We start from the raw sequence: 60948 nt of genomic DNA, 5'->3' as shown, positions 1-60948 counted from the left end.
TGTTTCAGTGAGTGGTTGAACCCAAAGCAAACAGTGGAAAATGTAAAAATCCGGGCTAGCATCTCTTAACTGATGCCTCTTTCTTTTCTGTTTGTGTGTGTGAGTAAAGAGGCCAAGGGGAAAGATGTATAAGAAAGTGCATTTACTGTGAGACAAGCAATACATTCTCTTGAATGGTACAGGAGGTTTGGGCCTCTGCAAATAAACTGTCATTTTTTACAGGCTAATGCACATCCTCGCAAGTACTTAAACGCACACACATGCAGCGCGCGCACACACACACACACACACACACACACACACACACACACACACACACACACACACACACACACACACACACACACACACACACTTACATCTCAGGGCAATGTGTGGTCTGTATGTATGAGACACCTCATATTTCTCTTCCAGCCCTTGCATGCTAATAAACAGAAGTCATGGTGGGTGGTGGAGCTGCTCTATTACTGTGAAACCACAGACACCAACTGTCTTACAAATGATGGCAGAGAGAAATAGGCTCTATTAAAGGCGGCAATCAAAGCTGCATGACCACTAGCAAGCATGTCACGTAGCTAATTCAATCTCACAACCCATGAAGCAATTAATTCATGTCAATACAAATAGTCTTCTTTTTTTTTGCCCACCAGGAAAGCGTAGGTCTTACAGCTGGTGCTCGTGTTTATTGTGCCTCTGTGTGAACACGCTCAGTGAAGTGAACCTGGAAGAGCAGGTGTAATTGGGTGTGGAAAAAAAGGGAACTTTGTGGTCTCCTTGGCTAAATTAGATCAGACAATCTTCTCCTCTCCATTTCCTCCCCAGACAACAGGCACATTGTCCCCCATCAGGTTTGTTATTATTTCTATGATCATGCCAGACTCCACGTCTGAGGTGACGCAGATGACGGCGTAATGATTATTCTCCGAAACCAGCCTCTCTTTGATATGGGGGGGCTTTTTCTCCTCCTTAAATCAATTTAGCCGCAGAAACACTAAAACACACACAAGAAAAATCTCTAAAAGGGTTTGAGTGCTCTGGTGCTTGGTCAGTCAGCAGTAGCTTAGTGAATGCTGAGGATCAATGCCTCATGCGGTAAATCATTAAGCCCCATTATTTCTGTAAAGGGAAACTCACCAGAGAACGCAAACCCAGATGTGTTACCACCCAGATAGCAATGACCACCGGCTAAATGAGTTTCTCAGAGTCAATATCTCAATGTAGAGAGATCAGACATGCTGAAAAAAAGCATCCTTGGCTTGATGAAGCGGCTCTGGTAGACAGCAGGAGTGAAGCAAAGCGTGAGCCACATAGTGCTGTTCTGAGGAGGCAAGAGAAGTAAAGTGAGAAAGAAAAGCGTAGAGACAAAGGCTTTCTGATTGAGGCTGCGAGTTGATGGAAGTGGGTTCTGGCTTCGTAGGAATAAAACCAGTCTGCATTTAAATGCCTCTGTGGAGAAGCAGAGACCCCAAAGAGCTCTCCCGCTCCATCAACCCCCCTTTGTTTCCACACCTACTATTCCCAGTCCTATCTGGATGAGCTCCTGCTTTGCATTTTGATGAAGGAGAAGTAGAAGTGCTCCCCTTCCCGAATCCCGTCTTTACAGCACTTCATCTCTCCTCCCGTCTCCATCCATCGTCGCATGCCTGCGAGGTTTTTTGATATTAGTGTCTTGGATGACTGATGGTATTCAGGTGCCTGTAGTGTTTTGCAAGAGAAAAATAATGCAGGAATTGTTCCTAAAGTGAAAATATGAATGTCCTCTTCAACATCCAATATAAGAAACTGGCTGTTTATTTATAGATTCAAGACAAAAAAACAGGAAATATCAGACAGTTAGACTTATGCCTATTGTTACACTAGAATAAAGACTGAGCCCTTTGGAGTCATTTCAATAGGTTGTTGACACACAGACATTTCCCCTGGGTGGGTATACAACTCTCAGTGCTTCTTAGTGCAACGCTACAGCACAGTGAAGTCATGTTGTTGTCAAACATGTCCCACATATGATGGGTGACACCACTTTCAATTTTGAATTAAAGGCAACAGAATCAATCACGTTAAAAACAAACTGCTGACACGGACAGACTTGCGGCGGTACATCATGAATGAAAGCCACGGCTGAGTGGGTCAAGGTAGAAAGTGCGTACACTCGTCTGGATTGCAATCTGTCATACCCTGCAGATTGGCCAGGAGTAATGAGCCTTTACATTACAGTGCATAGAGAGCTGATACTGCTGGAGTGCTATTTTGCACAGTCAAATTACAGTTCGATTTTCACCTAACAAAGACTCAGCAACATTCACCAATCGATAGGCGTCGAAATGTCCCCCGCTTCTGATAAGAGATCTGACAAGCACACAAGGAAGTGTGCTCAAATCAACAAGCATAAAGAATCAGCGGGTAGGGCAGAAGGTGAAGGCAACAGGATGATGGAAAGTACAACATTATAAAACAAAAGCTAGGGACACTTTTTTTTTGGGGCTTTTTTTGTCAACATTAAAAACATAACACCTAAAACACCTTTGTAATATTCTCTCGATGACGTAAGGCATTGTGGCATCTGACAAGAGTTCCCTTTTTATACCCAAGGATTGTTCGAATGTTTGTCAAAACGACAGAAACAAAATGATATAGTGCATAAATGAAGTGTGAAGAGAACCGCGCTGCAGAATTTCCAATTTCTGACATCTGTCGGGCTTAACAGATGCTCGGCTGCCTACCCAGGCTCCTCTCTGAGTCAGCCGGACTCACCAGTAAGCCAAGGATCCGACTGGCTGTGGAAATTGAGCCTGATGGTAATTGATTGCACGTTACTTGTGTGCTTCAATCAAAGAAAGTTAGTAGCTAGTGAGGAATTTAAAAAAAAGTTTAGACACAAAAAAGACGTGGCCATCCATATTTGTCACATCAACCCTCTTCAAGGTCAACTCACTGCCAGCAGGCAGCGCGAGGGGAGGGGAAAGGGGTAAAAAAGGAGACGGCTGACAGAGAAAGAGAGGGCCAGCCTGACAGCTCAACCGGGCTGACGGCTGGCTGAAGTAGACATTGAAGGACGGGTGAATGTAGTAGGAGTCTGGTCTGCTGGTATCAGGGGGCGTGGCCCATGGATGGTCCAGAATCATTGTCGTCAAAGTCCCGTGGGTCCATGGGGTCTGCCCTCGGCTCTGGTAGCCTGGAAAGAAAAAAGGACAAAGACAAATGATACCCTTTTCCCACCAAAGTAAGTGTGTATATGTGGTTTTGTTAAAAAACCCACTAAGACTTCAGACTCGCCTTCAAACTCAAATCAGAGCTGGTGATTGTTGTGGAAAGACTACCAAAGAAGGTTTTGATGAGTTTCACTTTGTTTCTGTAAGTGTGTTTTACAAAGACCAGAGAGGTCAATGATCACTGTTGCTTGACTGGAGTCTGATGGCTTTGAGGAGAGTATATTAACTGCATGTTTAGTATGTTAATAAATTATAATATTTGTAATGCGTGTCAGGGGAGAAGATTAGCATGTCCACCTGGGTGTCACGTTTCCATCACTGCCACTCAGAGCTGCAGAAGATAAAAACCTGCTCATACAGACTACTGTCGAGTCATTTGTCCAGATGTTAGTGGGGTTTTTTTGTCCAGTGGGAAAGTCTGAAAGTCCTCCAACTCTTCTCTCTTTCACATACACACACCCTCTCACCATACACACATATTATGGAAATATAATAAACCTTTGTGAAATGTAATCAGCTTCAATCAAGCTACGCCTTAAGTAGAAATCATCCATTATGTCGGTTTTATATTAGCAGCTCTGCGGTGACAGAGACAAAGTGATAGCTAAATTGCAGGGACCTGTAGCGATCCGAGTCTGGCTGATAGATTCAATTTCACTGGAGACAGTCTACACTAATCATATGCTCTAATTGGACAATGTCGTAAGGGTGATGGAGCTCTGCTCCTCCCCGAGATGTAACTTCTCTCATTCCACCCTCCCTCCATCCATCTTATTATGATTTTTTTCCCCATGCATCCATGGTACATCCATTTTCAAAACACTGTGTCAGCATGTTTTTTTCTAAACACACACTTACCGTATGGGGATGCTGTTTAAGTCAATGAAATTCAATTCCCTTTAGAGCGATGTCATCTAATTTCACCACTCAAATGTTTCTTTTAAAACAATCACTTCCCATGACCTTGGACAGCTTGTTTGCATTTATATATTTGAGAATTTATTGTCATCTATCGCAGCAAGAATCAACAAATAGTATTCCGCTCAAATCTGTGATGTCATACGGATGAACAGTTTAAAAAGGGGCACAAACTGGAGTAGAAGTTAAAGTGAACTGCTACGGCAGCTTGGTTTAGAATCGCTACAACTTCAAGTTCAGTGTCAGAACTGACAGCATTGTTACAAAATTAAACTGCATTTGGATGTAAAAAAAAAAAAAAAAGGACAAAAAAGCGCACCGTTATCCGTTTGTTCACTGTCAGTTAAGCAGCTACTCAGCATGTAACCGCAGTGCAGCTGCTTTGCACTTCATGACCAGTAAAGCAACAGGTTATTTACATAGAAAGCAATATTAACGCCTAGACATACTGTAGCAGTAGCAAGACGAGACAGCAAGTCGTGATGCAAAACCGTTAGCTGTACAGTACATGTTGAGTGTGAAATGTTTATCAGTTTTAGTTTAATGTGCAGTGGCCAGAGCTAGGGATGGAAAAGACTTTCAAACCTTATAATAAACAAATGGCATTAAATGAGATAAATGACTGTCTGTCAACTTACTATCTATAATGCAATATGTGAATGAACCAGTCGATGTGTTGTTCAGGATATAAAACATTTCTGTTCAGAATCCTTTACATAAGGAAGTGGTTCATTGACACACTCTATAGAAACTCGATTGCCTGTAATATTCTGCCGTCTGTATCTCCTGTCACTCCCTCAACAACACATATCCGTCCATCTCTGCCTCTCCGACTCACTTGCTTCTTCACTGTTCCGTTTCTCCCCCGTTTTTCTCCCATGCTGTGTGCAGCACAATATTTGAGGAAAAAAAAAATCTTCACGTGGGTTAATAGGCTGCGATATCTTTCAAAATGTGCTGCTCCCCGAGTATTCCTGTCTGACATACTTCTGTTGGCAAAAACAAAGAGCTGCTTCCTTTCCCTTCCTGCACGTCCTTGAGGAGCGCAGCATCACAACAAAAACTCTCACAACAAGGCACACTCATCAAAGAGCAGCCACTAATAATTTCACACATAAATGCATGCAAGCGCAGGCCTGTGCAGCTATAAGCAGGCGTAAAACATTTTGATGAACTGTTGGCCTTTCAAAACTTGATAGATAGACTAGATAGACTCTAAAATGCCTTGTGGTGAAGCTATAGACAACACTTTTAGGTTTTAACAAAGCGGCAAACGCACACATACAAACACACTTTGACATCAAGCGCCAACTTATCAACCGACTGCCAAAAGAAATAATGATGTGTATACACACGCATTCAGGATAAACTGCTGTATAGTTATACCATCTCTATACATCTGAGACATTAATAATTCAAAAGTGCTGCTCCCATTCAAAACCGTGGCACAGTTACCACTTGTACTTTCTGTAACACACAATTTTTTTACTCAGCATTCAGATTGTCTACAGGCTGGTCACACGTTATTGTTAGCACAACACATACAAGTCTGCATTGAGTTAAGCTCTCTCACAGCTCCCTGCTGTCTGACATGGTGTTTGGGGCAAAACGTTGGCAGACTTATTTGTGTAAGGCAATTTCATCTTGCATCTCCAGTCAACCAAAACAGTCACCCCCCGCTCTTTTTAAAAAAAAAAAAAAAAAAAAAAAAAAAAAAAAAGTAATTACAAATATATTTATGTCACAAAGCGAGGCCTCCACTATGGAGGCAAATGAACTATTTATATTCAAACGGTCCTGGCTAAGCCTTAGGACACATGGATATAATAACTTATTTATTCCACCCACAGGAAAAAAGGCCATTACGAGAGAGAGAGAGAGAGAGAGAGAGAGAGAGAGAGAGAGAGAGAGAGAGAGAGAGATTGGGGTTGTTGGGGTGAAAGAGCTTCAACATGCAACAAAATGTCAGTGGGTGGGTGATAAATTCCCTACAACTTAAAGCCCTTGCTTTGTTCTCTGTCTGTTCATCTTCCCTGGCCTAAGTATAAGATCACTTTGCAGTGTGTGTGTGTGTGTGTGTGTGTGTGTGTGGGTGCGCCCTGACGACTGGGTTCTTTCCGCCCATGACTTATTCATACGCTTTAATGCAGTCGATGTATTATTGATTAGGGTCGATCATTGCCTCCTCCCCTTGGTGTGACCATGTCTTGCGGACAGGGCTGAGCTGAGGGGCTCAGATGCTGTAGCACACCCTGGCTGCGCCTTCTGGTTGATGGATGGACAACAGCCTTGTCGTGCGTACATTTGGAAGACTGTGTGTGTGTGTGTGTGTGTGTGTGTGTGTGTGTGTGAGAGAGATAAGATTTTAAGATAGGACTGAGAGACTAGAACAAAGCTAATCTTACTAATGTCCCCTTTCAGAGTGAAACAGAAAAAAGTTTCTCCAATAGCCCTAAAATGAGCCCATCACTCATGGGAGAAAACCTCTGGCTCCCTATGAGGAAAACAGAGGGCGGGAGCGTGCAGGATGCTGCCTAGACTTTGACTTTTGTCTCCCTCACTCTATTCCTGTTTTGGCCTCGACCCGTGCGGCTCTCTGGGAGATAGGAGGAGGGAGGGGTCTCTGCCCCTGATTAAGTTTCAATTCCCTGCTCTTGGCAGAGAAGCTGCAGGACTCCTAAGTCATCATCCGGAAAACACTCCCATCATGCCGTGGCAGCCTTGCCAAATAAATCCGGCCTCATTGCCATATGAATAATCATACTGCAGGAGCTTGGATATGCTGAATGGGTTTGAGGTGTGTGTATACAAAAAAATGGAGAGAGGGGAAAAGGGAAGAGCTGAAGAGCAAACTGGGGGTTTCTGCGAAGAGAGTGAGGTTCTTCTTGATTAAGCAAAGATGTTGAGTGAGAATGAGGCTGTGTACATAGCGCTGGTGGCAATCATCCTCGGGTGAAAGTAACTATTGCCATTTCCATTTCCAAACAGAGGCGATGCCATCAAAGCATACTTTGTCACGTAAGACGGCAGGGCACATTCCTCAGGCCCTGGAGACCTATGAGGTTTGGTCTAATGAGAGAGGATACTTAATGATACTGATAGAGCCCACAAGGACTCTTCCCCTTACTCTTCAGTGAAGCAGTGCACTCTGCCACTACTTAATGAAGTAAATCCTGTCACTTCTGCAGGATGATTTAACACTATAAACAGCTTTACGGCACGAGATGACTGCGATATGGAAAAATAGATCAAATGAAGGAGTAAAAGAGAAAGTAAAAGGGTCGTAGAGCATTGATGACGAGAGGAAGGGAAAGTAAAGATAAAAAACCCAGCTATGGTTGGCAATCTAATGTAAAAAAAAAAGAAGAAAAAACAGACTGCTATTATGAGTACTTTACCTTTGATGCGCTAATGCTCTGCTGGATCTAACTGGCCATTGTCCTGGAAAGGTTTACATCTGCCATCTTGTCTGCCAACTTCCCCTCCTCTCTCTATGGATTTATGCTCTTTCATCTGACAGCTCTGTCGAGGGGAGTGTAATTTAGAAATAGCCCATGCACACACCTTTCATTAGGAGCAGCCCTGTGATCTTCCCAACACTTTGCACTGCAATGATCCTTCCAGCTAGGATTTGAGATACGGATGTATCCTAATGAGAGGACATGCGACGGGAAAACCGAGGAGGGCAAGGCAGTAACATGAAGAGGCGGAGTTAGACTTCAGGAAGGAAAAGGAAGTTTATCAGAGCATCCAGGAAGGTACAGATCAGAGAACAAAGGGAGGGGAGCGAGAATGTTGACAGGAAATGACAGCTTGTGGCTGAGACAAAAAAAAGGACAGAGCTGATGAGCGGGAGTCATGACTAATACATTTTTCAGGACTTTCTATTAAAGCTCCATTGTCACAGATTGGTCGGGCCATGATCTTATAAGGTGCTCTGATACAAAGAGCACAAGGAGAGCGCTGCCAGGGACACAGTCATCAACAGTCTTGTTCATATGCGGCTCCAAGTTTAAGAACTTTCAACTCCTGAAATTAGATGTAGCTACTTCACAAAGGAGACAATGTAGGGCTGTCACCTGCTACTGCAACTCTGTAAATTACGCTGTATAAAAAAATTACAAACCAATTTCCTTTGTGAATATATTTGCACAAAAAGCCAAACAAAAGAGCTTTTGTTCATTGCTGATAATTGAATCCTCTATAGAAAAAAAGTAAGAGAAGCCTTTTACAGTTAATCACTTTTATAAAAACAAATAGCCTATTTTAGACATTTCAATTGGGGTTAATAAGTATGTGTGGTGCTGAAACTCTGCCTCAAATGATACAAAATTAGGCTAATTTAGCAACTGATACAAAAAAAATTGGCATTGTAATTCCTCCAGGTGCTATGACCAATCACTAAGTCTGAGAAAGAGTTAGTCACAGAGTTAGCTAGTCACACGTGGATGTGCAAATAAATTGGGAGTTACAGTGTGCGTACCTTTAGTTATATTTTCCTTGCTGTCTTCTTGTGGCACCTGCCAGCAATGGTTTTTAGATGTGTGTGACCGCTCTACATTGGTTGTAATTCCTCCAGGCTCAACATTTACCAGGTCTGTGTCTCCTGAAGAGCTTAACACTGGTTTTAATCTCGTCTTAAAGACAGGACTTCAAGTGTTGGAGACTCTCGGCTTTGAAGCACAAAGATGCCTCCTGCGGTAGGCTGGAGGTTTGTGCTCCAGTCCACAGTTTTCACTGTTATATGCATGGACATATACACTGTATAGATAACCTGAATATGATGCCTTCTATCATTTTCATTTACACTAAAAATGTATTTCAAAATGGTTTACAGCTAAAGGACAATACTTCAGGACATTCTAATTGTAGCTGTTGACAGTGTGGCTTTTCTGAACAGCACTGACCCTGGCTCCTTACCTCATAACTCATGTTTATCGAAGCTTTGTACTATTACAAAAAAAGCGTCCTTGGCTAACAACACATTGCAAGTGCCGTTCACGCCGGCATCTTGTCCTGTTTAGACTGCTTGTAGCTCTTTATTCTCAAGCATCACTGCAGCCCATTCAAAATGCAGCTGCTCAGGTTTTTCACTGCTAAAAAGAAATAAACAAAGAAAAGCAGGTTGCCCCGAATCTTCTGTCGCTTACTGTAACCGCTATTTTTAAAATTGACTATTTTAAAATGTCAGTGATTACTTTCAAAGCATGACTGGGTCACAGACCTTTGGACCACATATGAGCTGCACACACTGTGATCTTTAGATGAGCACTGTCTGATTTTTACAAAGCAGACGGCAGACTATAAGTAACCACGATCTGCGATCAAGGCTTTGATACTTTACGACAACACGCCTGAAGAAATCAGGTTAGAGAGGTGAGCAGAATCTTTCAAGTCACTTCTATAATATGCTTGTTTATTGTGTAAATTGTTAGTGAGGACTTGCTTTTCCATTTCTTTGTCTTTAATAATTCATCATTGGCGCAGTGCTGGTTTATTCTAAAACCTCGGTATAATACACCATCTTGCTCTGGTAACAAGAGTTTCTGTATGGCAGACAGTGAGTGTGACAGCAGTTATTGGGGAGTGAGGACTCTATTGAGATTCCGTGGCGAGGTGCTGCTATGCGGGCACAGGTGGTACCAGCTCTGCAGGTGCTGGAGGTGGATGGCAGAAAGGATGGCTCACAGCTTGGATTTTATGACTCACTGACACACAGGATGATTAACTGATGCACAGGAACATAATGAGAGGCGTAAATCTGCCTTTCAAAGGAATTATGTGACAGTCAGGGTCACAAATAGGTGAAATGCTGTCGCAGGCTTGATGGAGGACACTACCCAAAAAACATGGAGGGACTGTTTTTGTAATTTAATTTTTTGTTTGTCATAAAAAAAAAAAACTTAACACAAGAACAGTTTTGGTTTGTTCAGATTTATCAACCAGAAGGCTGTCCGGGAACTTTCCTCCCTAAGCAAAAATTATGGCCGTGTCTAATGTTCTCAGATGCAGTAAAACGCACACCCACATACTGTGCAAGCCAGATACACACACACACGCACGCACACACACACACACACACACACACACACACACACACACACACACACACACACACACACACACACACACACACACACACACACACACACACACACACACACACACACAAACAGTATAGGGATTCATAATGTTAGCAATTTGCCTTGAGACAAAGAAAACAACCACACCACTGTTCTTCCTCCATGAGGTGGGACTAGAATCTACACGGGTGTCAAAGCCCCCGGAGCATTATAATGATAAATCCGTAAAATTTCTTTATAGCCCGCATCTGTGCAGCAACCCCTGTTGAGCCACAGTCGCAGCAGTATTGGCTTTGTATACATGGTGATTTATTGGGCCGAGGAGTTTCTTTTCCCAGGAAATATCACCATCTATATCCACACTGACCACAGCAAACTGCACACACTGAAAAATAAATACTGCTCCAATTTAATATCTGAAGTGACAACCTGACCAAGCCGGGGAAAGTGTTATGTTTCATCTTGTCAGTTATGAAGCAGGTCTTTTTGTTTAGTTCATTTCAATTTGTGTTGGGAATGTTCAAATATGCACAAATGTAGAATACACACCTGCATTTACATGAACTGAATTATTGAGTACATCTGAATGCCTGAAGCTGTGCGGAAGAGAGTGAAAGAGACTGACCAAAAGAGAGAGCCTACCATCATATGATGCACGTTCTGAGCCGACTGAAGAATCGCGACAAACAGTGACAGTCTGCCTCTTTCAGAGTCACTGGTCTATTCATACTGTTCAGTGGAATTGTCTTCACACTGAAAAACAATGCAACACCCTGTGGTGTTTCCATGCTGTTCCAAAGACGTAATCAGTTCACGAAGGAAGTGAAGAGACAAGGCACAGCAACAGACAATGCATCATGGTACAGGGGACAGAGAGCTAGGGGAGGTTTAATACGAGTGCAAAGCGGCTTATTCATCAGAGCAAAATGGGAAAAAGCAACGATAAATCCATTTTATCGTCCACCAGATGCATCGCCTCAAGTAGACCCCATTCGAACTCGTGTTCACACATGCCATTATTTTGAAATGCGCATCGGAAAGTGCGGCGCACACCACTCCGACCGAGGCTCGCGTGCAGGCGTCTATTACGCCAAGAAGGCTTTCTCCTGCGCACAGTCTGCGAACAGTGAGGCGGAAAGGTCGGTGGAGCAGAATAAAATACTGTGCTGATGTTCAGCCAATCAGAATAATCACACAGGTTCATCTGCGCTGCAGCAGGTTTGAGGAGCTGGATGAATACCGTATCCCTCCATGAACTAATTTCCTGCTCACTCCGACGCTGGTACCTGCCGTTAATCATACAGAGGAATTAATGCAGAGCCATTCAAGTAAGAGCATTAAACCACTGTAAAGACTCAATCGTACATCGGCTCATTTAGAGACTTAGCAATTTGTGTGACCAAAGGGGGCGATTGAGGAATTAATTGAGGAGAACTACAGCAATCCCATTCATGTAGCCCACAAAAATGGAAATGCTCATTAGAATGAATGTGGAATTAAAATTGACCTGGACATGACGGTATGCATCGTCACTCGCTTTATGACTGCGTGTGGACCATACTTCATTTAAACCTCCCCCTCTCACTGAGATGCATTGTGACAATCAACAATTATCCTAAATAGCACACCCTTGTGTAGGCACAGGACTGTGCCTTCCATTTCCAGAGCCATTATACTCTTGGTTGCAAATTAAATGGCATTGAATGACGTTAAGAAGATCCCTTAGAGGAGAGCAAGGAGGAGATAATAGAATCACCTTAATGCTTCCCCACTGTATAACAAAGAGAGATGGGAGAAAGGACAGCCATGTTGGATGTGGTCTGCTAACAAGAGGTTTAATTTTCACGAGGATATACTGTGTCATTTCCAGGTATTATTCATTCGACATGCTCACAAATGTGCAGCAATTCATCTTTAAAACACAGTCAAAGTCATTCCCTTAAAGAAACCCAAGAGGTTTCGGGATAAATGGCTCACTGTGGTCTACAACCATTGCCTTCTCTAGCGATACAAAGTGAATGTTACCCTCTGATGTCAAACTGAGCACAGTTTGAAGAACACAGATGTAATAGGATGCAGTGCTTTAAAAGCTCGGACAAAATACTGGTTGCCAAAGGGAGAGAACGGTTCTACAACACTGCTAAAAGCTTAACTGATGGTTTAATAACTGGAATGGACCTAAACAAAAAACCGGAACATTTTTGCAAAAAGAGAAATACAAATCTTATTTCTTGAGTGGCTGCCAACCCTTTCCAGTGTCCCTAAGCAAAATATATATATATTGATACAAATCAGTGAAGCATTATTAAACACTGAATCACAAGCTGCACATCTGGCCAGATGCCAGTCACTGATGTTAGAGCAGCTACTATGGTAACATACGTCACACATATCAATGAGTCAATATTCTTACAGGACGCTGACATAAAGTACAAGTGACATGAAGAGAGACTGTGTTCAGTTCAGCTTCCTGTACAATACTGTAAGACACAAATGAAAAGTAAATACAGTGTATGACAACTCACTACCTTTCCTCTACGTTTAAATAAACTGGGATAAACTGTAGCCAATTGTCTTGCAATATGTATTGTATAATTATATTATCATTGTGGACAACATGCCATGCAAGTATTAAAGCACGAGTAAGTTGTGATTTCCACACCTACACAAGATAACACATCTCATGAGTGGTTTACATTAATGATAATTCCTTCTGCACAAGCTTCAGGCCCAAAATAATGTGAAATACCACCATACATAAACTCTTGCGCAACACTTGTCATGTTCGCCAGGGGATGAACCCTTTGCATAAGTAGCAACGTTGCCTTTCCTTTGGCGCCACTCTCAGGCCAAAATTTAAATTGTTGTCATTTTACTGGTAAGAATCTAATAATAGCGAAGATGTCTTTGCATGTTGCCCCCAAGCAACACATTTGTTTTCTGGAGTGTAAAGAGCATTACAGCCTCACAAGCAACTTCTTATAATGCAGTTCTTTCTCAAACACACAAGTGCATTTGTACTCCTCCTGATTTTAAATTCTTCTTTACTCTTATTTTCTTGCTGTTGTTGTAATGACCATTTCCCCACGCAGAGTAATCTTATCTCCTATTACATTCCAGTCTTTATCTGTTCCTCTTGCATGTGATTAGGGATTTAATTCCCACATCTTCAATGTATAAATGCTGCATCGGAAAACCTTCTCTGATTAAAGCTGATAACCTGGTTTGTCAGATCAGTTATCTACGGCTACTAATATTAGGCCTACTGAACCCCCATATCTCAGACACAGCCAGGCTGATATTGCTTCATTATACCGGTCCCAGGTCTGGGGATATCTCATAATTGCCAAGCAGAGAAAAACTTTCTTTTCCTGCATATTTTTAAAAAACATGCCAACTTTAAATGCAGACTATGTCTTTGGCTTAAATTGAAATTTCTCTAGTATCTAATACCTCTTTGAAAGTTGAATCTCAAGCCCACAAGAGTGAGAAAGGGAGAGGAAAATACATTGGAGAGATAAACCTTTATCTGTCCTTCGGAAAGCACACGGCATCAGCTTATAGTTAAAGAATAGTGAGCACCTTCTGCTGTCCCCATTCTCCCTTTTACTTAAGATTTCTTTCCCTATTTCCTCTTTTGTGACTTCAACTTGGGTGTAATTTTGTTTCCATGGTCCATTCTCTGGCCTTCATTATGCCCTGTTTCTACCTTCATTTGACCACGACAATAATGCCTTCCCCCCTCTGCCCTTTGTTGTCTCCTGAGGCACCATTGAGCCAGGGTTACTGAGGGGCGTTCTTCTGATCCCCACAGTCAGTCGTGTGCCCACTGAGCTGGCTCTGTCCAACGGCCAGACAGCCATTATGAAGACTGACTGGCCATGGCAGCGCCTACACACTTGGCAGGCTGGCAAAGCTGCCCCCTGTTGCCTCTTTCAAACTACCCCCTTCTCCAAAAGTAGAATGCCGGCGCCACCTTAATCAGGGAACTGCCCAGGTGCCCAGACCGGCTGTCTCAGAATCTGGATTGCTCTGGAGAGATTTTAAAATTAAAAGCTTGTTTACGCCACACTTGAGGCAATGAAAACCGACTCCTCTGTCTGTACTCTCCTCTATTAGAGATGGAGAGATGTCAGAGAGACGAGGAGGAGAGAGAAAATGAGAGTGCGTCTATGAGACAGAAAAAAACAGACAGAGTTGGAGAAACAGGCTGGCTATTAGGCAAAGCCTTCTGTCACATGAGAAGTTCCCCACCCTGCATCCACACCCCATCATCCAGGCCCTCGGTGTGAAGGACACCCAGACAGACAGCCCAGAAAACCTGGGCTCCAGACTGTCACAACTCTCATCTCGGCTGATAAAAGTCCTGTACGCCACGCCACGCCCCCCCCCCCCCCGCTTTTTTCCTCTGCAGAATGTTAAAATCACAGTGGAATAACGGACTTCCTTTAGGATGCAGCACAAAGATCTTCCTCTTTTCGACAAACAAAAAGATTAACAGTTATGATCTCCACCGCAAAATCAACTCTACAGAAAAGCTTTAAATGCAAATTTTATGCTTCAATGCAAATGTATAAGCACCAGACTTTACAGGCGGCACTGCACAAACTGAAGCTGGTTTGGGCTTTATTAGTCTGGGAAATGTTGTTGTTTTTTTTCTGTAGAAGCAGCATAGTTTGATGCAGCTCAGCATTGTAACACAGTGAAGACAGGAGTTTGACAGCTCCCCAGTGCTGCCTGACTAATAAACTTTTTATGTGCACTAATGCATCCTGTAAAACATCAGTCATAAAAGTCTGCCTTCTCCTGAAGGTGACATGCCCCTATCGGATTTCATTTCTTCATTAATGCCCAACCTTGGGAATTGGATCTTTATCTGTTATCATAGGTCGAATACAAGCCATCATTTATATTTAAAACACGCACATGTCTATCCATATGTGGACAAAATTCACAAAAAAATCAAAAGCAATGCTATATACTGATGAAAAGCAACAACCAGTGAGCAATTGTCTGGTTCAAAAGAGAAACTCAGACGTGCAGAAAAAAGCAATTCATTTTCCGTTCACATCCCTCCCTTCACAGAACAACGCTGGATTAAGGTGATTTTGTAAAGTGCATGCTAAATCTCCCATTAGGATCCTGAGGTAGTTAAATCCCAACCATCTCCTCATTCCTCTCTCGCCAATACTATAAATCTACACGGTGACAGGGCTTGTCGTGAAGCTGCTGAATTATACATGCCAGCCTTTGCTCACTCCCCCTTCCCCTCACTGGGAAAATAACTGAGCACAGGGACAGCCTGTGGACTGGTAGAGAGAAGAGTGCCCTGACAACCGCCCCACTGAGCCCTGAGACACGTGATGTGACGTTGCTGTTTCCAACTGTGGAAGGGTGATGTTTGCCAATGGTGTGTGTGTGTGTGTGTGTGTGTGTGTGTGTGTGTGTGTGTGTGTGTGTGTGTGTGTGTGTGTGTGTGTGTGTGTGCTGTATCTGTGTTGACAGTTCATACCTAGGGCCAGAGGTTTGATAAGGCACTGATTCATTGCCCCTTGGTTTAGCCTGCCACTATCATTCTCCTACATCTCCACCAGGCTGAAATCAAACCGGTAATTCCCCCGAAGGCTAACACACTGTGCTTGTGTGTGTGTGTGTGTTTGTGTGGTTAAAGGGGACATATTAGTTGAGACAGTGTGATATGTGTGTTAAAAGCATCTTCCTGTCCATGTGGAGAGACAGTTCCCTTCTTCTTTCCATCTTTCCACTAATTACCCTAACTGTGCAAGTGTGTGTGTGTATGAATGTGTGTGTGTGTTGTGTTCATGTTTTTCTACAATGAATAATGAATGTTTATACACAGTGTGACATCTTCTGAGTGCTTTTACTTGTGTGTGCATGAGCATTGCATGCATGATAGGGTGGAAGGCAAAGTTTCTACATATCAAGTATGACAATCTGCCTTGGGGATAACACACTGAGAGCAGAAGTGCCTATGTGTGTGTGTGTGTGTGTGTGAGCGAGCGATTTTATGGATTCTACCATGTTCTTGTTCTTTGTAATCTCATTATTATTTGACACTTTGGCAATGTCTTGTAACATTCATACCAATAAAGCATATTGAATAAGAGAGAGAGAGAGAGAGAGAGAGAGAGAGAGAGATCGGAAATGGGAGAGGGAATATGCAAAGAGTTTCCAAAGAACCTATTTTCCCTGTTTGTAAATCATTTCCTGACAAGATACAAGACAGGAGACGAGGGGGCCCTAATTGCCTCGTCTCCTTCCTGTTACAGTATGTCATCAGCCTTACCCAAGCCAAATAATGTTATTCCCAAAAGCCAAAAAAAAATATCTCACAAGCACCCGCACATTGTCTACAGCGTGCAACATGACCATCATACCAATTGGCTGATCGGCAGTTTCCCCAGGTGGTTATTCTGATTGACAACATTGACGTTTGCTGATCATTACAGTCCAGCTGCTAAATGTTCAGATCGCATAATCTTTTCCAAAGTACCCAATGAAAGCTTGCCTGAGAGTGCATAAATTGTTGAAATGAGAACAATGACAGTCCGAAGACAAAGAACACCATTAGTGGTCGTCATACTACTATTTTTAGTCACGCTAAACGTGTGGCTCCAGAGATGGCAATGTTGGTCTGTCTGTCAAGCCCTTTGGTCCCGACTGAAATATGGCGCCAACTACTGGATTAATTGTTGTGTACGGACATTCATGGTCTCCAGCCGATGAACCCTGACTTTGGTGATCCCCTGACTTTTCCACACGTGCCACCATGTGGTTAAAAATGGGGTTTTGAGTGTTTACGTTTAGAACACCTATTGCATAGAGTCTAATGAGATACAGACATTTATGAACCACTTATAGTTAATTGTAATGACTTCTCTCAAACGATCGGTCAAAATAATTTTTCAATACTTTGTATTATGAAAAAATCCATGCAAAACTAATGACATCCACATGAGTCGCTACTGTACTTTGTGTTTGGCGGCAATTAGCAAATGTTAGCATGCTTATAAAATGCTCTATAAAATGTTGATGTATCGTCATTGTGAGCATGTTATGATTTTAGCATTTAGCTCAGTACAGCCTCACAGAGCTGCTAGCATGTCTGTTAACTCTGTGTTGTTGTCAAAAGAACTTACTTTGAATTAATATCTAATCAAAATGTAAGCATTAAAAATGTCTTTCATTATACAAGAAATATCACGTTTTACAGTCAGAGAGCAAAGATTCCTTAGACATGGCTTGTGACTGTGGCTATAAAAATACTGCTCGTGAATCACAGAATTGGAACTAGAAGGTCATTTCATTACCGCTACAGCAAAGCTGTACCTCGCCAGATGTGCTTTGACATGTGATTGAGATTAAAAAAAGAGAAAACCCACCACATCTGCACCTTCAATGTAGCGATCCGAAAGCTGCCATCTGCCAACTCTCTTCATCACTGCACTTCCTCGATCACTTTCCTCTCACTTTCTTTTTTGTCTTTGTCGCTTTCTTCTTTTCGAATAATTGGACCGACCGACACCCACACACACACACACACACACACACACACACACACACACACACACACCAGAAGTATCACATTTGGATTTATTTATATATTTCTGATACCGAATTCTCACTGCTTCCTCTTAACAGAACACACAAACCGCAGAGGCGTCTACGACAACGTGATTATTAGATGGGACAGCTCGAGAAGTCTGGATAGGTAATTCAATGAGCAGGTGCAGAAAAAAAAAAATAATGCACAAGTCAGGCTGGGAGAAAAGGAGTGCAGTACATAGAAACTGTTCTGTACTCATAAATAATGAAGTAGATAATAACACATCAACACATTTTACGATGTGACATAAGCCTGACATGTTCCGCCTGAATTTACAGTCACAGAGACAGTAAATTAATGCAAGACCTGGGGAAAAAAGAAAAGAGTGTGATTTCCCAGTCTTAGCGACTCAGTAGGGTGTTCAACACACATGTTAGATAGCACAAGGTTATCAGGAAGGGTATCTGTTGAAGCCGATATATCAAAATATAAACCTCTGGAAGATTTAAAATGCTCATACCAGGAAGCCTTGTGAAGTTGACCATCAGAGATTAACCTATTGTTGCTGTCCTGTGCACTGGAGCTTTTTGAAATATTATTTGTCACACTCCCTTTCATGCTTTTCCCTTCTGTATTACCAACCTACCCGGAAAGCTTACTGTAGTTCTGCTGTTTTCACCGCTGCCTTTTTTTCCCTTTCCTCTTCAGCAGTCACCCCACATCTTTCTCGGTGGAGCTGAAATACATCTCTACGGGCTCCACTTCACGCTCATCTCATCTCAGCCTGGTTACACCACACCTGCACTCAAAATGTCATGTATCACTATCTTTCACAGCAGTTGTTCCTTGCGTGTCTTTAATACTAGCATGCAAGTATGTTAACGAATTGTATTATATTTTAACTTGCGCAAAGTCAGCCAGATAAGTAAAATATAGACCACAAAGGTTCTCAACCCATTGCTTTGTGTTAACCCTTTTGTCATACTTTAAAAGGCAAAGTTCATCAAATATGAATATTTAAAGAGTCCTATGGTGCCCCTTGTTAAATTGTTTAATCCATCCGTCTTATCAGCTTTACAATGAATCAGACGATCATTCCTTTTCTCAAGGTATAGAGTCGCTATGCTGACAATGAAGCACAACTTTGCACACATACAACAACAGCAGCGGTGGGAAGGCAAGGAAAAGGTGAGCGAGAGATGTATTTTACACACACGGATTAACAATCCATTAATCATTGGCACAACAGACTCAAAGCATCAGCACACAAACACAGCAGTAATCCCATTCTGCCTCACTATAGCCTTGGATGCATCACAGAAACTTGCCGCCGACTATTTGCTCTCTAGGATTACAACACAGGACATGCAGCACTCGCCAGAGTTCTCATATCTATCTACACAGATCAATAATGAGAAGCACTCTTAAAGCTCTATGCACTGTGTCCCTGGCTCTCACCGACCAACACTGCAGGACAGGAACAACTAAAATAAGCCAGTAGTAGTGCCACTACAGCTCTGGTGAAATTCAAAATCCTGAAGTACATGCAACTTATTAGGCGTCGGTCAAATCCAAAATCAAAAGAAGCCATTTCTGTTAGAAAATACATTCATACCTTTAATGTTCCGCAAAAATACATCCCTAACTGTCTGATCTCGTTTGCATTTTGACATGCGGTCATAAGGTCATGAGTCATACTTGCCACTTTAACAGGATATTTAATTAGACATCTTCCATTTCAAAACTTGCTCTTTGAACCATCATATTGAACTGGAAGGTTTGGATGGAATCTTTTGGCTCTCGCATGCAAAAATGAGAAAGATTGGTGTTGCTACGGTGTGAATTACCTCATTTGTATTTCAGAACAGTTTGAGTAGAAACAAATAACTGCCATTAGTCATCACAAGTGACACACTGACACACACACACACACGCACACGTCCACTTATTTCCCTTATTTATTCCCTTTAACACCTCTGCACACACCCCTTTCCCTCCGTTTCCAAATACTTTGATGTGTCATGCTGGTGCCGGCAGTATCCATGAAACACATACGAGCACCCACACAAATAAAGACTGGAGGAACTTGTGCATGTGGCATGAATTATGCATGCTTATAGTCTCTTATCATCTAAATGCATGTCTGTATTTGGTTTGTGTGCTTTGCATTCATTAGGGACCTCAGATCCACTCCTGTAGAATGGTGATGGCCAAGAGGGGGGGGGGAAGAAAGAGAGAGAGAGAGAGAGAGAGAGAGAGAGAGAGAGAGAGAGAGAGAGAGAGAGAGAGAGAGAGAGAGAGAGAGAGAGAGAGAACTATACAGGCACACATACAAAGATAGAGAGAGAATATATAAATAAAGTAGTTTTAGTACAGTCATAACAAGCAGCTGGGTCTTACACACTCACACAGGAAAAAAGATACAGCAGATGCATCTAGCTGCAATATTTTTTAATTATTAAATGAGGGCATGTTGACACACACACACACACACACACACACACACACACACACACACACACACACACACACACACACACACACACACACACACACACACACACACACACACACACACACAGAATGGGATAAAGGCGAGAGGGCCTGTCGTGGCTCCTTTTGTAGGAGGCGATGTACATTTTTCATTTGAGGAAATGCAGCGTTCTCCCTCCATTCCCTTATCTCTGGGCTCTGTCCTGTGTCCTCCGGCCACGCTCCCCTGACACCTCCCAGCGTCACTCAACCCATCTATTTGACCCAGCGAGGGGCAGGCAGCTCAGACTGACGGTTGAGATGTGTCCCAAAGTGGCCGCCTCGCCTCCCCATCAGCCCCTTTTCCTTTAGCTTGTGTGTTCATGTGAATGTACACCATGATTGAGGACGGTATACAGCTTTCACTCAGGGAGACAGAGTGAGCAAATTGTCCCATTGCTCTCCTCTGTCAGCCAGCATGCAATGACGGCAGATAACAACGAGGGATTGGAGAAAACTTCTAAACGGAGAATATAGAGATTAAGTATAAAATGTATTGAATTATGTCAAGTCAGCGAGGGTCTTCAAAACTGAATTACAGAGTGAAGAAAGTGTAGAGCACGTTAGTCATGTATAGATGTAAATGAATGTAAGCCACATACAGTATATGTGAGTGCATGTTAGAGACAATCTGTAAAGTGGAAAGAATACAGAGGGATATTAAGAGACAGAGTCTGCCCACTTTCCAGCTGTGCGTGTGTGTTCTGGGCCACGCATGCATGATAAAGTGAGTGAAGCCGAGGACAGGAGCTCCTGAGATACAGTAGTGAGAGTGATTGATTGGAGCAATGAATGGGGGGGACCTCATATTGTAATTAGAAGTGCTGTGCTTCCCAGCAGGCTTTACCATTTTAGTGTGATTACACTGTGTGATTTATATGCTTAGAGGACCTCCATCACTCTTGCTAAGCAAACTTGCCACATGCCGCGATGCTTTACCTTTTCTTAATTCAGATGTTTTTTTATAGATTTGCTGATCATGAGGCGGATTTAAACTCAGAAAAAAACACGTTATCAGCTGAAGCTACTGAGTTTTATGCGGCTTCTTGGTTTTGTTTTGTTTAGGAGATCAGATACAGTGACTGTCAAACAAAGCTCTGACATTCCTTGCATCCCAGTTATTTATGCCCTTTTGTTTCCCTTCGTTTGATATGTAGGCATTTTGATGATTTTTTCTGACTCTCCCCTATTCCCTTGTATCCTATTCTCTTTCTTCTTTTGGGGTGACATGTGTTTGTACAGTGAGCTCTGGGGTTTCACAGACATGTAGCTCTTATTTCTTCTGTTTAAATAATTTCTCTCTGCAAATAAAATAAACCTGATGCAGATTTTGAAAACAAAAACAAGAGGGAACCGGGTGCAAAATACGCTCACACAGATATGCCCCTTACAATCCACATGCGCTCCGCTCTCATCATTTCATTCCCGTGTCATGCATTTATCCAGTACTTTTACCTGCACTGCATACACTTTTTGCATTCACAATTATGTTAAATTCCTTCTTTGGAAGATATTTTAAAAAGCTGTACCATTTACCTGTAAATGTAAACTATCATAATTATATAATTATAAACCTTTTTTGTTAAAACATGGATTGCCTGGCATAAAGAGCTTTCTAACCACTATACAATAAAACAATCTGCACTTTCTAATAAATCTTCCCTAAAGGTAAAGACGAGACAGAGTACTAATGGGTGCAAGAAGAGCTTGTGGAACAGATGGAGAGTCACATCAAGTAAGGATTTACTATTGTAGATGAGTGTTCATGCATTTCTTTGAGATCTGTCTGACTAGAAGAAAAAAAAGTCATACCATGTCTGAACTGCTGAGAGAAACTAGCCAATCAACTGGCAAGTGTTACGAACAGTTCTTATTCCGTTTTCTCAGGAAACATCTTTTCTTTAAGGCTTCCCATTTTCATTGATATTCTTCATATGCTCAGAATGACACGTAACAAAAACACAAGGGAAGGCTCTCCGTGGAAAGCAAAGAAAACAGCCAGCAGCATCTGACAAGACTTCAAGATGATAGTGCTTCCAAAAATACTTCACTGCTTTTATAGGTGGAGTTTAACTTTTCCAATGTTGACTGTTATCTGCATTTATAACAATTTTTTACATTTCCCAGAAGTGGCAGGAAAAAAGCCAAATCATCCGGCACAATCAGGGTCAGAGTTTAAGGTTTTGAGCTATAGTATGTATAAAATGTATCTGTCATAATAGACAGCTACGCCCCAATTTAGCTATGTCCACAAGGCTGTGTTGGAGCAAGCATTCATTTGTGTGTGTTTTACAATTACAATTATCATGCACAACAAGCAAACTGTGGATTATTTCATGTGCTATTTGGAAGGGTCATGATAATGAGCAATTTCATATTAATGCTGATTCCTAGCTAGTCACCTTGGCTGCAGCGTTATTTGGCAACCATCCAAATAACTCCACATTGTAACTATGTATGCAATGTTGCAAAGCTAATGAGCTTTTGTTAGCTTGACTTTAACAAAAATATTAGATCATGTCTGCGAAGGTATTTTCTTTTCTTTTTGAGAGCAGTGCATCAAACAGACAGACAATGCACCAAATGTAATCATTAGCTCTAGTACCAATTAGAGGTTTGTGTGTGCCAAAATTAATACCAACAACAGGAGAAAGAGAATATTTAATTTAGTTTTTCTGAGGCCGTATGCCTCAGAAAAAGTCATAAGTCATCAGAGTTATGAGTGGAGAGTAATTCTTATCATTATAAAAATCTATACCTTGCCACTTCGAGTGACAGCCAAACCCGGTTGGTGGCTTGATTAAGTGAATCGAGAAGTTAAAAACTGTTAAAACTTTTACATTTTTGCACAAATATGTCGCTTAAAAGTTTGAGGTGATCTGTATTTGCTGACTTGGTGAATCAGAGAACATTAACTGACTGTGAAGCATAATTGGTTGCTACTCCTGTGAACTTTACAGAAAAGGAGGAAAAACACCAGATGAACACCCTTTGCGGAATGTCCCAACGACTCCTTCTTGGTGGCTAAACGTCAAAAATTCATGAGCTAAAAACTCTTAAGTCGTAGAAGCCTAAAGACAGAGAAATACTTCAACGTATCTATTCAAAAAATAAATATTCTGAAGTCCCAACGGAACAGTAAATATAAGTCTAACACGCGGATTTCCTTAGAGTACTTCTCTTTTTGTCTCATTGACTGTCCCACTCTCTTTGCTTCTATTTCTCTCTTATGCACAATATCTCAGGAGACAACGTAAAAGTGCAGACATAAGCCCTTCCTCCCCAGCCTTCATTTGTGTGTGTGTGTGTGTGTGTGTGTGTGTGTGAAGACAGTCAGATACACTCTCATTTTCCTCTTTTAATCAGTATTATGGTGACTCCTGATGTACCACCGCCCTGTGATCAATGAGGGCTCAGAAGGATAAATGTGAAAGCAAATTAATTGTGTGTCTCCAGAAAGACAAGTAGGTAAGTGTAGACTTTGAGGAATAGAATTGTAGTCATGAGTTTAAGTGCAACATTTAATTATTACTCTTCTAATTAAATTTACCTAACAGACACACTGAATGTTTTAATACGGCACGAGATATTAGCATTACTTAAATGTTCACATCTTTGGGCACATTATTGCATGCATTTATAGACACACACAAATAAGACTGCAACAACTAGAGCAGATCCAGATGATATTGTTCTGATTTTCCAAGTAGGCATATTGATGCAAACAAATGCAAATACACACATGCTAATAAAGAGACAAACACATACTGTACAACATGCACACAAGACAACACAACATGCATAAAAAGGGAAAATCAGGGACAGGGTATTGCAAGGGGGGTGAGGGGGTTTATGCCGAGCAAGGCAAGCAGAATTTGCAATGTATCACATTAGAGACAGCAGTGAGACGGTTGGGCTGAGGGGAGTAAAGCAAGATTTATATTCAGAGGAGGACAAATCTTGGCAGGCATGGAGTACCTATGTTAAGGGGCTTGGGGAGAGGCGGGGGATGTATTGATGAGGAAGTCCGGGAAAGATGCGCGTGGGTGCGGGATTGTTGTCCTATGGGGATGCTCTGTCGACAGCAGCAATGTGGGGCTCAGACACTGGATTAGTGTTTCTGCTTCATAATCAATTTGCTGTCTGGGTAGCATTGCATGTAACCCTAAACAACCACTCCGAGCTTGATCCTGACAATTTTTTGTCCTTCTGCTCCGTCTTTCTTCCTTTTCAACCTCTGTTTGCTGCCCCTTTCAAATCTTAAGATGTCCAATCTCTATCGCTCAGTCACTGTAATAAACTCACACATGAAACTGTCCAGAATTTCTAAACATAGTATTCCTCTAACCACCAAAACTACTGTGTATTTCTCTACACAAGGTGTTGTCTTCCACTAGCCACAGTTGATTCTGCACCCGCTGCATTTTAGGGCAATACGGGGCACTGTGGGAGTAACTATCAGTGTGTGTGTGTGTGTGTGTGTGTGTGTGGAGAGATGCATAGGTTAACCTTGACCAAGGGCTCTATGTCACCCTTGGGTCCAAGCTCGCTGCCATCTGCTCCAGAGTGGGGTCATAATACTGGCTGACCGATCAATAACAGTTTACATGTTGGCACTGTGCACCAGCCATGGTCGTGACTTTCTTTGATTAGCGAGGTCCATTATAGTCCGGAGTGGAAATACAGTACATTTCCCACATGCAGGCAGCGCGGCATCAACAGTAAAAAGTGAAATTAAAAATTAAAAATTCTGTCTGCAACAAATATGCATGTTATCCATGAAAACATTATGTTGTGGCAACACAGGATTATAGATATTTTTTTTTTTCAGCCTTCATTTTATCTCGTCTTATCAAATTAATTTTCACAGAAAATGCGTTTCTTTTCTCCGAGGACGGGTGTGCAGACATTTTCTGAAGGTGCGTGTGTGTCTGTAGTGAGGAGGAGTACTTTGAGATGAAAGCCCAGAGAGACAGCCGGGAGAGAGGCAGAGACGGCAGGTGGTGCTAGGAGTGCTCCTGTAACCGGGTGAAGGAGGCAGAGAGGTTTTCAGTGTCAACAGATCAATAAGTGCGAGACTGGGAGAGGACTATCCATTTCAGATTGTCTGACACAGATGGAGATAAAGGTTAAAGACGGAGTCCAGGCAAAATATAAGACCCAAACAAACTGTAAATGCGGATGAAAAATAATGCGGCTGCGTCTGTCCAGTCCAGTTCCTCAACCTCACTTCCACGTACCTGCAGGCACACACAATCAGCTTTGGCATAGAACGAATGTAAATAATACTATGCTGCATCAGAGGGCATGACATGAGCCGACTAACGACACAACAGCTTGTCTTATTACAGTGAATGCACACATACTGTATACACACAGCTCCAACCTCTCAGCCACTGTCCATAGCACTCTTATTGGAGCGGGCAGACTGTCACCTCTTCTGATTCCAGCAGAGAGAGAGAGAGAGGCGCACACACACACACACACACACACACACACACACACACACACACACACACACACACACACACACACAAATTGCCTTGCTGGGGCACCGACGTGACTCGCATGAGGCCGGGTAGCTTTGGAGGCATGGGAGGCTTGATGTGCATAGGTGACTCTGTGTCTGTATGTGAGCTTTGTGAGTTGCTTTAATGAATCACTTTTAAGACGGGAAAAGACTTGGAGGGTGTGTGTTTTATTTGTGCATGTCAAACTATCGTGTTGTGAAAGGGTGAAAATGAATCAAACTGGCAGTCTTACCTTGGCCTGGCTTCTATGTCGCGCTGAAAACAAGGACGGAAAGAGAGAGAGAGAGAGAGAGAGAGAGAGAGAGAGAGAGAGAGAGAGAGAGAGAGAGAGAGAGAGAGAGAGATAAATTAACATAATTAAAATAAACAGGTAAAAAAGAAAAAACATAATTCACATTAACCAGGTTCTGCATCTGGTGTGGCTCTTAATCTGACCAATTAATTTTCACTTTCATCCACCACTTGTGCTCATGTATATTCATGAGCTTTTTAAAAAGGAGCAGTCTGGAACAAAGCACCAAATGAGCCTGTTTAATTGTGATTGGAGCTTAAAAGATTTTTCCATGTCAAAATGATGGACGTGATTTGTTTACTGCCAGGATGGGACCGGTTACACCAGCGCTGCACGTTTATTCATGTGCCAAATGAAAAATGAAAATCACATTTCCGATTCCGTCAATCTCTAGAAGATGTAAATGCATTATTTCACCAGGCCTACCAGTAACACCGGTTTGTTCAGTGTTTAGGATGCCAAACACACTCCATGCACTACACTTGAAATTGCTGTCATGTAACACAGCCTAACTACTTGATATGCCGTTCATAATCTCAATTGGTGTATTTTCAGTCAAGAGGACCTTGAGCACAAGACAGTCTCTTTTGTTATGTTTTATATTTTACCCGGCACTGACTGTACTGCAGCTGTGGACCTTGACTACCAACGCGAGGATGGCTGCGCCAGAAAGGGATTTTGACACTGTGTAATTTACAGCGTCATGAAGGCAGTGGCTTCTTAGCAGCACAGCAGACGAGAGCAGAGCTGATGAGCGGTGGCTGCAGAGCACTGGCTGGCTGGCTGTCTGCCTCGCTGACTAAGATTTGGCTTTAAATTTAATTAGCTTCAGATCTGGGCAAATAAGGTACTTTCAAATATTGGAACTCAGTGGGATTCCTCTTGGTTTACCTTGTCAAACACTTCAACAGACTCAAAAAGAAAATTTGTGAAATCAGACTGCAAAGCTGACATTCACCAGAGAAGCTCGTCACTGGTTGCTGTTAAGCTGCCTCTCTCTCTCTGTTTGCTTGGTTGGTTAACTGAGTTATCATTAGTAGATTGCTAACAGTAGCAGGTTTTAAGACACCCAGAGAGAGGAAGACATAAAAAAATCCCATCCCTGCTTTAAAAACTAATAAAGTGTTGCTGGGTACAAATACTTTTGGTAGTTACATTTTAGTCGATCACCCTCAGGCACGGAGGCCATAAAGTGGACTGTACATGAGATATCATGAATCAAAAGTTTCAAACTATTCTTAAGGGAGTAACTGCTACACTTTGGGAAAATGTTTACGTATTAAACATTATATTATCTTCTTATCTCCTCTATCCTGAGGAGGACAATATCAAAAATGAAGTTATCCTACTACGGAGTTGATGTCCTAAAAATGTCTGCTCTGATATTATCAATGATTCGATAATACTGACAGAGCAATCATTCCTGGTGATCAGATGGAGTCAGATGGTGTTATCTTAATGATAAAAGCAGAACAAACTTTGTTACCATTTGTCTGGTTTCAACTTGGTTGCATGCAACACGTCCTTTTTCCCCCTGATTCTATGTAAGTAAATGCTGAATTAATAATGCACACTGTATTTGATTATAGTGTATTACAGTATATCACAACAATATAAATGGAAAGTCGTTATAGTCCCAGCTGTGCGCTTTGTTTCCATTTGGTCCAATTAAAGAGTTTTTTAGTGCCACTACCCACAAAATTGGAAGAAATATGCTGTTAGAAAGAAACTGACGACTATGAAGCGTTGTTCCGACTGTTATTACCGCACCTTTGCAGCAATATGGGGGAAGAAATCACACCGTCATATAATAATACCAGATTAAACATTTTTTACACTATTCACATAGCCTGGGGCAGTTCAGTCTCTAATGTGCACACATACAATCTCAAACCCTCAAAGCCACCGTAAGAACAACTTAGACATGTGTGTCTGACATTCAAATAAGCAACCTGAAGCGGCTCCTTTCAGAATTTAAAAACAATATCAACGTCATGGAATGATGTGCCCTTGATCTGTTCCAATGGAGCTTAGCTTTATGTGTGCTGCCAAGTCCCCATACAAAAAAATCTGTTGGGACTGCTGTTCATAATTAAACTATGGTAAATTGCTATATGTAATAAGGCTTAATCTGTTTTTATTATACACTGCAATTATCTATAATAAATAACTTTAATGATAAATAATTAATTCAGTCATAATATCAAACATGTAGAAAAAAGTCAGTATATCATGAGATTAGTATCAAGTTTGAGGGCTTCATATGGTGCACCTTTAAAGCCATTTGGGGTTCCCAATCAGCACCACATGATGAATTATTGATAAAACGTCACTTTTTATTGTTTTCAAATAGGTTAGAAAAAAACAATTCTCAAACATGCATTATATACCAAAATTAAACAAAACCGCATGGGAATAAGATTCTTAACAATAAGCCTCATATTATTGAAATGTAGAACCGATGGGAAAACGGCTGCATTGTTTTAAATCAGCCTCAAAGCGCTGTGACCTGGGTCACGGCTGAGACGGGGTTGGGTCTCTGGTGCCGACTCCCAATGCCTCGCTGATGAGGTAGCTTGGCTTTGTTTTTTTATGCACTGTGTCCCAGTCAGGCAGAAAGATCATTTCCTGCCCGGTGACATATACATGTTTTTCTTTGTAATTACTGTACAGTCATCAGAGAATGCTCAAGTAAACAAACTGCATGGGTGTACAGAGTACTGGCACTTTTTAATGAAGGCTTGGAGACTGAGTATTTTGATAATAAAGACAAAGTTGCTTAATATATTCTCCCTCTGGCTCCCACTGATTGGGTAATTTTCTGAATGTTTTTCTCGTCCCCGTTGACCCTCTTTTTGTGTGTGTGTGTGTGTATATATGCGTGTCCACACCTGTGTGTTCCCGCGCCTGCATTAAAAGATAGATGAGAGATTATTAAACTGAACCGGCAGTAATTTGTTTGTTTGACCTCAAGCCCAAAGACTCACATCAATTATGTGGTGTATTCTTTGGGGAGCAGTTTAAAGGAAGGGGTTTATGAAGGTGAGCAACATTTAAATCATAGTTGCCCCACTCCACAGGCCTCCTGTTAGATGGCTGCGGTGGGTGAGCTTGCAGCAGCCATTGCTTTTTCGGACTTGGCTCAGAAGCTGCTGGTCTTTTTCTTCTCTTGGAAAAAAGTCGGAATGAAGGCACCACTTCCAATTTGAGTTTTTTTTTTCAATTTTGAACTAATTTAATCAAAACAACTATTAGTAGAAAACTGTATTGTTTCAGCTCCAGTGTCATAGACAAGGAGCACCCTGCAAAGTTCAGCAGAACTGCAGTAAAGAGGCAAGTGAATGATTGTAGTTCAGTGTACCATCTGTAGACACTGCCATCATGAGACAGACAGACTAACAGTGATCGAGTGAGGGAGCAAGTAGGAGGAGTAATGTTTGAGCCAGTTGTTCTCTGGTTACAAGAGACTCTCTACACATCACAAATGTTTTACTGAGGACAAAATGGCTGCAGGTGTCGGTGAGTTCAGGGGGACTTAACGCAACGACTGTTTTGGTACCCCCAGATCCATTCACTTCACATCTCAGACTACGCACACAACTCAGCCCAATTCACTCGGAACATTAAAAAGATACATCTTCGCTGGATAAGTACTGCATGAGCACCCTCTCTAAACCTGCTCATACCTCTCCTGTGACCATACATTTCTAAATAGCACTGCCCACTCCAGCCATAACTAACACACAAGAACAAACAGGGTAACAATCAGCATGCAATTAGGGCCTTAATGAACTTGGCCCCCCATGGATTCATTTCTCAGCTAGAAAAGCAATCTGCACAGCAGCATTACTGCAGCCTCCCTGGTGCTGTATACAGAGCATCGCCAGGGAACACTCAAGCCTCCTTTTCCTGAACGCGGTGACTTAAGTATAGAGAGCGACAAATGGGCCGACGGGATATTTTAATTTGGGAGGTAGACGCAGTAAAAGCTCCCACTTCAATGTTCAACCAAGAGATGAGAGAGTGAGGTGCTGCAGAATCTGAAGTGATGGAAATGTGTTGGCATCGCTTGCACTTCTGACTGCGTGTAAATATATGAATTCTATAAGAACCTTTCTTTGACTAAGGGGCAGGTATTTTAAAAAAAGAGGAGGACAGTGTACCTAGCTGCTGTGTATATAGCCGTAAGGTTCTGTAGCCAAACACTGTAACATTCATACCTCATCAGTCTACGGCCCAGGATTTATTTTCCTCTAACTAGCTGCATCACACTGACACAGCTGACTGTATGAAAGGAAAACTGCATTTCCTCGCATGAACATAATGTTCGCCTGGATAAATACAGCCGGTCTCTCCTTTCATTTGGAACAAAACTGCGCACTGTGGCACCTGTTTACCGTATCCATGCTTTCCATAATGACTACGCAGCAGATGCCACAGTCATTAGAAAGATAATCCTTTAAGGTGAAGGCCTGGGATCAAACCTCCACGGCTGAAAGCAACCAACCACCCAGCTCAGGTGTCTTTGAGCAAGGCACCACGTCATTACCAGCAATAACATTTGTAAGTTAGGCCACATCACAAGCAAATTAGGACAGGCTGAGGTGGCACTGACTATGCGATGATAGAAATGATAAATAATAACCATGTACAGCATGCACTGTTGTATACTCATGATCAGCAACATAACAGCTTTCTGCTGGCTGGCAAACTGGTTGTAATTGTTTATTGACAAGGCAATAGATCCCTGTTTTACAAGGCTGCCCTTAGCAACAACTTTGGCACCGGACCTCTGTGTTTAAAGTTTGTGTTAATTAATCATTGACCCCATTTGCTTGTGCTCTCAGCAGACCTCGTCATGTGACGCAGCTTTGATCAGATACGGGTCTACGGATCTAATGCACCGGGTTTTTATTCATTTTGGTAACGGCTTTCAAGACTAGACAAAGTCTCAGGCAAACAGGCTCAGGCTGGGTTTAGACTACAGGAGTTTAAAATCCTAAACAATTCTGAAGTTGGGTTGCATTAGGAGAATCTCCACAGACTTCCTTTTCTCTAGTCTTAAACATGCACATACTACAAGATTTGAAAATAATGGCGCGTCACACACTACAGGATATTATTAAGATCATTGTGCCAGAGGGAGCAACACAGCGCCTCACGTGATCTCTCTCACATGATCTCATGGGGAAGGAGATGTAAACGGAGAGTAAAGTGGCGTTACAACTTCCTGTAGAAATGCTTTGCAGTGAGAAAAAACAAAAGCAGAAGGCTAAAGTCTGGATGAGAAAATGGCTCCGGAGATTAACACGGATTGTCTATTCTTCAGCGAGAACTGGAGGTGAGAGTTTAATATCTGTCAACAGTAGTATGCTAGCTAACGTTAGCCTGCTTGGAATCACCGCCAGCTGCTCCAACTTGTCTCGCTCATTGGCGATTATGGTCCCGCTCACAAAGTACTGACATTCTCATCCAGATTTTGACTCCTAAAAATCAATGGGCCTCGGGATTTAGGGGTTCGGGAGATTTAGGACTGGATATGTAAACCCCTCACATTACCAGATAATCTGGGCCAAACATCAATACCTACCAAGGTCCCGGACCGGATTTCTCTTCCGATTGGGGTTAAATCGGCCCAAAACTCCTGTAGTCGGAGCCCACGGCATTAGACTGCTGTTACTTGCTGCCCAGTTCTAAACCAACTTCCACCTCTGAATCAAGGGTTTAACGTTTTAAAAGCCAACCTTAAACACAGATTGTAACTGGCCTGAAAAACCCCATTGACTACCTTTCAGATTCAGGGGGCCATATTTGAGTAAGGCCGACACTTTTGACTACATTAGACTTGTGGACTGTCTGAGACTGTTATGTAAAGCGACAGTCTAAAGATATAAAGGTGAAATGGTTTGTTCAGCAGTAGCCGAAGCATCCCAGCTTTAAACATCACCCTGTATAAAGCACGTTAGGCTGAATGTAAGTCACACTGGGCTTCTGCGACCTGTGATTTGTTAGCCTCACCTACACTTACTGTAACTGTGCAGTGAGTGAGATACACTCTGCTGATTGTGCAAACGCAGTATTAGAAGCAGAATAAGGATAAATAAGGAAGGAAGGAAGGTCCTTCTCACCGGCACTCTGTAGGCTGGTCCCGCTCCGAGGGCCTCTGCTGCCATCGCAGGACCCAGCGCCTCAGCCTTTTCCAGCAGGCACAGCTGGTGTGTGATGTTGGCCATCTCTTCCTGCAGCCGCTCGGTTTGGAGGGAGATCTCGGCGATTTTCTCAGCAGCGGATGCCGTCAGGAACGCCTCTTTGAGGTCTACCAGGTGAAGGGTCCTCTTCTCCTCCAGACGCACCAGTTTGCGGAGCTCATCAAACTGACTGTTCACATAGGCCTCCAGCTCCTCTGTTGACATCTAAGATATGGAGATGAGGTAAAGGAGATGGAGAGCGTGAGGGAAGGAATGAACTGGGCACATTTAAGGAGAGGAAATCCACAAGTAACCAAGACGGAAAGAGATACTGGGCTGCCGTTTCAAAAATCGAAATACATATTGATTGATCTTTTACTTTGACACGTGAATACTACTTTAATAAGCCCACTGGTCTTTGCCATGCAGTAGCTAATTGATAGCATGAGGTAAACTCCATGCATCCCATCTGTAGATAGAGACCTCAGAGGCTTCTTCTACCACAGCAAGCCATCTGTTTGGCTTTTAAACTGCTCACTGAGATACCCTTTTTAATCCTTTCCCCTGCTCTCCGATGGAGCTCTCTTTAGCTATGACTCATTACGTTAAAACACCTCAATAAACAATTCGCCTTCCTACAACCATTGCCACTGAGATGGCTCCACCTCCAACACAGATGCTGCCATGAGGTAAAACACCCGAAGCCTCTTGTCATGATCTCTGCTCCTGAATATGTTATTATCGCTTCAATCTATGAACATCAGCTGCTTGGTCTCTCCTCTTCCCTTGAGCAGGACTTCACTCTTTTCCTTTCCATCTATTTTATCTTGTTTCCCCTCAGCCTCCCTCTCTCCAGTGAAGCAAGGAATCATCAGTCTTTACTGAGGTTGGCAGAGCCACGGCCCCTGGGGGCCCACAGTTTTATCATGTACATGCCATTTCTGCACAAGCAATCAGATTCTCCAAATTGGCCATTAAACCAAGCGCAAGAGGTAACATTTTTAATTTACTTTCTTTGTATGAGCAGAGAAAACCGTGCACTTGGTTCACTCTGTATCAGAGAGACTTAGTTAACATCTAATTGGAAAGCAAGAGTTCTGTATTTATTTATTTTTTGATTCACCAAAATCAATACCCTAATAAATCTCTGATGAATTAAGAACAATAGACTACAACTGCCTTCGACTAGCAACATGTTCCATTCCTTGTATAGATACTAGAGTGAAATGTGTCTGTGAATGTGAACGATTGGAGAGAATGAAGCATCGTTTCTTTCCAAATCCACTATCCTGTGCTGGAATTTCTTTACTTTAACACATAGAGCAAGTAGTAGTAGGAAGAACAAAACTCAAATTAATTACAATATAGACTGATTCAATCTTCTAGAACACTCATCAATTCAAACGTACGCCGTCAACACTTAAAAAAACACATTTAGAAATGACAAGGCATTTACTACCTCATTTCATAGGGAGATAATAATTCAATGCTTAAGCTGTTGCTTATGTTTTGATGTTGTAGACGCCTTGCTCTAAGACGGCTCTGATCGAGGTGTCGTGGACACCATGATGGATCAAAGTATTCAATATTCAAGTCCCTGCAAATCTGAATTATCCTTTCAAATATTCAATTTTAAAGGCTTTAACATCTGCAAGGCATTTTCATTTATAATCAGTTTGACAAGTGTAACGTGCCTGTAAATTTCTTTTATTATATCGACAGTATGAATTCAATAACAGCGAGCAGTAATTGCTTCATTAGTTACTTCCATGTAGCTTTAGCATTCAGCTACCTTTGTGAATACTGATGAACAGTTACATTTGGGCTATTTCTTTTAAATGGCAAGTCTCTCAATGACTTACAGTGAGACACAGTAACTTTCAAGTCAAAAGTTGAATTCCTGACCAGTAGCTTATGGCTAAAATTAGCTAATGTTATCTTATGTTACACACCATGTGTTCTAATACGGTATTCCATACGGTATATTGTATATTGCATTGTCACTGACAAACTTGAGTCAGTTCACAGCGCTGACTCTTCTCTACTTATGCTGCAAAAATGAATGAGTGGGGAAACATTTGCAACAACTGATCTTCACTCATGAATGTCTCCAGTTTCATTTAACATAACATGACATAATTTTACCTACAAACATAAGTCATTCAGTATGTATGTATCAATTTATAAAATCTACATACTCTACATACGTTCTTTTGTGGTCACACCAGGTTTCAGAGAATGGAGAGAAAGCGGTTAGAATAAATCACAAAGAACAATGCTAGCCAAGAACAAAGCTACAACATGAATAGGGCGGACAGAATGGTTCGCAACATAAAACGTGTTGTCTTTAGTATCTTATCAAACGGACACATTCCATCATCACATCTTGCTATGCCCAGGGCCTGCAACGAGCCCCCTGTCCCCCCATCGAGTCCCTGTGGCAGATGGGAGGCGTGATCCTGGATCAGTCCTCTTTGTTTATCTGGAGCGGGAGCCCTCTGCCCTCGGACCTTTCGCTCAGTGATGGAGTTTCTCTGAGAATTTCTCCAGCTAGCAAGGAAGCAGCATTCATGCGTGCTAATCTTCATTTGCATAGCTGCAAGCTGAGGCAATGAAATGAGGCCTCTGGAGAGGCAGCGGCACGCTGCTTACAAGGGCAGAGTTGGAGTAAGGACGGGGATAGCAGAGGGAGGGAGAGCACAGGCAGAGGTACGACATCAGGCTAGCAGATTAAGAAAGCTCATTTCTTTTTCAAGCAAAGGTACGACATTAGCCAAGCAGATTAGGGAATCCAAATTCATTTTCAGTCATGTTTCTAACATGCCTTGTATTATCACTGGAAAACCAAAGGAATTATGGTACTGCATGCAAATGCTAAAAAAGCCTATGCCGGTTCAGGCTTGATACACGCAATGTAATCTGCAGCCATGCGTATCAACGACCATGGTTGATTTCATTACTTTATGAACATTATGTGGGGCCGAAAGTTGAAATTCAGAGTAAAAAACAACTCCTTGTGAGTGAAAACGTTTCATCAGAAACAGAAAGCTTTCCACTAACACTTTACATGATTACAAATAGGCAAGACACTCAAATAGAATTAACTTCACACACACAAGTGTACTCGGTTACTGGCAATAAAAAAAAAAAAAGGTTGTGCTAGTCATTAGTGCAGATGAAAAAAACTGCACAAAGAGAACCAAAGCCCATGGGAATGAAAATATAGCAGTGTTTGAAAAAAAACATTGGCGCATTACTTTGGTGAGACATCAGGACACGCGAGAATGGAAAACAAAAGTAAACTGAAAAACCGCTCACAACAAATATCAAAGTAGCATCGGGCTTTGATTGATGGGTCCATCAATACAAATGCCTTTTTGTGGACAAAAACATTTTAATTAATCTTTTATTCCCAAAGTTTCAACAGACACCAAATGTGTTCAAAATTACATGATAATGTGATGCCAAGACATCTAGAATTTACTATTTGATAAAACAGTGCAGACAAAATAATGTCATCTTATTTCCCTAAATTTAAGCATCTTCAATGAAGTAATGAAATATGCAGACGCAGAATATGTTCTTTGAAATTGCCATAGAAAGGCTTTGATGCTCCTTAAGGGGAATTCTGGGAGCACTAGAGTTCAAACGGTTAACTTGCTTTGAAATCAGTACCAGTGCTGGTGCTTACTGGGCTCTGTTTTGTGTGATGCTTTTTAAAAAAGGCTTAAGAAGCATTAATAGAACATTAGGAGTAAATGGATTTGAACTGTCCTTGCCCTTGGCAATAGTGGCCTTGTTCCAAGTGAACACTACTCTCTCACGCTCCCTTTTATCTCTCCCAGAAATTAGATTCTCCAATTAAACCTCTAACACAACACAGCCATACAAGTTCATTTGAAAAACATCAGCTCTTCAAAAGTCATATAAAGCAATATAAAGCGGGGATGTAAGAGAAGTTAAAAGAGGGAGAGGAAAAATGAGACAGAAGGTCATTGGTTTTATAATAGTAGAGTTTCAATATCCAGCACCTTTTTATTGGTTTTGAGTGAGGCAATGTCAGCCAAGCAACTTTCTGGGGAATGTTCAGAGTAATTCAATTAAAATGCTGTGAGCAGAGATAGAAGGGGAATGACAGCCTCAAAGAGCAATAGGAGAGGGTGTAAAGAGAGGAAGAGGGGGAGGAAGAAGAAAAGGATGAGGTAGAAATTAACACAAAAAAAGCATGAAAATAACCCGAAAGCAGCAAAGTCTTTTCATGCCGCTCCTGTCTGTTCCTCGGCCTCAGCTCCCTAAGACAGCTTTAATGTGTCTGCTGCTCTTGTAAATTTTGTGAGGCAGGGAAAATGGATGTAGCTGCTGCACACATATCATCTGTGACTGGGCTGATGTTGCCGTGCTCGCCTCCAGACATCCGACTCCTCTCTCTGTAGCTGCAGAGAGCGGCTCTACAGGCGGCGTGAGTCCTATAGACGACACCCTGCCCAGCAGAAAGTGAGTAAATAAAACAAGACTGCGAGATAAACATGCTGACAACACAATGTCCCGGACATGCTTCACGAATCCTGCCCAGCTCTTTGACGATAAGTAACGCATGCTGACTTAGCCGAGTGACTGACAGCAGTATAGAGCCCCTCGTGTTACGTTACGCCTCTGGCCCCCACATTGATATGTATGCAGCCTCATCACTGTTTTTTTCACATTATATTCCATTTCCCTGTGGAGAACGGAGATGTGAGCTTGGAAAGATTAAAATCCCCACACCTGCAGCAAAGTACATAATTACGCAGGCTAGTCTTAATAGGCAAACACCAGCTAGGGGTTACATACCCCGCTTCACCTCCTCACAGTCAGCAGCTCACACCTCTTCTTCTCTGTAGTCCTTTAGGACGTTGAGACCTATTGCATCAATGCTTGTCATACGTAGCAAATTTCACCAACATTATATTATAGTATTGTATTATTACATTACAGTCATATTAGTAATGTACTGTATGTGTCAGTGTCTGAAATGAACAAATGAAGATGAAAATAACATTTGTGTAATAGCAACGGTCCAGCCTGCAGGAGTGGACTTAACTCATCCTAAGTGTCTTGACATCCTTAACTGGATTCTAAAAGGTCTTGTTTATGAATGAATAGATTGCATTATCAATACAATAACATGCAACCTTGTCTGTTCAATGCACATTGTATTTGTTTACTAGTGGATTTGGACCTCTCCAATCTGGTGGATGTGCAGCAGCGACAGACTGCAGGTTGTGTGGGTGTGATGGTGTTGAAAGTGACCAATCAGAAGAGGGCCAGCGCCTCCATCGGTTCCCGCACAAGCACAAACTCAACTTTGAGAGCAGGGTCAGTTGTGAGAGTGTGTGCTCCTCCGGACACACACTCTCATGCGTGTCGGCTGCTGTGCGCTTGCTGGTTAAATTATTCACACGCATGTGCCATTTTCTGCTTCTCCCTATGTTGTGTTTTCTCGCTCGCAGTTTCCTGTTGATTTGGTGCACTAGGACTTCTATTTTCCGAGTGCCAATTACTATATGGGAATGTGAAATAATATTATTTGCACATGAGCAGGTTTATCGTGCTCACAACATATGAAATAAATGGGACGACATAGATACCGCGCAACTCAACCTCCTCCAACTTCCGTCTCATCTCGTTCTCTTTTTTTTTTTGCCTCCGTCTCTCTCACTCACACATAGACACAACTTTCCTCACCAGGAGCAGTCACTCTGATGATGGCTGTCTGTCATGCATAATGAGAAACGTTGACATTTGAGTGTGCAGAGAGGACACGCTGACAAATCCACATAATGGTCTCTCACACAGCGGCCTTTGAGTGAGCAGGTAAGTGGTATTTTTCGCCGAGCGCACTGCACCTCTACAGCAGCACAAGACTAAATGTTCAGGAAGTCCTTGGGGCAGCATTGATATTTCAGGACGATAATAGATATGAACTTGGATTGGGTGCCGGCTGCCAGCAAAAAAGTGTTGCCTCTTGCGGGCCAGTCAAATTAACCTTCTACATTATGCCACTGTGCTTCGGTCACATCTCTGCAGGTACTGAGCAATGCTCCAGAGTGCCACTGCTCTCCGGTGCGGGGTGGTTGAGAGAGCAGGTGCAGCCACTGTCGACGGTGAGCAGCCGAGACCCGATGCTGTCGCTCACTGTTTACGTCTCTCGCTGCACAACATCACCTGTCTGCGGTCAGGTTTTATTCTCGGTGGCAGAACATGCCCCCGCTATGGCATGCGTAATGGAAATACAGCCAAGGTTTTCAAGGTTGACTTGACGTGAAAATACAGTTTTGCCGCTTTTGTGTAGTTGATATCAAGAGAAAGGTGACCGTGTGCAAAAATGCACCAGGCACCCTACTTTTCAGACGGCAACCCGGTGAAGGTTAAATAACAATGTTGAAATAGGGTTCCGATCATTAATTCAACTAGTGACTATTATTGCTTGACTTTGTTTCACTCTTTTCTGAGGGTGTAATGAGTATTGGTGTTATATTGGGCTACATTGTAGAGAAAGGCGTCTTTAATATTTTGTCCATGTCATTTATTTATACAGAGGGATGCAACCCCTTACAATTTTACACAGTGTATAATACACTACATTCACTCTGTAAGTCCTAGAGAGGAGGATTTCTGTCAGCGTCACAAGTCAAACAAGGGTATAAAAACCGCTACAGGGTATTCTGTACTCCTCTCCGTTTTATAGACGACTATAAGTAAATAGAGTTGAAAAAACAACCTCTGACCTGGCCCAGAAGTGCTGAGTCAAAGAAAGTGACATCAGCTGAAGCCTGACAATGACACGACTCGGTGATCTCACAGTGATGGCATCACTTGTACACTTCAAGTAGAACTGTAGCTGCAGAAATCCAAAGCCTGTTATCGGTGAATGGGGCAGCATTATAAATATATGGATTGAAATAATTGGCTCTCATGTTTACTAACCAATGCCTTTATGACATAATCTCTTCTTCTTCTAATCCCTCTTTATCTCATTCTAGACTGCTGTGTTTCCACTGTCTCTACACCTCTGCAGTGTTTACTGTTCTACCCACTGAATTAGAAATGAGTAATGGCTCATTTTCTTTTTTTTGCTCTTTTATGGCTTCCCATGCCTTAAAACCAGGTTCAACCATCAGAAGATGCTACAGACATAACTTATTTAATACAAAAAAATAGTGCTCCAAATTGGAATTCGTAGTTAGGAAAGTCATTGACTGGGGAAACTGAAATATAGAATTAACATGTACATTAACATGTAAAAATGCACCTGTGGGGTCTGCAATGTTAATTTGTCCGGCTGTTCAGTCTTGCAAGGAGGTCAAGTGTACTTATATTGCTGCAGATAAAATCTCATTTCATTTGATAAGAGCTCATTTCTAAGTGAGAACGGTTGAGTGCAAAGCCTTTGGGGAGGGGGGGGTTCTGAAAATGGCCCTTATTGGATAACTTGCGTGAGGATTCGCCTCAGTATGATGTGAGCAGGAGTTTGCACTCACCTCGGGGTTGGTCCACTTGGTCTTGATCTTCTCAGACATCTGTTGTGTGCAGCCCAGCAGGTCATAACCCTGTCTGCTCTTAAGGTGGGGCAAACAAACGCACAGTAAACACAATGCCACAACAAAAACACAGCGCATAACTACACAGAGATTCTCTGTTATTAGTTCATTACTGCACTGTCAATCATTTCGAAGAGCATCAAATTAACTTGTTCTCAAGCCTCCGTACAAACATGACTGGGCACAATGACAAATATCAACATATTTGTAATTGAACATCTCAGTATCTCAGATATTTACAAGAAAAGGCATGGAACATCCTTGACAGCTCACCAGTCAATCACAGGCTACAATGCATATCAAGTTTGACATGCTAGATGCTTAATGCAATGTACAGCAACAGGAAATCATATCACTACTCCCGGAGACTAAGAGGTCTCTCACATGAATACACTGACACATTGAGCAGGATAAAAACTAGAGTAGGTTTAGAGTAAATAATGTGGCCTGAGGCTGTGTGCAAGTGTGTGTGTGACCCCCTTTGTCTCTCATCAATCCATATGCAGCAATGATGCAAGAGTAAGCCAGTGAAGTGTGGTGTTCTACTTTTTATTTTTTAGATGTGCAGCCACAGGGTAGAGGACAAGACTCGTGCTTTTTAAATTACAGTCAGCACATCATGTGGGTCATTACTGCTGGAGCTAAATGCACCGGCCCTGTGATTCAGTTTATTTTAGTGCTCGCAAACAAAATCCTTGAATATGAATCCAAAACTAAGTCGTGGTGTCTGATACTATCGAACCTGTTAATTGGTCCTCTGTGCGATAACATAGTCCGAATGTGTTCAGAGTGCCGATAGCATCTGACTCTAAATGGTTCTATAATCATCGCAAACACTATGCTCGACAGAACTGAGCCCGTAGTGATGATGGAGTTATTCCAAAAATCCAGAACAGCATTAGCCCGGCTAACTGGAGCAACCACCTGCATTGCTGCACTGAACGAGTGCCGACTCCCTTGACCTATTAAATACGCCTGAAGCAAAAAGCCATCTGGGAAATGCAGGAAGGGTGAATTGGCATCGAGCCAAATGGACATGAATTTCCATTTCATAGTTTTCAGAGGAATTATTTATGTTGCTGTGCAATTAAATCAATATATTAATGAGGTCACGTGGGTGATCATGAGACATTGTTATGTTTAAAATATCACACAGAGCCCTAGTGAGTTGACTTAAAGACTACAGCGGTTGAAATACTACTTAATACAGAATTTCAAATGTAAACCAAATAGATGACACTGAATAGATTGTTAGACATTAAAGAGATTGACCACAGCAGAGAGCATGCGGTAAATCACACAGTGCTGTTGTATTATATATATAAACCCATCATGTTCTGAGTGTGTGACTCACCTTCTGCCACACGTAGGCCTCATGCAGGGTGATTACCTCATGCTCACGGTGCTCACCCTGCACGGCACACACCACGCAGATGATCTTCTCATCTGGTTTACAGTAGAGGGAGCCTTCCTGTCCATGCTCCTTGCAGCGCAGTCTCTCTACTGTCACGGTGTCCCTCTTCCCAGCCTCCCCAGCGGCCAAGGCTTCCTGCCCTGCTTCCGCACCCTCGGCTCCATCACCCGGCTCAGCCTCCAGGTGCAGACCACTCTTGGCTCCCTCTCTTTCCCCAGCATCATCGCTCTCATCGCCATTAGCCATCGCCAATCCGAGTAGCTCCATCTCCTGATTCGCGCCAATTCCGGCCCCCCTCTCCAAGCGAGCCTCGTCCTCGGCTCCATCTCCGACCCTGGAGTCTCTGTCGGTGCCAAGTCCATTAGCCTGTGTCCCCTCGTGGTTGTAAGGCGTTATGGGGTGACGTGTGCTGCTGGCATGTCTGTCAGCATGGACAGGGCAGAAGGCAAAGCTGCAGATGTGGCACACTTGTGTGGCCGGCTGGGCCTCGTCAGGCTCGCACGCGTCACATGATCCGTCCATCTGCGGCAGCTCCTCGTGTTTCAGCCCCATAACTTCTTCCTGGGGTTCCCCTTTGTGGTCCATGGTGGCTGATAGTAATTCTGGGGATACGAGGGATAAGTTTTATAGGAGACACACAAGAGTAGAGGACAGGCTATTAATAGCTGTGACCTTCTGTGAACAGCTCTCATATTTGCACAGGGGAAAGTCCAAGATCCTCAGGACTAATCCCCACTGATATAATACTCCAACAGATGATGTACAGAGGGAGGCAAAGTCCACAGGAGACAGCATGCAGAGCAACACAAGCTACACACTAAAAAAACACATAATTTCGCAAGGACAATAAACAAGGAGACCCCATCTGCAGTCGCTGAACTGTCTTTGTGTGCAAACAGACTCACTTTTGTTTACTGACTCACAAACAGAAAGTGCTGAGTACGGCTGCACTCTCAGCACGACCCCAACGCCCCCACGCTCTCTTTATAGCTCACCTCCCTCTGCAAGTCATCAGGCTCTAACCTTTACATGTTTTATTTCGTTTTTTGTCTTTATGCACCCTCACCCTCCTTTCGCCTCACTCTGCAGGAGTGAAGCTGAAAAAGAAAAGAGAGACTATGGTGAATGCCTTGTATATACACACACACACACACACACACACAAATAGCACCCCTCCCACCCCCCACCCCTTTCCCCTTGGAGCCTTCCTCTCCTGAGCTACGTCTGTGTACTCTTTCCTCACTGCTGACACAAACAACCGGTAGAAAAAAAGTGCTGTAATGTAGCACCCTCTCTTTCCCCACAGCTCTCTGCTATTCCTCTGTCTCACACATTCGTAAAGTGCCTTCCTCACACACACACGCACGCACGCACGCACGCACGCGCACACACACACACACACACACACACACACACACACACACACATGCTGTGGGGCTTGCAGTGTACTTACTTGTCTGTGTCTTCCTCCCCCCCACCCCACCCCCTCCTCTGTTTTTCTGTCTAAGGCTTGTTTTGAGATAATGTTGAGCCAGTGGAGGAATTAGCTCGACGGCTAACTTCCTTAGCACAGTCGTTGTGCCTTAAATTCTATTACTGAGCTGTCGACTGATCTACTTTCACTTTACGGCAGAAAAAGGGGGCTCCAACTTCGATCCGACAGCGTTTACTTCCGTATTTTCATGAGCTGCTGTCTGCCTTTATATTGTCCTTCTACTTCCTGCTTGTAACGCTGGTCTCCTGCGCGTGTGAGAGCGGTAGAGACACACAGAGGCTGGAGAGAGAAAACCCGTTTGACAAGCACCACAGACAGTGAAACGTCCTCACCGGAGGCAGGTAGAAGGAAACGAGTTGTACAGTTACAATACGCTAGTTGTGTCGTGAGCGAATAAACTACAGCGCCCCTTAAGGGACTTAAGGTGATGTTGTCTTGTGCACACACGTTAACCTAATTAACAACCTGTTCCCACAAGATTACTAACTTGTGCGCACAAGATTGAAATCATCACCTTTAGGAGCTCCTTACATTACCTATTTGAATTTAAGTGATATAATATTGTAACGCTGTGTTTGTTGGACTACATAACAAACAAATGACGCCCAATACATGTGCAGCATTATTTGTGTCACTATATGTTAATGATGTCATAATTAACGTTAATTATAGAAATAGAAATATACAAAACTCACCAGAAACCACGTGGGGAAGAGCATCTCTGCCTGTCACTCATGTTTATATTTATAAGCTGACGCTACATCGGAGTCATGGCTGAGCCGCTGTTGTCATCAAAATAAGAAAGATAAAACTTTAAAAACTGTGTCAGGTTGTTTGACAACACTGCACACATTTCCAATATCCCTCATAACCTACTCGGACAATAATTTACCGTTCAGTGTGAAGTTGAGTACTAGATTTTTTAAGGTTTATTTCTCTCTTTTTGTTTGTTTTGACAAGTTTATCTGCTTTCACCTGACAAAGATGGTGAAAGTTAATTGGAAACATTCTGTTTTTTTTCTTTATTGAATACATTCAAAATACATTGGTAATAACATAACATAAAAGTGGAAACTTAAAATATGAAAATAATAGTTATAAATAAACTAATAGTAAATATTTGCACCAACATTTGTGCCAATAATGTGATTGCATGCTTGACTTGATGTTGTGTGCTAAGTCATACGGTGCTTTTTGTTTTGTGTAACCAGTTTACTTTATTTTTTAATATTGTATCTTTTTATTTGTTTATATTTTTATTCATCCATTATTTTACCTGGAGATTCCAAGAAATGTCACAAAAAAGAAACGGGCAAAAGACTTAAAACAAATTACCTCAATCAATGAATTAGCAGTGTTGATCAGTGACATGTACATTTGGTTAATAGTTCTTAATCCTGTTTTTAAAATCTTTCTTGCTTATAAAATAATCTAGTTTAAAGTAACTCTATAGCTCAGACCAAAATGATAGAGCAAAAAGTTATAATCGAGTTCATGAAAGACTATGAGGGTTCGAGGAATGTCATACTCAATTTGTTCGCATTATCGAAGGCACAGCTACTGGTGGTAATAGTTATAATAGATTGAAAGAATTAGATCTCAACCAATGAAATGTCATAAATTCACTTTGTAAGAAAGACTGTTCCAGCCGAACACAAGGATTGTGACCAGTGCTATGAGACTTTCGACTTGACTGTAGATTTGAAACTTTTCCCTATAGTTAAAAAATTCCAAATTAGTTAGTTGTTCAAAATCAGTGATTCCTTGCTGTGATTCAACTATAATTATTAGTGCAAAAGTTGTGCAAAGTCAGTGAAAGCAATGTTACATCACATAATTCAGTCCTGTTTTCCCAGTGAGCATTTGAATGTTGGTAAAATAAGTGCATGTTATTGGTCATGCATACATTTATAAGAATTTATAGCAAACTAGCTGACAGCCACAAGGCCAAACGAAGACGTATGTTTTATTCGACTAAAGGAAAGGGTTAAGCTGGAAGAGTAAACTAATTGGGACATTTAACACTGGTGGTTAATGGGGAGTTTCTAATTATGATGTCTGCTTTGCAACTCTGTACTCGTCCTTACCCTCCATAAACCAGCACTGGGAGACAATGGAGCAGGATTAGAGGTCTGGAGAGAAAGACAGAGAGATGAGAGAAAACAAGCTGTTCTCTGTTGAGAGATCTAAAGAAGCCATTGAGTTGGGCTTCAGACAAGCGGTATTTGGCATATATTGTTTACTGTTACTGCTATTTGAATGGCACACCATAAATAACCAAAAACCACATTCATTCCAAGTACTGTGAGTCTCCAGCATCCACTTGATATGGATGATGGGGCTGTTTTTGCCAAAGTTTTTGAGCTGTTTTGAAAAGGATTGCTCTTATAGAAAGGTTGCCACCAGAAAGGGTTTAGTATAAGTCTATAAACAGAAAGGATGACTCAATGAAAACATATTTCACTGGCAAAATCAAATTTCCCTTGGCGTGAGACTTGCTTAAGCCATATGTTGTAACTATTAAAACTGAAACTGCATTTAATCGTAACAAATATATGATTCTGATTGGAGTGGTAGCTGAAATTGAGAGCACAAATTGTTTTGACACACAAATCACAGCAAAATCACATCCAACCATAAATTACTGTATGCTAATAAATCACACTACATGATCAGTGTGAAGTTAAATGGCCATCACTTATTTTTTAAAATCTTTCACTGTATTAAACTCAGCTGAACAGTAAGAGACAGCAGCATCTTGCGCATTGCATACAACTGTAAACAATGAAAAGGCTCATTGAATAGCATTCATTAGTAAAATCACTAAATATAAATATGATATGTGGCCACTGATGGGAACTTTTGATGTATTCTTTCTCTACCCGGGGAGTGTATAGGGACACACAATGGAACACACAGTAGGAGCTATATTGTTTACCTAAACTGTGTCTCCACAGCTCAGAAAAGACTGTGCATGGAAGTTGGCACCAGAGAGAACATCAAGCTCTCAGAAATGGCAGCCAAAAGTAAAGGGGGAAGCTTTGGCAGACAGAAAACACTTACCTAATGCCTCTGTTTTAACATTGTTTTATTGGGATGAGGTCAGTTGTTGCTTTCAAGATGAATTGTCTGTCATTGCAACAGCAACGTTCTGTCAGAGGAGCACTTCTCTCCCTCCCGCTTGTGTGTTGATATTTTATTATCCCTCCCAACTCATTTGCTTTGGATGCTCTTGACTTTTCCACAACTCTCTTAACCTGTCATAGCCGTGCAACATAAAACAGACTCAAACAGTCTATGCTCAGAATACTGTTTTACACCGTCGTTAGTGGATACCTGAAACCAGTCTCATGCAGCAGGATAACTAATCGCTGCTGAATGAAACCTTTAAACACTTCAATGCAGATCTGGAACACGGGCTGAAGTAAAGACAGATGCATTGGGTGTTACTCAGATGCAGTTCACCAGCTACATTTGTAATCCTGCTTTGTGAGATAGGCCCCATGGTGCTGCACTTGCTCAGCAATGTTTGATTTCTGTGTGTTTGTGTGTGTATGTGTGTGTGTGTGTGTGTGTGTGTGTGTGTGTGTGTTTGTAGGGCAAGGTTGAGGAAGGACAGCTGTCAGGACTGATCAGAGGCAGTGAGCAGTTAGATACAGGTGAGGGAAGAAGAAAAAGACGAACAGAGAAGCTCTAAATTTGTCATCTAAGACGATGTAAAATCAAGATCCCAAGAATACAATTATGCATTCAAAGCACAAAGCTTGCTGTGGTGTTGATTCAACTTCATGGTTATCTGTGTAGCTGTTGCAATCTATGCAATCTAGGTATTTCTAAGATTAAGTCCACCCTCTAGGATAGAGATTTCCTTTATATACTCCTTAGTTTCAGGCCTTAAATTAACCCTTTTCATATAAGGTATTGCCTGTGTCCAGAATATGGTTATCAAGAATTTTAATTTATATAAATATGTATTTTTATTTTATTTTATTTTTACTACTTTTCAAATACCTCTCATCAATAAGTCAAGACCTAATATTAAATCTGTTGTTGCTAAAAGACCCAGTTTTGTAGAAAGTACCTGCTTTCCTACCTCGGCTAATTTCTAAGTAATAGGACTGGAATGAATCCCAGCATGCTTTTCCAACTCCCTTGGTCGATCATAGGACCACAAATTAGACTTTATTTATAATATGCAGCATATATTCACCTGACAGCCAAACATGCTCATAATGACATGGTAATAAATGTCAGACGACCTTAGTGTAAGTACAGCTGTTGGTTATCAGAATACATACATACACACTGGTTTATTTTCAGTAGTTCATATTTCTGCTTTCCTTTACCTAACCTAAACCTGTAATTATTTCTCTGAACTAAGGTCATCCATTTTTAAATTGCCATACTGCAGCCCCATATCACATTTTTCCATTATATGTTCAGACTCCATTATCATACGTATCAAGCAAAGCACCAACTCAGTGGTGTCTGCTCTCTCTCTCTCTCTCTCTCTCTCTCTCTCTCTCTCTCTCTCTCTCTCTCTCTGTCTTTCCTTCTTGTCTCGTCTCGTCTTGTCATAAAGTAGAAGGAAAACATATTGTGAGTGCTCCCTCGTGAAAAGAGAAATCCTCAAGTTTGCGAGAGAGAGCTGAGGCTGAGAAAAATGCCACTTCCCACAATGTTGGTGGGGTGAATCTGAGTTTAGATCTGAAAAATTTAAACTTGCATTCCACACTTCTCGTATTGTTAAAATGTATAAGACATTTTAATTGAGGGTGTTTTTATGGTCCTTGCTTCTCCGAGGGGTTACAGATGAGATTGTTGTGCTGTAGTTGGGGTATTAGAGTCAAAAGTCCCTCATAAGGATAAAAAAGGCGGTGTGTTTACCAAAATTCTGGCATCATGAGCAATATAGCCCTTAACAGATTATGGTACCATACTATTCTAAATCTTCTTTTGACCTCTGGAAAGCTATTATGAGTTACAAAATCTCTTCATGGCCTGTCTTCTCCCTAGAAACAGAATCAATTTCCAGCTTTGGGCCTGCATTCTTCCATCAATATGTCATTTAATCAATAATCCCCAGAGAGTACTGCATCACGTCTGTTTTTGTAAGACCAGGTTCTACCTTGGACTGAATTATTAGAAGCAAATGGACGGAATTAGAAGTCAGACAAAGGTTGTGGCTGAACCAAGGAAACAATTTAATTGTGACGACAAATGCACCTCTAGTGATTTGCTCCACTTAGATGATCTAGAAAAAACAATAAGGAGTAATATATATTTTTTTCTATTATCTCTATGGAAATCTCAGAGAAAATGATTTTGTTCATGAAAGTAGGCTACATTTCACATGGATTTTTGTCACTGTCCTTCTATACAGTATGTCTATTGATTACCAGTATCTCTTCAGTGCACTTGAGTATTTTTCAAATCTCTGTGAAGAGGAACTCTCTGCTATAAGGCAAAATAAATGAAGCATGATGTCACATGGAAAGGCAGACATGAAGGAGACCGAACACGCAAAGCACATGATCCTCTATGCCTTCGCATATATTCCTCAACCGTACCCTACCTCTGCCTACTTCTGTTTGATCCAAACACTGCTCTTATCAACCTCTTACACACACTCTGTAACCACGGTAACTGTCTTTCACCACTAGTCGTAGGGCAGCGATGTGCAACCAGCGGTTTCCTGCAGGGTTCACGATCCACTTTTGCTCAGAGCTGCAGAAACAGGGTGTCAGGGGACGACGGTAATAACGTTGTTCAGAATCAAACATCCAGCACGGCTAATATGATGACTTTGAATTCTCACTGCACAGATGAGTGTGTGGAAGCAATTAAGCTTAGGCTTGTATCCCTGAAGCCAATTGAAATGTATCATACATCAGTAGTCCTTTCATTTATTGGTTACACATGGGAGAGAATTTCAGGCAGTATAGACAGATTACTTTTTAGAATTTCTGTTGAACATATAGCTTGTAGCTTGAGCAACAGTTGGGAGGTGGAAGAGGTAGAATTTGTTTTTATTATTTGTCTTGTACAGTTGAAGTTGTACATGGCATCATGTTCAAAAGCAAGGCTGAGAATGAACAAAGAAGTTCTAGCATCTAAAAGTTGCTGCATACCCCACACATGTCAAAATAAAGTAAAATGTCTGCTTTATACCAAGCATCAAAAGTATGGATTTATAATGAGAAACAAAAAATGCCTTTCATTTTATCACAATCTAATTTTTCCAATTCCTATTAAATCACTCATATTATGCTTAAAATGACAAAATGTGCAAAAAGTGCATCTTATCTCTATTTCTATTTGCTCAAAAAAAATAATTGGCAACAAAGGTCCTAGCCAGCAAGCAGCATCACATTTAGTTTCCAGATGTTAGTGGTGAAGTGGTCCACACGCATGTGAACCTCGGATTAATTACACAGTTTAACGTTAACCATCACAGTGTGAAATAAGTTTGACTGAAGATCGTTATCTGCCAATATTCAGTAAAATATGCCATCAGGACATCGTCATTATGCTTTCTGTTCACCGATAATCTCTGACATTGTAAACAACCAATCCATGTTAAATTGACAGGAGAACAATTAGTTACATTATGATGCGTTCAGGCTCTGTTCGGTGAAAATGAGTATTGAGCGAAGGTAAATTATAATTTTGTCATGATGTGTTCACATGTAATCTCGTAAAATGTAGTGTCGGTGAAGAACTTAAATAAATGCAGAGATGATTTCACAACAAAATAAATGAATATTAGAGAAATTACAAGATTTGTTTTAATCAATGAAAATACAATCTTTTAATTCCTAATTATTTGAATTGTGTGCCTTTTATGAAAAACACTACTAAATAAAAAACTACTAGTATGGCGCCTTGTAGACCAGCTGCTATGATCAAACAACAATATGGATCAGCAATGATCGGCAATTCGGTGGAAAAAAAACGTGATCAGGGAACTCTAAAACTTATATTTGCTCCCTTTTTTTCTTTTGTGCTGATCCGATCTGTGATCCGATCTGTGACTGATCAGTAATATGATCCGAACCATGAGTTTTATGATCAGTTGCACCACTACCAGATGTGGTGTCACATCTGCTGAGCACACATTGATTTTTGTTTTGTTTTTAGGGACTATTCATTTCTTAATTTTCCTCTATCAGCATTCTTCTTGGGATTGGACCACTCTGCGTTCCAGTCTTTAGTGGGAGACGTCTGTTGGCTGAAGCTGAGGAAGAGAATTAAATATGCAAGCATGGAGAGGGAATCGGTGTATATGCTGTTGCTTTTATCTTAGGAAGTGGCCATCCTATTTACTGTTGGATTTATGCCAAAAATTAATATTTTGGTAATGGGCTGTGAGTACAGAGCTGCATGTAACAGGAAAGCGTTCTTGTCGAGGGGTCACAAGTGTGAATATACAGTACAACGGTCTAGATATGAATATATACGGCAGCACAAATTAACTGTCACATTCAGGGAGTGTCTCTTTTGAAGTGAATTTTATTTGAAAGTCTTATAGTTATCATGGTTAGGTCAGGTTTCCTGTGCATAACGATGTACTGTTTGGCCTCCACCAACTGTCACCAAAATGGCACAGAGCACAGGTGCTTATAGGGTAAACAGGCAGACTATGCAAAACATTGTGAAGCTTGACACCAAGGATGTGGTGCAGTTCTTGATTGCAAGTGACTTTGCAAGTGGCTTTTACTGTACTGTATACTGTGCATGTCAAGTCCCGTAAATACCGAACCAACTATCATATGGCAGACGTGGAACACTGTGTGCTGTCATGTTTACTCTATGTTTAGTAACTAAATGTTCATGGAACAACATTAACCCATCACATGTGAATGTTCTCTCAAATAGATAATCTAATACTTATATGTCTGAAGTTAACAAGAGATTTTCTGTAATGTAAAGTAGTCCAGCCCTGGTTAAGATCTGTTTGACATAGATTCAATCTTCTCATCGAGGGAGACAAAGTGAGTCAAACACAATGGGTGGTTTGTCTAAAGTTGTTATGACTTGGCTTTACTCGTGCCATGCTCATTCTCCTGCTCCGTCTGTGCTTCATCATGAGCAAACAAGCGTGTACTCGCCGCTGAGTCACACTTTGCAGAGCAGAGAGCTTAAGTCACTTAAATGAAAAAAATAGCATTCAAAACTTTAATACTGAAGAATAGGTTGTGTACATGAAAATATAGCATGAAAAGTGAAATTAACATCAAATATAGCTTGCATGTAGGAATGCTCAAACTCACATAATATGTGATCAACGGCCTACGGTTCAACAGCCATGCGTGCTTGGCCACAGCTGGACCAATGTCTGCCATGACATCATAGCAGAGGACACAGAGCAGATCATTGGCGCTATATAACAATGACATTCAGTGTTTTCCTCTTTGGGCCCTCTCAGCAGGCCCCTAAATGTGGGCGCCGGGTCACAATGCTCCTCTGTGCCCCCTGACGTATGGCATCCTGGCACTGATGTGGCCCTGCAAAATTCTCAGGATGAATGCCCCATGCCAAAAGCCTTCCAACCTTCCAAATCCCGGAATGCCATCCTCGGGGACTCACGCTTGATAGTCTTGGACTCGGTTTACAACACACTGAAAGAGAGACCGCTCTGAGGTGAGTGTGTGAGAGAGATAGGCAGAGCATGTGGGAAAAAAAGTAAAAGACACCTTTGAAAAGTGGAAAAATGGTTTCAACTTGGCAAGAAATGCTCTATTTGGCTGCCAAACCAATCAGGCTTTTTCACAATTTTGAGCAGGCTGATGATGATTTAAGGGTTTCCACACACTCCTTGTTAGGATAAGGAATAAGAAACACATTTCTCACAGAAACCTGACAACCGCTCTTTAAAAGCAAAGCATTTCGAGTCACAACTCTCTCATTATCTTCTCATGTTGAAGCCGACCTTCTAAGTCAGAGTGCAGCATTGATCTCAAGGTAACGCAGCACCAGTCAGTCAAAAGGTGGCCACATAAACCATACTCTTTTCCTTGACAGAGTAGAGATGGTGGGGGGATGAGGGAGTGAGACTGCATTTGGCACAATAGCTGAGGTAATTACAGATTTAAAGACGAAAGACATTCACACAATGTTCACTCAAACAACTACGCCCGAGGCCAACAAAATGGAGGGGAGTCTTTTGTGTGTGTGTGTGTGTGTGTGTGTGTGTGTGTGTGTGTTGCCGATGTGACTGACGGAGTCGTGAGAAAGAAGAGGGCAGAGAAAAAGATTGAGAAAAAGGGAAGAGCAGGTTAGAGGAACGATAGAAGCACACAATAGTTTTGCCGAAAGGGTGAGGTGATGTGGAGAGGAGAGAAAAACAGTGAGTGAAAGGATAAAGATTGAATTTCGTCTTCACTGGCGAGAACACTGCCTGCGAGCAAACACAAGGATGAAAAGATGTCCTGCCGCTGTTCTCTGACTGACGGTCAGACAGTTCCCCATCTTCCGGATGGCAGCCCCTCCCTCCAACCCCCCACTGCTGCAGGTCTCCAACTGCCAGTGTCCGATATCAACTCTTAAAACAATTATTGGCCTGCCTGAGGGTGGACATGGTGCTGTGTCAGCAAACAAATGCAGAAGACTACCTGTCACAGAGCGCTGAGGCAGATGGGGAGAAGGATATAGGATGAATAGAAGAAGGGGAGGGAAGCATAAAGAATGGATGAATCGTTTTAAAAATGGAAATCTAATGACAGCTAAGCTGCTTATTAATTTGGCTGACACTGGGACTCTGCGTACGTGCATGTGTACGTGCATGTGTACGTGCGTGCGCTTGTGCGGTCTGTTTGTCCCCTGTCTTTGAGGGGATCCAACACTAGTCAGAGCAAAAGCAGATTATGAGATTAAGTGCTTCTGGGAAATAAATAAAAAAAAGTGGTAGATAAATGAAAACAGTTAGTACAGTGATGCTAGAAGGAAAATCATTCCTAATTGAATTTTTATGTGGTGTGTGTATGTATAGAGGGAGTGTGGGTGGAAAGTATGAATGAGTCATGTTGTTGGGATACATATTCCTGTATAATGTTTTTACAAAGCGCTGCGTTATGTCACACAGAGGGGGCAGAAGGGTTACCGTCACTTTGTAATGGCTTTACCGAGAGCAGGGAAATAAATCGCTAAATCTGCAGGATTGATAATCTGCTTTGGCTGGGAAATAACCTGCAGAGAGTCACAATGACTTTGCTTTATTCTCCCACGCTTCCAGAGTTTCTCGTCCCACTCAAGATTGCCTCGCAAGTACGCCACGTAATCTCACGGGATTAAATTGTTTTCACATGGAACATTTGTAGCATTGCAGTGGAGGAATTTGTAAACCATGGTAAATATGAAATCACGGCTTTGATGTTACCCACTGCATGGTCGGCTATCTGCTTTCCCCCTACTTCCATTGTTTCAATATCTCTTCACCCATACTCCGGTTCCCTCTGTGTGTTTAGAAATAGGATCTTAGCCTAAATTGAAAATGGGTCTGCGCCTCAACACTCAACACATGGCGGCAGATGTGTGCCACTATGTGAGAGGGGGGAGGGCAAAAGGAAAATGAGGCAGAAGGAGGGAGAGACTGAAGGAAGAAAGATAAAAAGGGAATAGTAGGAGGAGGAGAGATAAAGATGATAAAGGTAAAGCAAGAGAAGGGAATCAGCACACAGCACAACAAGGAAGGTAGGACGATGAGAGACCGGGAAGAGGAATGGAGAGGAGTTTAGAGGCCCTCAAACACATTGCACTCCCAGCACAGCAGATGCCACATTCTGTCTGGCACAGTGATCTGTAGGCCTGCTCTATTTATACCCTCACTGTGTCACTTCAGGGCCAACACAACACTCAAAACACACACACACACACACACACACACACATCTAGCATCAGGCTTTTGCAGCTCTCGTGGCTCTGCAAGGACTGAAATGAGGCAGGTTAGAGAGGCTCCCCCGCAAGGGTTAGAGATGGAAAACACTGTGAGGGCATATACAGGGACAAAATGGGAACAGGATATATATATGTATATATATATACATATATATATATATATATATATATATATATATATATATATATATATATATATATATATATATATGTATGTTTGTAGAAGTGTTGAAAGTTCTGTTTTAAAATGCATCTGAAGCTCCCATGTGAGAGAAGATAAAGATGCTGATTTGGCTTTTCATTAATGCCTGGCTGGTTTTAGTTGGCAGGCCAGACCATGAGAAAAGGGAGAGTGAACAAACAGTGGTCTGATTAAGCAGCGGGAGGACCAGAGCCTTTTGGATCGCCGTGGTTACTGGGAATAGGAGCCACAAGTTACATCAGCTTTCCACCTGAACAATGAGTTGAGTTGGGCAACTCAAAGAGGAAAATCTTAGTGAGTGTTAATTTAGAAAAAGGAGGGCGGAGGGAATGAGAAAAGGATACAAAAGAGACATTTTGGACGTTTAAAACTACAGAAACAGTTGTACTTTCTGTGAAAAGTGTGAAGTGAATCCACTAGCACTACAGTGTAAAGTTTAGAAAATTGTCCATGAATCATCTCATCTCACGTGGGCAGAAGGAAAGCTTGATAACGGCACAGCTTCAGTTTAACAAGCGGCACGCCGTGGTCTTCTCTCATGCCGTATACGTGTAATCTCATCTGTGAGGCTATGTTGCATTGTTAAGAGGCAGCACCCCTGCATGTTGAATGGCCTTTGTTTGTAATCAATCAGCCCAAATGTTACAGAAGCAAAGCAGGGTTCATTACACATCCGGCTCAGAGAAACGACACCAGTCCACACATCCATCAACCTCGCGCTCCGCGGGGCCCCTGCAATATAGCAGCCAGCTGGTCGGAAACAGAGGTGCGCTCACACACGCGAATACAAACGCACTCGCACTCACACAAAATATAGGTAGATACAAAACACCCATACACAAGCACATTTTTCTGTGACCTTTGGCGCAAAGTCGCACAAACACATTCTAATAGCGCAGAAGGAGGTGGCATTTAAAAGCAAGAGGAATATTTTATGCAGGTGCAATAAAAAGGAAAGCTTGCAGGCAATCTTTGAAGTGTCACCTTTGATATTATGAAAAATGAAAGGCTAAATCATGTCTGTAATTGTTCTGCGTCTCTATGTGAGAGGAAGAAAGGCAAACTTCAAAGTTCCAAAGCGCCACCTAAATCTGGTCATACAGGTTGCAGTAATGAAATGAAAGCTAAGATAACTGTGTGTGTGTGTGTGTGTGTGTGTGTGTGTGTGTGTGTGTGTGTGTGTGTGTGTGTGTGTGTGTGTGTCTGTGACCAGTGAGTGAGCACTCCAGCTGCCAGAGGTTCCGAAGGGGGGAGAGAGAGCTGTGCATATGTGTGCACCCGTGAGCGTAGGAGAGCAACAACAACAAACGCTTCCTTCTCTTTGAAGTGGACCCTATCACCTTCCCTCCCCCGCTACGCTCCCCCTCCTCACTGTCTATCAGCAAGACATAAATCCAGGCTCTCATCTGCCGATATGCCTCTGAAGTTCAGGAATGCCCGCGTGGGATTTGAGGCCCGATGAGTTATGGGAACACCTGGGAGGGGTGAAAGAGAGAGAAGAAGGGTGGAGGGGACAGAAAGGGTAGTTCATGCATCCTTATACCTATGAAGGGCAACATGTTAACAGCCAACAAGGCTGATGGATTAGTTATGGTGGTCAAGTGTCTTAGGTGTGTGTAATATGCCTTTGAATTGCAGAATTAGTGTGGAATACAAGCCTGCCGACAGCATGCACGCACCCACACGCACCTATGGTTTCTTACCAGATGGGAACATGACCGTGTAATCTGCAGTCCAGAGGCAACTTCAGATGGAAAGAGATTGCCGAGAACCCGGAGAAGGCAGAGAGCAGGGTGCTTTTGAAAAGGCTGAGGGTTATGAAAACAGAACATAGCTGGGGTCGTGGCCCAGCCTGACTCTGTCGTTCCTGCACAGCAAGCTCAAAGTCACCCATCTGTCCACGCCTGTCCTATAGTGGAGTCACTACATCGCCCGCCATTTGTTTGTCTGTCCGTTAAAGCAGAGTTTTGTTTGGATGTGTTTAGTCTCCCTGTTTTATGTTGTGCACATATGTGTTAAGGTTTTAGATCACATCCCCGGTCATATTGCGCATTTATAAGATATAATAAAATAATCCTTTATTAGTCCCACAGCGGGGACATTTGCAGGATTACAGCAGTAAAGTGGACAGTGCAACAAGAGACATCAGTAGAAAACAACAAAAAAATAAAAACAAGTACAATAAATAGTCAAACAGTAAAGGTATAATAAATAAGTAAATTGCACATTTATATCAAAATCCAATTATTTCTTCCTATAAACCAAAATATGACGTGTGCTTACGTAAGCTAGTACCAACCAATTTCAACCAATAATATCATGACATCCATCCATCAATCAACCTGCAACTTCAAACGACTAGGACGGTGTGCGTGGAGCCAACTGTCCTCTGTAGCTCAGTATCACGCTTCATTCTAAGCCCGCCCACTCTTTAGCAGTCCAGTCAAATGCAAAGGTTGTGATTTAAATCCCTCTTGTAGCTGTACATCCAGAAAATAATCGGTTTCATTGGGGAATACTGCAACTATTTGTTTTCATTAATCATTCATCTTTAAAAAACATTTTTTGAGTAATCAGTCAATAAAATGGCTGAAAATTATAAAATGTCCCCATACAATTTCCAGCTTTCCGTTGTTACAAGGCAATATGCTGTTTCCAACAATAAGGATGGCAGATTTACCACCGCTGATGGTTAAAATATAATGCATGCATATCATGTCACGCTTGGGCCATGAGAAATGTTTCTGAGGGCTGCTATAGGCCCGTGGTCCGCACATTGAGCGACCACGCTTTAAACTCTTTATTAAATGTTGAGTATCTTTCTCACCACAGCCTCATGCACATTGTTGCAACTTATGGAGAAATCCAGTGTTTACCACGTCTGCTGTTCCACGTTACAGTTGCTAAACTATGATTGGATAACCTGGTTCGGGAGAGGGGTTCAGAGACTGGCCAATTATTTCCGTAGCCCAAGGTGACATTTTCAAATGACTTGCTTTGACTGATGAAGAGTCCATAACCCAAAGACCATTCAATTAACAATCACTTGAAAACAGACTTACACGATTAATCCATTATCAAAATTGTTGATCAACAAATCAGTTGATCAACGGAACGTTCTATTGTGTGTGTCCGTTTGCGTGTATTTAAGGGTCTGGAATGAAGCCATTAAGTTGATATGACTATTGCTTCCTGCTGTCTCCACACATGACAGGCAAAGCAGTCAGGAACATAAAAGTCAACACACAAATGAATAAATCACTTGTTTGCACTCTCTTTGCCCTTGCCGGAGACGTCTGTTTTCTGTCTTAGTGCATCTCACTGCCAATCTCTATACTTTCCATTTCCTGATGGGAGCCCATCAATTCTGCCATTAAAATTGACTCATACAGTGTAGCTAATCTCAATGATATATTGCAAACCCTCAAGAGTCCAATAAACCCCCATCTTTTTTTTCTTTTAAAGGATAAATGATATATAAAAAATGAGCTGGTTTAAAAATCGAAGACGTTGAAAAAAAAAAAAAAAGGAAAGTTGACAAAATGAGAGAAGACACTAGATATTCCCCTCGTGGTAGACAGTGCTTTATTACAAAGGATTGTGGAACCCTAAAAAGATTTAGTTTCTCTTTTAGTGGCATTGATTTTGTGGAAGATGTCTTTGTAACTAGCCCGGATGATTAGCCCCCACCCGCATTCAATCAATGCTCACAGGATCTCACAATGACAATGTTTGCACAGGCCAAATAGATGTGAAGAAATAGAATGAGAAAGAGTGAAATGGAATTAAGTGAAAGGGTGAGGGTGAGAAAAAGAAGAGAGAGAACCCTATGAAATCAAGACCAGTACAGTAGCCACAAGCCTTTTTTTCCTTTTTTGAGAGGATATTGAAACCTCCCACACGCAACATTTCAGTTATGTTGCCAAAGGATTTGTGTTATGCAAAGTATAGAGTTGTAACACAAAGGTTTGCTGCTTGAATTGCCACTCAACGTGGAAGGAAGTCAACCACTACACCCTGTATTGTTTCCCCTTTGGTTTGAATCTTGTAAGGGTGTCACAAAGGGCTAGATACTCAGCCTCACCCTGCAGTCGCGTCAATGGTTGTGGCTGCTGGCGTGATGTCTCAGACTTGTTATTTGAGATGAGTCAGGTTACAGGTGGGAAGGGAAAAAGAATGTCTTTGGGAGAGGCAATCTCTTTAATAACATATGATTAAATGATATTATGAAATACGAGGAAGACAGCATGTCTGCATGTTTTTAATGTTCCTTTTATTGTTTTTATCCACTTTTTCTTCTCAGTCTAGTGTCTGCTAATTTCAGATTCCCATAGTCCTCGACATTGCCAGCCATTCTGTTGGCCTGGGGATAATGAAGACTGTAATTTCCTCCGATCATAAAAGTATAAAGAGAATTTCATACAGCGTTTTCAATTTGCCCCCAAAGCACACAGGCATCCAAGTCCTCCACCGTCTCACCTGGCCTACTCTCCACGAACATGAATGGCATGACTTTTATTTTTATTTGATTTAATTGCTAAAATTGGAGAATTTAAAGTTTCATTGTGGAGTTGTCTTGTAATAATTTTGTTTCTCATCAAAACACATCGTGAGGTCAAACAAATGTGCTGAGTGCATTGTTTTGTTTACATGCTTGTTTGTAAGGCTGCCCCATCCTGGTCGATTAGTCAACTAATCTGTTGTTTTGGTCATAGTTGACCAAGATTTATAGTCAGTTTTTTGTACGTTTTCATTCTAAATTATTTATTTCCAACAATCTAATCAGCACATATCTGGGAGACAAAAGATTTGAAGTGGTGCTTTTGTTTGATTTTTTGTGGAGAAACTTTATCAATTCTATTAACTGTTTGACAAGTCATCAAAAGTGAGAATTAGTATTAGTGAGTAAAGTATTCGTAGACGAATAATTTCTTTGGTCGAGGACATCCTTACTTGTTTGCGTGCTTGCCGTCTCCTTCTTCCCTGCCTTTGTTGTTGTGCATTGCTGCACTTATTTGCTCATTTACTACCATAACACTGTTGATCAGTGAAAAAGTGGGAAACTGGCACCAGGAATGTGTAATGTGCCTGTGTGCTTGTGCATGCATGTGCATGAAAATATCATGCACAACAAAATGAGCTCTCACTTGTAAAAGCGTTGATCCATAGCGCTACTGGTGGTATAAAAATAACTTTACAGGGCACCTTTAATTTAACATGCAGTATCTCAGCTCTATGCTACCTAGATGCCTTGACCCTCTGTTTTTAACCTTGTAACCATTAAAATTAAACAATCTTGAAGGAAATTTTCTGGTCTGACAAATATGGCTGGTCTTATCAGATTTTGAGGCAAGTTAATTAGGCTATTTCTTTTGACGACGTAAGCAACAAGCATCGTTGAGATAACTGAACGTAGAAAAGGATGTTTTTTTAAATGATAAAAAGTCATGGAAGAAATGCCATCAAATGATATTGTTGTCAAGGACAGGAGGGATAATCATATCTGTGAGAGCTGAGATTTCCTGGCTCACAATGCTGCCAACATTTGTATCCCAGCCTAAGTTTATAATATTCTAAAGTAAAATAGCAGTGGAGTCAAATAAGGTTCATTAACTTATGTGTATACAATTGTGTTCTTTTTATATATTGCCTCAGTCTGCTGTCTCCTATACTAGGTAGTCCCATCTCACCTTCACTAAGGCATATCCAATCTTGTTCAAATGACAGTGATACTGCAGAGTCAGCCATAAACCCCCCCTAATGTTTGTCTCTAGTGAGCTCTTCTCCCTTCCCACCTCTAAAGAGAGAAGCCAGCACCTGGACGCAACCCAAAACGACTGCCGGCCTCCTGTGCCTGTCGTCGTCACCGCATGCCTGAGTGCCCTTCTCTTCTATCTACACTCCTGTTGACCTATCTACTTAACTGATTGACTGTCATGACATTTTCTCACAGTTAGCTTTAATCATTTCTGTGGAACAGAGTCTTATTATGGAACGAGGCAAGCCAGAGCGTTTGTGTGGTACAACAGCCTACTATACACAATTTACATAGAAATGACTGAATTACTGGGCACCGGCGCAGCCAATAGGTGCTATAATTCAAAAAGGACTACTGTGACCACACACAGGTCTCCGACAGGCCACAGCTTTCAGCCAACGCTAACATTCAGAGATCAAGTGGTCAGCTAGCAGGAAGAAATGTGCTGTTTCAGCAGCTTGTATTTTGTCATCATGTTTCGCACGTCCTCTTGCCCTTCTGCGTATCGATTTGCTTTGCACTTCAGGCACGGAAAGGACAAAGCCCTTATGACACAGTCACAGCACGCTGGGAAAAAAGAAAACTCCTCTGACAACAAGTATGGTTATAATGAGCAGATATTTTTATGCTGTTCAGTGGGAGTAAGATTTGATACTTTTATAAAGCTAAATAATGTGTGTCAGATATAAGAGTTGGGTTTGCTGAGTGCTGCATCATTTGCACACACCTTTTCAGAATTAGAAAAGTCACCCCCTCATTCTTATTAATTATTCATATGTCCTGCCAGCTCATTTGGACCAATCAACTCGTTGTCCAGCATTGGGGCTGATTCATATCCTCCTCTCACAACATTTGCATAAAATATCTTAATTACGGCCACAATTTTAGCAGGTGGCCATGAGAAAGAAGCATTCAACAACAAAATGATAGATTATCTCCCCATTAATGCACTTTTTTTTTTGCCAGCAAAAGATGGAATAAAACATTTCCATAAGCATACTAATTCACATTTACATAGAGATGAATCCAGATGCAAATGAGCAAAACGGCATGTACTTGAAACAGGTCCCCGGGCTGCACCGAGGCATCAACAGGGGAATATATCAAAACCCCGTCAAGCATGTCAATCAAAATGCTGTGTGACATTTCAGTAGAAGTAAGGAGAAGAGGGGCAAGGCAAAACATTTGAACACAGCACGGTCTTTACAAGGGAGCTATTGTCATGCCTGGGTAGACTTTGATTTGATAAACAAAACAGATTTTTAAGACATGCTATGAGGGGA

At 41.9% G+C, this 60948-nt stretch overlaps 1 protein-coding gene across 2 annotated transcripts; it reads right to left on the bottom strand.

Annotated features, from left to right (window-relative positions):
- Nucleotides 1-1773: 1773 nt before the first annotated feature.
- On the bottom strand, nt 1774-43145 carry trim44 (tripartite motif containing 44). Of its 2 annotated transcripts, XM_068723291.1 has the most exons (6): nt 42768-43145; nt 41255-41916; nt 39841-39918; nt 32261-32545; nt 26073-26095; nt 1774-3172 (listed from the first exon to the last, which is right to left on the bottom strand). In XM_068723291.1, the coding sequence occupies exons 2-6, from the start codon at nt 41897-41899 to the stop codon at nt 3088-3090; spliced, it is 1116 nt and encodes a 371-aa protein (XP_068579392.1). In that variant the 5' UTR covers nt 41900-41916; nt 42768-43145; the 3' UTR covers nt 1774-3087. The 2 variants fall into 2 exon arrangements, with proteins under 2 accessions (XP_068579392.1, XP_068579393.1); XM_068723292.1 differs by lacking the exon at nt 42768-43145 and having other exon boundaries at nt 41255-42154.
- Between the last annotated feature and the right edge of the window lie 17803 nt (nt 43146-60948).

The sequence above is a fragment of the Cebidichthys violaceus genome, unplaced genomic scaffold (genome assembly GCF_023349555.1).
Source record: "Cebidichthys violaceus isolate CVI_PGR_0920_01 unplaced genomic scaffold, fCebVio1.0.p SCAF_3, whole genome shotgun sequence".
In the NCBI taxonomy this organism is placed as follows: domain Eukaryota; kingdom Metazoa; phylum Chordata; class Actinopteri; order Perciformes; family Stichaeidae; genus Cebidichthys; species Cebidichthys violaceus.
This window is presented reverse-complemented; position numbering and strand designations above follow the sequence as displayed.

What these genes read in the sequence shown, in the direction of transcription:
- trim44 (XM_068723291.1), bottom strand. Translation starts at nt 41,899, where the DNA reads ATGGACCACAAAGGGGAACCCCAGGAAGAAGTTATGGGGCTGAAACAC. An exon ending in CCAAGTGGACCAACCCCGAG is followed by an intron (nt 32,546 to 39,840) that starts GTGAGTGCAAAC and finishes TCCATATCTTAG; the next exon opens with ATGTCAACAGAGGAGCTGGA. An exon ending in GACATAGAAGCCAGGCCAAG is followed by an intron (nt 3,173 to 26,072) that starts GTAAGACTGCCA and finishes TTTTCTTTCCAG; the next exon opens with GCTACCAGAGCCGAGGGCAG.